Source organism: Oppia nitens, unplaced genomic scaffold, assembly GCF_028296485.1.
Source record: "Oppia nitens isolate AA-2021 unplaced genomic scaffold, nextdenovo-longstitch-racon4-pilon3 scaffold13_pilon_pilon_pilon, whole genome shotgun sequence".
In the NCBI taxonomy this organism is placed as follows: Eukaryota; Metazoa; Arthropoda; class Arachnida; order Sarcoptiformes; family Oppiidae; genus Oppia; species Oppia nitens.
The window spans coordinates 2,727,235-2,795,401 of record NW_026533192.1 but is presented as its reverse complement, the minus strand read 5'-3'; the positions used below and the strand labels follow the sequence as shown (position 1 = coordinate 2,795,401).

Sequence of the window (68,167 nt, the reverse complement as noted above, 5' to 3'; positions counted from 1 at the left end):
AAGTGAATTTGAGTTTAAGTGCCCACCAATAATGTTTGTCTAATCGTTATTAATCACAATTTTAAGCATATTTTATAAAAAATACCAAACATTTCGACAAAATATGAAACATAAATTAAAACATTAAAAAAAGAAAAGTTATTAGTATTTGTAATATAAAGATATATACAATAAATAGTATTACTATTTGTGGTGAAGATAACAGAGAAATAAGATGAGAGATGTCTAGAAGTGATAACCAAACTACTAATCATTGAAAAAGATTGAAAATACAACAAAATATTCATTTTTCTAATAAATTGGATATAATATCACAGTAATCATACAAAATGTATATTCATCCAAATATTTAAAAAGCTTTAAAAAACGTTAAATTTTAAAACTATTGAAGAGAGAGAGAGAGAGAGAGAGAGAGAGAGAGAGAGAGAGAGAGAGAGAGAGAGAGAGAGAGTTAAAGAGCATTAAAGGTATATTTCAGATATTCAATAGATTTTCAATCATTGAAGCGAAAAATTATTAAATTGAAAGGATATACGGACTAATGTTTTGCACATTTTGTAAATTTATGCTCTCTCTCTCTCTCACTCACTCTCTCTCTCAAAATGAATTCAAAGAGTTAATTACGCGAAAACTAAATGTTTTGAGACGACATGCCTTATCATTAAACCAATACTTATGTTAAATATTTTATATACAATTAAAATAATGTTTACTATATTTTAGTCAATTATCTCTATCTATAGTTCTTAAACGTCTCTGAGATGTTGATGAGATATACCAACTATGATATGATATACTATTATATACTATGATATACTGCCATTCAATCTATTTTTTTTTTTTTTTTTGATAAAAAGACATTTTAAAAGAATTATTTCAAATGAATTATTACTAAATTGTGATTTTATTGCATTCAATCATTAATTAAATTTTTGAATTTTTTGTCGAATAATTTTATTAGTTATTGACCTCAAACTTTAAAAAGTAAACTTAAAAATAATATAAAAAATGAGTTCATATAATAATAATCCATTTGAAAGAATTCATATATTTTGAAATGGGATACTAAATAGACTGTAAATGATATTTAACTTCAGGTTTTGAAAGCTTTTTAGATTTAAAAACATAGAGAGAGAGAGAGAGAGAGAGAGAGAGAGAGAGAGAGAGAGAGAGAGAGAGAGAGAGAGAGAGAGAGAGAGAGAGAGAGAGATTTGAGAGAGAAAGAGAGAGAGAGAGAGAGAGAAGAGAGAGATTCAGTGAGAGTGAGTTAATAACTGAAAACATGTAACTCATTTGAATTATGAGTTTCGGGACATCTTTTCTCTATAAAGTTTGATTTGAAACAATAAATCATAACTTATAGTCTTATTCTAGCCTCAGATGAAGTAATGTTTGATTAATGAATGGACCGGTGGTTGGAATTTTTGACTAACTTTCCAATGATTTAAACTGCGATAAACTTCAATGGTTTGGCTCAGCATTTTGATGACAGTATAAATATTATTAAATATTGTTAAATATTATTTGCTTTTAATCCATTAATAAATGGCTTTTTAAAAACAACAAAATATTATTTATGATATAATGTTTGCTATATTTATACAAATGAATTTAATTGTGAATCAAAGTTATAACAGTTTATTTAATTATCATTAAAATTTAAAATGACACTTTATTGCCATCAAATGAAAAACAACTAATTTAAGTATTTCCCATAACATTGGTGGTCATCAATGATTAGGTCAATTTACGGATCAATTATGATTTAACAGTTAATTATAAATTGTGTTAAGACAACAGTGCCATTATGTCTGACTGATCTCCAGTGATGCCAACGATAGGAGTGACCGGATTACACCAGAAGTGACTCTATTGTAGACAAACTCAATCAAATGAATGGTTAGTTTAGAGAAAGAGGAACCAGATGTTGGTGTCGGTTAGGGGTATAGACTATTGGGTATAAGTGTATACAAGTTAGTGATGGGATAAGAGAGCGGCACTAATTAGCTAGAAATAGACACACGTGTTATAGTGTTAGACTGTATCACTAAATCGCTACTAAAATAACTGACAAATGAAATCCGAGTCCAAACATTATTTTTTGACATTTCTTCTCATTTATATTTCTTTAATATCGTAGATAAATAGCATTACTTTTGGTGTTTTAAAAATTATGATTTTTTTCAATGTTTGTTTGCCTCAAAAAGTGCAACTGATCCGTGAACTGCAAGCGCCAATGTGTCCGACAAGTTATATACCACTGGACTCCTATACAGTTAGAGAGATAACTGACCCCTTGATATCATTGATGTGAATAAAGATTGCATTTTTGCCGAAACATTGTTATTATTGTCAAAATATGCTTTCAAACGCAAAACTATTTTTATTATATGTATCTTTAAAAATCTTAATGTAATTGCAATAATTTATAAATTGTTGGCGTTTTCACAGACTAAATGTTTTTGCTATAATTTATCGCAGTTTTCTTTAAATTCTTACTAATTGACAACTTTTTAAACATAAAAAGTTTTTCAATTGATATTAATTTAACAAAATTATAGTTATAACAATAACTCTAATACTAATAAAGTAAGCAAAATTAGTGTAATATTTTATAATGTTTATTTAGTAATCGTTTTAAACTATACAAATAGATAGCAATTTATCTATAAAAATAAGTGTTAATTTTGTTGAAAATATAATTTACAGATAAAAGCAAATTATATTGTATTTGAAGCAAAGCTTTCATTATGTCATTAGTGATAAAATTTTGAACTTTAAGTCTATTGATGTCTTTATAGAGCATTCGACCGAAAACTACATTTCGTGATATATTATACAATGCAATCACAACGGGCACCGGTAGTTCAAATCTACACATTATTTCATATTCACTGTATTTACTCTACCTGTTTGGATAACTTCATAATAAACTAATAAAAACATTATTTGAAACCAATTTATATGAAAGTAATTTGAAAATTGTCTATAAAAAGAATAACAAAGAAAACAATTGAATTGAATTATAATATTATATAATGTTATATAAAATAATGTATTGTTATGTAATGTAATGCAACTCTCGACTCATTTCTGACACATTTATAACGTTATATCTCATTGAAAGAGGCAACGGATGCGGACTCTGAAGCAAATGAAAAACTATGTATTGCTTTAATGGCATAATTTATCAAAATAAAAGTCATTACTACAACTACATTAGACTCTAACTCACTATTTAGACAACAAAAATAACTTAAAATAACTTTTATTCAATTCAAACGCCGACTATATTTCTTAAATATATATATATATATTATATTCATAAATATATTTTTAAACAAAACTTAAAATTTATCTCATTTTACAAACTCTTCTCTTAATTAAAGATGTGCTGAAAAAATAAGTTTATAAAATAAAGTTAGTTAATAGTTGAATAAACTTTTTATGTTATCAAACTTTTTTTATATAAAAAATTAGTGAATTAATAATTATTTTTGTAAAATGTTTTTAATGTAAACATATATATGAAAATGTAATTTTTTCTAAAATGTTGACAAATTTGACTGAAATAGATAATTGGTTTAACAGTTTTTTTGCAATTGATTATGAAAGCAGTTTCCGATAAGAAATTGTACGCCTATGTGGAGGACAGGTATTTGGCAAAAGTTATGTTTTAAGTAAATTTGAAAAAAATGTTTTTATCGTGTGGCAAATCACACAACAAGTTGACAAATACATTAATACATTAGTTTTAGTTAATTATTTAAATCAATGCTTTTAAAATAGTATCAATTATTATACTTAATAATATTTTATGAATATATTTAAGATACAATTAAGTAAAAATTGGTGTTTTTACTCAAATTTTTYCCGATATTTTAAATAGTGGTTATATCAGTGGGAGTATAGGGAGTACATCACCCAACCATATAAAAAGTTTGTTTTATTCAATTTTTAAAATAAAATTTTGTATATCAGACTTAATTGATTAATGTTTTGAGATCACGCCATAACCTATAATATAACAAATAAGTACTAATAAGTTAAATGTTTTTTGTTGTAAAATAACTAACTTTTGTACAATATATAATATAAATTTATACAGTATATTGTTTTTATAATAGTTTTACTACTAATAAAAACAAATCAAAATAATTAATTGTTTTCAGAGACAATCTAATTGTTTACAATTGCCCATTTATAAACAATAATTTTAATATTGCTTGTAATAATTAATTATAAAATACTATATTATTTTATTTATAATTTTAAATTAATACCAAAACAATTAAACAATAAATTCAAAAATTGTTTAAATTAAGAATAGAGTCTATAAGTTATAATTAATAACTGGTTTACAAAAAAAATATTTTAAGAATATTTTTTACAAGTTTTAACCTTATCAAATAAAATCATTAAAAAATATAATTAATTAAATATGAGTTAATCTAATCTAATAGTCACAATGTTTATCATTACATTTATAAGTTTGATATTTTAAAAGCTTAAAGTGTCTGAAACTTTATACAATTTATATTAACAAAAATGCGCTTAAAAATAATAATTAATTTTCTAAATAAAATTTAACATCTAATGAATGGCTTATTTGCAGTATGTTTATTAATAATGTGATTAGTTTAAAGAGTTATACAATTTGTATAGTATTTCAAATACAGTTTTTTATAATAATTTTAAAGTTATAATACATGAGTTAAGAGAAACATAATAAAAATAAAATTTCTAATTAATATGTTTTCTAATAGTTATCAAAAACGACTCACGAATTTTCTATTTTTTTCTTTTAAAAAACTTATATTTATAATAACAAAGCGATTAATTCAATTCAATTTATTTAGAAAATTAGAAAATAAAAATTAAATCATTATTCGTTTTAATTTATAAACATATTTTTAATTTTATTTAATTAAATCATCAATCATTTAGTGGATATTTTTTGCACATAATATAATTATTTATAAACTATAATCAATTGACACAATATATATTAATTTTTATTTTTAAGCAATTGTAAATAAAGTTTTATACGAACATATAAAATAAACATACAATTACATGAATTGAATTGTATTGAATTGAATTACATTGAATTTTATTTGTTGACTTACAATAATTTATAGCATTGTTAAACATCGAAAATAAGTTATTTTATTAAAAAAATGTCATAATTTTTTATAGCAATAATTCATAAAAGTTCAATAAATTGTTGAATTGATTCAAATTTATAGAATTTCTTAAAACAAAATAATTAATTGGTTTGAATTGAATTGAATGTTACATTTAAGTGTAGTTCAGGACTTGTTTTGTTGTTTAAAGCAAAGAATCGCCAATTGATTTGTGAACCAAATCATACATAATGTAACATATTTTGAAAACCTGTGGCGAAAAGTCAATGAAACCAATGGTTAATAATAATAAACTAAAACAGATTTCTTATGCTTTTAATAAAGTCGTCTGTAGTTATACTCCAAACCCATAGATATAGTCGTCTCACTATTTTATTTGCTTTATTTGATTTATTGTCATATTTTGCTTTTTTAACTTATAATTAAACATAACAGGTTTGTATTCAAATTTTTACATTTCAAGTATTCTACATTAGATTTATTAAAATTTTATTTTTTAAAATAAACTAAGAAAATCTAATTTATTTTTTACAAATAACACTAATATTTTATAATTCAGTTATAAACGTTTTGAAACGCTTTGTTAGTGAAAAATTGAAAATTGTTTACGGGTTAGAGTTATGTCTCTATAATATATTAATAATATATTGTATAATAAAGTCTATATCTCTCGATACAAGTGTTTTAATTTAAGCCTCTTTACTAATACTAAAATATTGTAGATATTTATAATATAAAAATTTATAATTTATAATCTAATATTGTTGAACTAATGTTTTTAAACTTAACGCAATATTTTGTGTATTAACTAAATATCGAGCTTTTCATAGAAAATAATTTTCTGTATTTTTATTTTACAAATGTCTTCTTAATTAATGTAATTAAATAAATTAAAATAAGATGTTTTTTAAATAGAAATTACTATTAATAAAAGTTTTTAAAATTTGGATCATCAAAAATATGATTACTTTTTTAATGTTAACATTATTAGCATTTATTGTCAATAAATAGCATATTATTGATTGATATGAAAGGCACTAATAAATATTAATAAACAGAAAATATGAAAAATAATGAATAAATATTTAGCAATATTTTTATGTGATTTATAAGCCAATTAAGTAGTAGTAAACTTGCGATTAATAAGCAAATGAATGGCAAATCGATAGTTTTTTATCGGGCGATAAAATAAATAAATAAATAGCTATGAAGTTATTGATTGAGGGAATCAGTGTTGTGACAGAAAATAATTTAATCAATTCATGACTTTTTTAACAAAATGCATGACATCTTAATTTAAAGACTTGTAATGTTGTGATGAATGCTCTCAACCAAAGAGTTTATATTTAGTTGAGTTTAGGTTTTTGCTGTTAGAGTCAGTCACTCAATAATAAGTGAATTAACTACTCATTTGTTTGCCTCTAAATTCCGATATTACTTAAGTCACGGCAATACTGTTCACAACTAAACAGTACTGTAGTTATGATCAAAGAGACGGTAAGCAATAGTTTATCATATATTATATTCTATATATATATATACTGTAAATATAGTGTATATACTCTATGAAACTGACACTCATATTCTCCAGCTATGAGTTATCTATACAACTGTGTGCTCAGACAACTATAGACAACATAGAGAGAGGACAGACCTCTTTCTTTTAAAAATATATTTTCTATTTTAAAGCAAATATGAACTCAAAGCTGAGGCCCAGAGGCTATAAATGGTGTTTCCAGTGATATACTGAACAAATATTTAAAGAAAATGACAAAAATTGTTTTCAAATGACAATATTTTAAAAAATAGATATATTTTTTAACAACAATAATATTAGTGAAACACATTGAAAGAGATGGTAAGTGAATATGACTTAAATCATATAAATCTCTTGATTTGAGACTCATTAGTGACGGAAGCCTTTCAGTTAATGGTTTACACGTTATGTTAAACATTAGAGCCGTAAAAGAAAACACTAGATATGCAAACGTTATTATAAACTAATTGGGTTTAAGGAAAGGCCTATTAGAAGGCCTGTGCGACTGACTGTCCAATTTAGTTGTAGTGTTAGTATGGATGCATCTGATGGACAATTTCCTTAGCAGTTCATTGCACTAATCTATGCATTAATTATTAGATATGTTGTTAACTATGATATAAACTGTATTTAGTTGTAAGTGTTGGGAAAAGACATAACGAGATTTCATTTCTGCATCTCATGTCTTAGTGACTACTGGTGTGTCACTGAAGCGAAAATACTGGCGCCATATAAGTGACCAAACGGTTTATTAAAGTGGACTCAACTTTTACAGACTATTAGCGTATGGACTCTATTAGTGACTACTGTTTCTCAAAAACTTAAAATGATTAGCAATTATATTGAGCTCACAATACCAGACAAATAGATATATGAGTCGAGAATAATGAGTTGCAATCACTTTAACAGTCAAATAATGAATGAATAAGTTTGTGCTGACAAATCATGACTGATCAGTATATGACTGTCCATTGTTTTCCACTACAAACCACAACATATAACTACTACTTCATACACACTACACATTTATCGCCCATTTATATGACCTCAGCTTCTCATAGTATTTTAATAAATTGCTTCAATCTTGATATCCCCTGATATCCCGGTGCGTCTGTTATTGACTGTTAAGAGACTCCTCTACCAGAGTACAGAATATTCAATTGAAAACATCAAAATGTGTTGACTATAGTTACCATTCATACCATTGCTTTGAGTTATTATAGATGCGGTCATTCATTGCAATAACAAAGTTGTTGGTATTTCACTTGCATTACTCGCTTTAAATTTTGTGGTTTTAAAACAATTTGCAAACTTTGCTTTCTTTTTATTGCTTTGTCAGTCACTTAACTGTAGTATATATTGTATATAATTACTGAATGTATTATTTTGAAAGCAAAATACTTAATTTAGTTGTGGAAGTGGGTGTCAATACAGAGCCACATACTATACAACTGCTCCTTTAAAAACTAATATCAGACTTAACACAAACATAACCTCGGATTAAATGCTATTATTATGTTGTCAATAGAAATAATATATATAACAACATAATTGTTTGCTTTGCAGGGAATCACTCAATATAAACAACTATTTAATTAATAAAATTAATATTTGTTGTTTTCATGCATACGTTTTGTAAAGTAAAAGCAAATTAAAGATTTTTCATCAAATGATTGATGTTAATACATAAAATATTATATATCTATTTATATTTTACATATTGTATGTTTTACAATTTAATTAAAATACAAAATGTTGATTATTATAATAATTACAAATTTTGTGCTATAAATTAATTTGATTTAAGCAGTGATTAAAAATAGTTATTGATTTGGAGCACGACTTAACACTAATTAGATATATAAGAGTTACAAACTATAAGTTAACTAATAAGTTATCTAATTATAGAAAAGTGAGTAATTCTATGCCAAACTTAAACCCTGTTTTAAATATTGGCTTTAATTATGATTTTTAAAAGCAATGCAATGAATGATAACAAATAGTTGTTTCAGATCACTATAAACATGTCATTCAATTGCTACGAGAGTTAAATATTTTTTGATACAAAATGTGAGGAGAAATTTAATTACAGTAATGTTTTGCCAAAACAAACTGAAATAGATATTCAATAGCTATATGTTGGGCTCAACACATGCATAACCAATAGTGCAGTCACTCTCTGCAACATTATCTTAACTATTGGTATTCAGTGTGTAATTTGGTTTCAAAATTTTTCTCATGTTTTTACATTTTTATCCAATTGTTCACTCAATAGTCGAGCAAATTTCCACTTTTTAGTAAATACTGTCAAACGTGATACACATTTGGTTTTATTTATAATTTTTAAAAAAATCATTCAATACTAAATAAACAATTTAAATTTATTTTACATATAATATTTATTATTTATAATTTTAATATTATAATAATAATTTTATTTTAAACTTAAATATAACATATCTAAATGCAAACGTTCTTAAAATCACTACCCCTCCCCTCAAGTGCGAACGTAATATGTGAACCACGCCTTATAAGTTCAATAAATGTACCTTAATAAGTTATATAAATAAAATACTAAATTTTAATGTGTAATGAATAGATTATTATTTGAGTTTTCTTAATAAAAAATATATAATAATTTAAGTAATATTTAAATGAAATATATCGGGAATGGGATAAAATGGGAACTTAACATCAGTTATAGCGTCCATATGAAGGCATAACTAATAATTGGTTTGTTTGGAGAATTCAATCCGTTTTGTTAGAGGTTTGCAAACGTTTGCAGACTTTAACTAAAATCGAAATTCTTGTTTAAAACGTCTGAAGAGATGTCACTTAAAGAGAGATAAGGAATGCAAGAAATGGGTGAAAATGATTGTCAAATGAAGTATATATTTCTATATGTTTTGTATCCTATCGTTGAACAAAAAACGGCACACATTTCCTGTCCTAACATATCATAACATTTATGGATGACATTCACTTAAATCACAAATTTGTATGATTTCGATGATTTGATTTAAAAATTTGATTATAAAAAACAACTAATTTATAATTGATTAATGATTTGTTATATGATTTTGATTTTATATCTTGATTTAAATAATTATTAATCAATCATTCGATTATAAAAATCATTTTAAATTATTTGAATCTAATAATGATTAAAATATTTTTGGAGATAAGATTATATATTTAATAACTATTTGAAAACATTACTATTTGTTATTAAAATTCAATTCAAAAAAATCTTAATAAAAAATAAATATTGAAACAAATTTAATTTTAAATATTTTTAAAAATCCGATTAACTCACAAATTATAGATTTACTTGATATATAAATATAATGACAATTGTAATGAATATGAACTCAATATACAGATATGTTTGATATTATAAAAGTGTTTCATTAAATTTATATCAACAGATGTTTAAAATTTCAAATTGAGTTTATTAGTAGTATTAATAGAAAATTTATTAATTAATAGAAATAATTAATTGCTAATGTTTATTAAATGTAAACATCTCTAAAATTCAAAAGATTTACTTATAAATATATCATAATCATAAAATATATATTATTATTTCCGTAAGTTTACTTAATAAATTAATAATAATAATAATAATAATAATAATAATAATAATAATAATAATAATAATAATAATAATAATAATAATAATAATATTTAATTTAAATTCATCAATTTCCAGTAAATGTATATTTATGTAAAATACATTTTATGACAAATATAACTAGAAAATTACATGATATTAGTTTAAATAAAATTTTATTCTAGTTCAAACTTTGTTATTTAAATCAATTTATTAAATTAAATAAAATTTATTTGAAGTGTATTTAAGTATCTATTGTTGTGTATTTTAAATCAACATCGAAATTGTGCTAGGTAACTTCACAGAATTATTGTTTAATATAATTTAATGCCAATTTTAATTTAATTTAAAATAATTTGTAAAATAACATAAATTTGTGATTTAAATTTATTAAAATTAATTAAAGTTTATATTTGAAATAAGTTAAACATATGGTTTTGACGTATAAGTTAGTGTATAAGCACTTACAGGTCAGATATGATAATTATTTGGTTAAGATTTAAGCCGTTAGTTGTAATGAAAGTCAAACACGTTTCAAATTAGCAAAACTATAATTTAAATACAATTGAATTGTGTTTAATAAGCCGCCCAATTGAAGGAGGAGTTGACTTAAATATAAAGATAATATAAGTGCAACCAATTGAAGACAACAGTTATCCTCCAATTATGGCAAATAAGTTTGCCTTAAGTTTATAAATATATGACTGAATTGAATACTGTTAGCAATACATAGACCGCACCCACAAAGGGCTGTCCAAAAGTTGAGCAAATCTACAAGTTTTTGGCCGCACTTTACAAATAAGTAGTAATTATTAGGACTTGAGATATAGTTAATTGAGATGCGATGGCATTTTGGTTAAAACGTATGAAAAGTTTTTTTTAAAAATCTTTTAAAACAACTATTTGTTTAAAGACTTGTTTCATGCATTTATTTCAGTAAATTTGTATCATTTTATAAAGTGATCTCATATTCTGTGTATTTTATTTACAGATTGAATTGATTTTTATTAACTCATTTCAACTAAATATTGAATATATATATATATATATATATAAATACTTTTGTGAAAAGTTATTTTAAAGTTTTTTAAATATTATTTATTATATTAAATGGTAAAAAGCAATTATTTGAGATCAATGTCTCGATCAGAATCTTCAAGTCCTGTAAATTCAGATGAAAGTATTGATATCAATGATGATGAAGAAGATGTGTCACAATCACCAAAACGACATTTCCTTTCTTCACCTATTATGCATCCAAACGGTTCCGTCAATTCAAGCAAACCATCGAAATTATCATTTAGTATCAGTCGCTTATTGGGAGCCAATAGTGACTCTAATAAACACAATGAGAGCGGATCGACATCTGAATCGGTCGATCATGAAATGTCTGAATGTGTGACCACTGAAAGTGCTGTTAAATCGCCGTCCATAACATACCCACCTTCTCCGTCATCGTTGTCACCAAATATGAACAATAAATACAGTCTTTCATCACATCGTATATCATCAATGAGTCCCTACGAAACAGCATTAAACCATTTAACAGGAAATCATTACCAATGGTTTGCTTCGACATCAAATACACTCATTAGAGATGGTCTTCAAAGTAAGTTTGATAATATGTTCGCAATATTAAAGTAAAAGATTATTAAATATGATGTAATGTCCGATAAAGAGCTTCTTGAGCCCCCAAAGTTGCCTCCAGTCAAATGTCAACTCAGACGACATAAGTCTAACCGAAAACCGCGGACACCGTTCACAACACAACAGCTTTTAGCACTCGAGAGGAAGTTTCGCTCAAAACAGTATCTCTCGATTGCAGAGAGGGCTGAGTTCTCCAGGTTTGACCTTTTGGTTGTCATAAATCTATTACCAATTAATTAGTTTTATAATAGAAATTATTATAAAATCATTTCTCTTATTTATATAATTTTTTCAACATTCAGAAAATATACTAATTTTTCAGTACAGTGTACTATATTATCAATTTTTTTATTTTAATATATAAAACCCAAATTATCAAATTTGAAACATTTAAGCCTAATTTTAAAATTATAATTATATCAATAATTTTAAAATAAATTTAATCAAATTACATTTATAAAATATGATTTAACTGTTTAGTCAAATATATTCATATTTTGCTTATTTAGTTTGAGTTATATACTGTTAAATCTGTAAATGTCTATACTCTGTAATACTCTGTAATACATTAGAATATATTAATCTATTATTTAAAAATAATAATAATAATAATAATAGAAAATTAAAATAAAACAAAAAATTATTTTTACAGTTCACTTAATTTAACTGAAACTCAGGTCAAGATTTGGTTTCAGGTATGTATTGAAATATTTCAGAAAATTGGTTATTGAATATTAAAAATTATGAAATTTAATCCGATATTTGACAGAACCGAAGAGCAAAGGAGAAGCGTTTAAAAGAAGCCGAAATAGAGAAGATGCGAATGGCTTCCCGACCTCTCTTACCTCAGGCCATAGGTATTGCCGGCTTTCCGGTCAGTCTTCATAATACGTCGAGTATGGGTCACAACCCATTTATGCCGGTCTCCACTTCAATGCCTCATTCACTGCATTCATCCTCATCTGTGGCATCATTGGCAGCGATGACCACATTCAGTGGTCACTCGCATCCAAATGACGTGAATCTCACGCAACCGACACCACTGTTCAGTACAAGTCCTTCATTACACGTCAATTCATCCGCTAATATGCGTCCATAAAGAGCCTTATAATTAATATAAATTCAATTGTAAGTTAAGTGCAATTATTCACATAAATATTAACTATTTATACCATATAAATGCTATACATTATATAAGATTTGCATTAAACTTTTGCGTTTAATTAATATTTATGTATAAACTACACTATTTTTCTAAAACATATATTTATATAAATTACAAATATATTTATATTATTTACAGATAAGCTATATATATAAGCATAATAACATATTAATTATAATATTATAATTATTTCAAGTTTTATTTAACGAACAAAACAAATTAAATGTATATAATGCTATTAAGTAGTGAGTAATGAAAAATAATTAAATTAATGTTTTTATGATAATTGTCTTTCTGTTTTAATTTAATTACTGCTTACTTTGAAATACAATTATTTTTTAAAGCAATTCATTAAAGTCAACGTAAAAAATATTTGTTATATGCATTGCAACTAAATATAGTTGAAAACCAGTTTCGCCGAAAAAAAACAACAAATGAAACCATAGATAGTGTATTATAGTGTTGTGTCTATAAGTTTGTATTAATGTGTTTCAAAAGCAATACATTGCAAGCGATTGTCACACAGTATCGTCTCATTTGATTTGTTACACTCTATTGAATTCACTTAAAATCAAAGTGACAACAAATGGTCATCACTTGTATCGCTGTTTGCTTTTAAGTTAATATTGCTTTCTAAATATAATTAAACGTATTAATAATTTTTATTTATTAAAGATTTATCATTAAAATCTATTAAAGTAGACATATAGTGTCACACACATACACATACACATACACATACACATACACATACACATATACATACACATACACATACACATACACATACACATACACATACACATACACATACACATACACATACACATACACATACACATACACATACACATACACATACACATACACATACACATACACATACACATACACATACACATACACATACACATACACATACACATACACATACACATACACATACACATACACATACACATACACATACACATACACATACACATACACATACACATACACATACACATACACATACACATACACATACACATACACATACACATACACATACACATACACATACACATACACATACACATACACATACACATACACATACACATACACATACACATACACATACACATACACATACACATACACATACACATACACATACACATACACATACACATACACATACACATACACATACACATACACATACACATACACATACACATACACATACACATACACACTTACCAAGTCTGTTGTCTAATGTTTTAAAGCTAACAAAAAAACAAAACACTCATTGAATAACTAATCAAAAAATACTAAAAACAAAAATGTGTTCAAAAGTAAAGTGAAATAATTTGCATTTTGATTACTTTATAATTTTGTTAATTTATTTTTGCACACATTTTTAAACACATGAGAAAAAAGTGTTTTAACAAATTGAAAGTGAATTAAATAATTTTAAAATTAATGACACAATTATTTTACTTCAAGATCTCAATAATTAAACTTAATATTATTTTTGATAATTTTTTTTATACAATCTTTATATCTTTGACTCCATATTTAATGTACAATATATTAACAAAATACAAATATATTGATTTTGATTAATGTTTTTTATTTCTTTTGACAAAACTATTTTATTAAATAAAAAAATTATCAAAAAGTTAATTTTAAAAATTTAATTGACCTAATATTTTTATATAATTAATCAATGCTATTAATAGTATATGAAAAAATCACTCAAATATATTACATACAAAAGGGTTTATCAGATTATAATTATAATTATAAAATTTATCTTTTATGTTTTATCTTTTAAATTTATATTAACATTTGGTTAAAATGTTTAACTATAAATTAGCTTATTTAATGAAATTTAGAAATGTTAAATTATTATATAATTGTACAATATTTTAAAATAGATGAGTCTTAAATTAGATTTAAATTATACTTTAAAATAAATTCTATAGATATGTTTTCATACAGTATATTAAAATTATTTCATTTTTAATTAAATCATTATTGAGTAACTAATTTGAAAACATTGCTATAAAATAGGAATTACAATAATTTAACAAAAGTATGCACTGGTTTTGAAAATATAGAGTAATTATCACTCATTATATCGCTTTTCAGTAGATTTGTAGCCAATTATTAAGTGAAGTGTAAAAAATGACATTAAAAATGAAACTATTTTCACACCAACTTTCACTTGAATTTATTATTTTTTAAATCTAAGTCTATCGACAATTTAAATACATTATATGTAAAGAAAAACTATTTTAAATAAACATAAGTTACTAATAAACAGAATGTTCTTAATATTTAATTATTGTTAGACTTAACTCTAAATACTTTATTTGAAAATAAATTTTTACACAACTTCTTGAAGTAAATATATTCTAAGATTTTTATATTTTAAGCAATAGATATGTTATGTTATATATTAAGAAATGAATAATAATTATACTATTAATATAAGTTTATGTGAAACCAGATTTGAAAATATCTAGAGAACAACAAATCATACTCTAATAAAAATTATTATTATTTATAAACTGACTTTTAATAATAAAAACAATATAAATAAAATCTTTTGAAAATGCTAAGCATAACATTGTCATACAAATTTATGAATGTTATTTTTAATTTTGTTAAAAATAATTATGTATAATCATTGTTGTGTGTGTACATACATTTTGTTACAATATTATGGCAATAAAAATATGTTGAAATATACCAAAAATTTATCTTAAATAACTTCTAAATGATCTTGAAAATCATATAAAATCATAGAATCTAAAATAGATCATAAAGATATAATGTAAAAAATGATCAAGGGATTTTAAATAATAATAAAACCAAAAATGTTAGGTCAAGAAATGAGGGTCAAAGGGCACAGGGAAAGTAACAAAATCAAATCTACTAAATACATAAATTCAATATGATTTTAGACCATAAATAACAACATTAATTTTGTCCGCTATTTTTTATATATGCTAAACAAATTTATACTGTTTTTTCATACTATGTTATCTCTAATTACAATATATTTCATTAAATCAAAATAGTTTGAAAATATGTTATAGTATATTATAATTTTTTTAAATTATTGAATGTCTTATACTTTTGAATACAATTTCTAAACTAACAAAATTTGTGTTTAAACTTTTAATTAAAAAAATATTTATATACAATTATACCGGTATATTATTAAGCATATAACAATAATCTTGATTAGTTTGAGATATATTTGAACTATGTTATTTTATCTAAAACATATGAGAAAATTAAATCACAACTATTAATAGTATATTAAGTGATTATTTTATTTAGTGTTAGATATTGATTAACTAAAAAGACATATACAGTATATATATATATACTGTATACTGTATATACTGTATAGTGTATACTATATAAAGGTAAATATATTTGATATATTAGTATATTTTTATATCAATTAAATTTGATGGCATTAGTGGCGAAATTATTTGATGCTATGATTGGCAAAGCAATAGAAAAACCGGTGGCATAAGTATGGGCTCATATATATCGTGCAAACAAATAGTTTGGTTGCAATTGAGTCGGTATTTACTAAAAAAGAAAAATAATTATATAAAATACATTTATATATAGCGCTATCGAAATCTATAGATTGGGTGGTCTATCAATAAACATTATTTATCATTGCTTTCAAATCAGATAACTTTAATTTTGACTTTCTATACTCATTATATTGTAGTATGTGTTTTAAACTACTCTCTCTCTCTCTCTCTCTCTCTCTCTCTCTCTCTCTCTCTCTCTCTCTCTCTATCTCCATATATTTTGTACAATGTATTAATGCCTTACAGTGTTATTAAAAATTTATCTTATTATATATATATATATATATATGCATTGATTGATTCTCAATAAAAAGTATAAATTATTTGTTTTATAATATGTAAAACAAAGAAATATTTATAATATATATTTTAGTTAGAAATAGTAAATTAACAAACTTAATTATAAGTAACACCAATACAATTAAAATCATAAACAAAAAATAAACAACTAGAGTTAAATAAGTGAAATTTTTCAAATATATGATTGAATTATTTAACACAAGTTTTCCAACAAATAGTTAATTAGTATTTATTAAAGAAAATGATAATTGATTTAATAATAATTAAATAAAAATATTCATTACCGACTTTTAAAGCAATTATTTATAATTTATACAATTTTGATGTTTGAGTCAAAAAGATTTTATGATTTGATAATTACGATTCTCTTTCTTTATATTATTTATTTGCTTGTTATGACTTCAATACTAAATTAGCCGAACTTTTAAAATTCATTTTTCAAGTCAAACATTTATAATTGATGTCATATAAGATCTTGTTTTAGTAACTATTATCCATAATTAACCAAAATATGTAGTATTATTATATAAAATAAATAATAATATAAAAATTTTGAACATTCAGAAAAGTGAAATTATAAATATCTTTTTTTTATTTGAAAATAAAATGCAATTTGTTATATATTTTCGAATCATTTAAATTATTTTGCAATTCAATAAGTTTTTGTATATTAGTAATCAATTAATGAAAGTATTTGGTTTTATAAAATAGTTTATAAAAAGCAACTTTAATTAAAGATTTAAAATTTTAATCTAATAAATAATTTAGTTGTTTTGTAAATTAATTTATAAAACTTAAATCATCATATAAATATATTAAATATAGATAAATAGGTAATATTATAGTCTAATTTCCATATATCACTTATATTAATTTTATAATTAATATTTATTGTTATTATAGTTTGGTGAGATTAACTTATTATATGTTTAACGTCAATGTAATGTAAATAAAAACATTTAATTGTAATTAAAATATATTTTTATAAAAGTTATTTATTAATATATAAAATAATTTTTAATTAAATTAAAAACTACTATCAGTGTATAACATAATAATTATATTTGTATTATAGAGTGTCTAAAATAATATAAATTATAATTATTATTATAGGTCTAAGATAAAGTTATGGGAAGTAAGCATGAATTGATTTATAAACTCTTAACAAATTAATAAAACGGTTATCGCTTAAAAAGTATAATACATAATAAAATATTTTGTTGATTTTTAAAAACCATTAAAAGTTTATTTAATAAAATAAACATTTGACAAAAGAGACAAAAAATCACGAAACTGTTTATAAGAGATATATAGCATCGGGTCATCAGCTAATGTCAACTAAATGTTTGATTAGAGACACGAAGTTATCATTCATTTCTGTATTGACTTTTTGTTTGTTAATTAACTTCATTTAACACTTTATGTTATAACTTATCTTAATTAAAGATTACAAAATGCCATAAACAACATTCTCAGCAAAAAAAACATTTATATATTTTTAAATTATTAATAATATAGTTTTTTTAAAAACATACTGTATATCTTGTTGCTGATGTCAAGTTTTAAAATTAAATAAATTTAACATACATTTCTATTTCTAAACATGTCTATTTTATTTATTATAACATATTGTATATACTATATACTGAAAAATACAAATGAGAGAGAGAGAGAGAGAGAGAGAGAGAGAGAGAGAGATTTATAAATAATTGAAATCTTATTTAAATAGAAAGACAACTCAAACGACAACTTGTGAACAAAAAAGTATATGTTTATTAAATTTTAGTAAAAACACATTGAATAATAGCAAAATATTTGAATAATAATTTATAAATATTAAATTCATATTTAAAAAAAATTTTTGATTAAATAATTATAATATTAATTTTTTAAAAATTATATGTGATTCTGTATTACTGTATTTCTGTGTTATTTATATTAATTCTATTTACCAATTGATGCAAAAAATTTAATCACAATGTTATTGCCATTAATTTCATTACTTGCTGTTTAAGTCAACATAACATATGATTGATTACCACATTTTTATTAAAAATATAAAATTATAACATAAGATATTAAAAGTTTAGTTTTGTTACTAAATATGGCCCAAATTTTGTACTCAATATATAATAATTTTATAATTTATAAATAGTAAAAATCTTTAACAATAGCGTTGATAATATAGAAAGAAAATATTTTCAAGGTTTTAATCAAACAAATAAAAAAACTTAAATTCGTAACACAAATGATAGCAAATGATTGTATGTATGAAAAGCCAGAATCCGACAAACAATGAATTATGTTTTGAGATAATTATCTCATCAATTATATAATGTTTGAATCGATTAATTTGAAACTTGAAATGTCATGAATTTTATATATAATGGTTTGATTTTAATGAATAGCGGGCACTGAGAGAGGGAGAGAAGTCACAAATTGCTACATAAATGAGACTCAATATATTAATAGTGTTTTTATATAACCAATTGGCCAATGGATCTAATTCTTGGGCTAATAATTCTTAAGCAATGATCACATTTCTATTTAATTCATATTTGGATTCAATCAAACTGACAGCTAATTAATTAGGACTTCTTTGCCAATGCCTGCATGAGTTCCCAACTATCTGTCATGATTTGTCAAAGAGAGAGAGAGAGAGAGAGAGAGAGAGAGAGAGAGAGAAAGAAAGAGAGAAAAAATTGCTTAAAATGCCCACTAAAACAAACTCTTAGCTAATGTCTAGCATTGAACTAAAGGTTGAGTCGTCTTAAGACTGTATGTGTAGATAATGTATATATATATTGCATACTATAATAACTCACTGTCTATTTGGAGGTAAATTGCAATCATTGTCTCATCAATTATTACATTGTTTTTTCTCTCTTACTTATCTCTGACCAGACATTTAGTAGTTTTTCAATATTTTTGTTAATATTTTCATGTTATTTAAAAATACTTGAAAATACGATATACCGGTTTTAAATTCAACATTCAATATTAACTTTACTCATTTGTATCATTTATTTCATTACTTTTGTTTTGCTTAATTTTAAAACAAATTATTATTTATAAAAATAAAAACATTTTAAATATAATATAATATTAAAGTATTATATTTTGATATATTATTGTGTTTTCTACAGAAATTAATAATAAATTATTAATTGATGATAAATTCAATCTTTACTTTTTTCTTTAACTTAACGTATAATTTTAAAATGTAAACTTTTGCAATTATAAGAGAGTTAAAGCAAAAAAAAAACTCTAAAAACTGTCATTTAATTATTTAATTTTTACTTTTGAGAGGAACTGGTGTTTTAATGTTTACTTCAAAACCTCTCTTCACAAACAACCGGTGATTAAAATAGATGACACCTTTTGGTTATTAATGAGTTCAAGAAAATAAATTATGATTTGTTATAATTAAAAGTAATTAAAATTATATATTTTTTAATTTGAAATTTGAAATATCATAACATTAGCTTAATTTGACTTAACTTAAGTATAAATTTAACAAATATAATTTTTTCAATTATTATATATACAGTAGTATATTATATGTAGATATGTTAAAATCTAGTTTTTAATTATTAATATTTTATATTAAATATCAATATTAATATTAATATCTAAACACAAATAATTTAGCATTATTACTTATTTCAGTTATACTAAAATATTATAAACAAATTTTTATATCAAACATAAACTTTTAATTATTTACATTTTTAATAACTTATGATTAAAAACTAATTAAAAAACATAATATATATATATATATATATATATTTGTTATTACTAATAACTGGTAAAATTTAAGAATTATATGTAAATATTGTATATTTTTGTGTTAATAGAAATTAATTAACGCAAAAATAAAAATCTGATTGTAACTGATATTATAATTTCAGGTTTAACACTAAATAAATAAAATAAACTGAGAGATAAAATTTAAGCATTAAAATCAAGATTTATATTATATATAACTTATATAATATAAGTTATATATATATATATATATATAAAATCTTTATTAATAGCCAATAAAACTATTTGTAATTGATTTAAATTATTATTTTATTTTTATTATAAGATTTATAATGATTGTAAATTAAATTACTTGTCATAATAACTAATAATATATTTGATAGTAAATGTTATGTTAGATTATACAGTATGTTAATATTATGGGATATCTTCATTAAAGCGCAAATAAATGTTGATTCACTTATTATATTAATCAATGAAACATAAATAAAAATCATATAATGTAATTGACTGCTGTTATTTAACTCAATTTAGTCTAATATTTTTATTAAAATGATAATCAATTAATAAGATGTTTGTAATAATAATATTTATTGATAAAATACAGTGGACCTTAACTGGTAATCTACTGTATACAGTGTATAACATAATTAAAGAGATCTAAACACACATCTAATAAAATAATTAGCATAATATTTGTTAATAAACTTAACTAAAAACTCAATAATTACAAATCGTTAGATTATAAGATTTTTAATTCAATTAATTTAAGTAACGTTAATATAAATAGACATTTACAGCAATTATAAAAGAGATATGCCATATATATATATATATATTTTATTCACATCATTAATGAAAAGACGTTAAAAATCAATTGGAAAGAAAGTCATAAAATTGTAGAGAGAGTTGACAATCAGTTCATTAAATTAAATGATTGTTTGATTGTTAATGTGATGTCATTGTGTGAACATAAACTCTTGATTGCACGAAAAGAAATCACTTTTTATTATTTTCTTACAATATATTACTATACTTTATAGAGTAAAGTTTTTTTGTACATTAATTACTTATTGATTGGAGGTATAAATTATATGATTGTATTTATGTATGTATGTATGTGTGCATACAATTTATTAAATACAATTACAATTATCTTCATCTCAAACACACAAACGTTAAAATCAATTTGCGAGTTAAGTGAACACTACTACGACTACTACTACTACTACTAAATACTAATCGTTTAACTAAAAGTCAATGCAATCAATGACTATATTTACGATTAAAATTAAAGATAAAAAGATTCATTTATTTAGTGTTTTCTTTAGTGTTTAAATTATTATTATTATTATAATTGTTTGATTGCTTCAGAAAAGGTAATTACATTGCGTGTAATGATTAAGTAAAAGTGCGATTGAGACTGATTTGCACGAACTCTGTCCGCCTTTTTTACACCAAATCCTATAGATATATGAAAAGGAGGGCCCGTTTCACACATATGTGTGTAAATTTTACAGATAAATAAAAGTCCAAATCACGACTCAAAACCAATATTTCCTTTTAATGTGTTTTTCAGTAGTCTTTCTGCTATTTTCACATATTTAGAGGCCATCACTACATCATACAAATACTTTTAACAGGCAATGAGCACCGGGATCTCAATAAATGTTTATGTGTGTGATAGAAGAGAGAGAGAGAGAGAGAGAGAGAGAGAGAGAGAGATGTTGGGCCAAATTATGTTACGCCCCGAGTCTAACACAAACTATTTATACAAACGTTTTTATGGCAATAATAGTTGAATTATTGCTCAAATTGTTGAACATTTTGCTAAGTTTCACATTATTTTACATTAATACCCACTAATAAGTTATACATTATATATATATATATATATTGCTATTTAGTCGGCCGACTGTATAACCATATCAAGGTTTTCAATAGGATTGTTGGCTTATATAGATATAGTTGACTGATTAACTAATTTAATAAATAAATTGTATTTGTGTTTTGTTTAGTAAAAGCAGGTGTATTGAACAAACTAGAGGTGCATTCAAACACATTAATTAAAAGAGAAAAATAATCATTTTGTAAGAAATAATTTTACATTTAACTTAAAATTTCGTGATTTAAATGTTATAACGTTATAGAAAAATTGTATTTTATAAACCAATAAATTATTTTTCTTACAAAAGAAAAATAATATATTATTGTAGAAAAATTAAAAATATATTTAAATTAATTACTTTTATCACATTCTTAAATTAGTAAAAATATTTACTAATAGTATTAACCGTAATAAATGTAAAGTTACTCCAATAAATTTTATGAAAAACTAATTTTTCTACATTTCTTATTTTTATAATAATATTGAAATTAAAAAAAAATAAAGCAAATTAAAAATAGTAACATTAATGTTTAGTTATATAATGGTATAAAGTTTATAATATAATATTTAATGCTAATTTTATTGAATAACATTTGTTTTTTAAATAAACATTAGATATAACAAATAAGTTATCTACAAAAAAAATTGGACAATAATAATAATGTGACAAATTTATTTATATGATAAAAATATTATATGAATAAATAAAATCAATGAAAATGTAATCTATAGTTAACATTGTTGTATGAGTTCCTCCACACATGTGTTTCCTTTAGAACCGGCATTTGATTGTTGTGTAACACTTACAAAGCCAACGATGTCGGCAATGTATTAGCAGATAATCATTTGAATGTACGACCAAACTATCAAAACTGTTTTGTTATAGATATGTATTTTGATTGAGTCCTACGCTTCACTATTTCCTAACAATCAATTTAAAAGCATTACATTTATATACATATTTAGTCTATTTATACATAAAAAGGCAATACTGATGTTTTTATAAACATATAAATATATTATTGTAGGAAATTATTAATTTATTATTTGTTAAGTGATTATAAAGCATGAAATCAAAGAAATAATATTTCAATCAAACAAAATGAACTCTTTTATGATAAATGATATATTAAACAGTGATAAACCAAATAATGACATTCAAAATAATTGTAATTATGAAGACATTAAAATCAATTATTATCAAAATCATTCATTTCACTCATATATTACCAATAATAATGATTATCAAGACTACAGCCATCCAATCAATTATTATAATTGGAATCATTTATTGGATAATTCCGGTAATTAATTGTTTTCATTTATATATATATATATGATATAAAATAAATTTAATTTAAAATTTCAATTAGTTATTATAATTTTTTATATTGTATAGTTATTTTAAAAAATTAATACTGGATCTATTAATATAATCTATATACATAATAATTCTAGTTATATTACATTAATAGCTTTTTAAATTATTTTAAATACATATTTATAATGAACTTAATTATAGATAATGATAATGTATGTGAAATGGGATCGGGAGGTATTGGTGGTGATGCCATAGTATGGCAACATTATCTGCTTCGACATCGAATGCTAATGCAAGCGAAGCCCCGAAAAGGCGGACAAATTCGGTTCACTTGTCAACAGTTGCAGACTTTGGAGAAGCGGTTCGGACAACAAAAATACTTATCACCGGATGAAAGGAAAACCATTGCCTCTCAGTTGGCACTCTCTGAGCGACAAATTAAGACTTGGTTTCAAAACCGAAGGGCAAAATGGAGACGTTGTAAGCAATTGAGTGTCACTACTGATCCCGAAGAAGATAAACATATTTTGTTTGATAATAATTGTAATAAATGTGAAAACACGCACTCATGGAGTCGTGACAATCATAATGACGATCCTTATGAGACATTTGAATCCAATAATACACACAACTATCGCACTAATGACAGTAAACATTACATCAAATAAACATCTTTTGCTATTAACTTAATTTTGTCTCAAATTTTAATTTATATGATTAGGATTTAGTGATTAGTTTAAAGTAAAGGTTGGTTTAGAAAAATCAATTAAATTCTCCCAAAAAGTTTATTATCGATTAAACATAAGATTAATATATCTGATATACTATATTAAAGTTTTAATTATACTATTTTATTTTAATAAATCGAAATAATTAATTTGTTTTGTAAAAATTAATTATAAATTAAAATATATTAACTATTTATTTGCATTTAATTACTGTCTTGATTAAATTGATGATTAATTTTCAATCATTTTGATTATTAATAAAAAACATTAAACTTAATATCTAAAATGTGATAAATTTTAAAAATTGGAGTAAAAATATTTAAAAAGTAACATTATATGTAAATAAATTATATGAAAATTATATCGAACTTTCAAAGATTAGTTTAAAATATTTGAGAATAACTTTAACAGCTTTTATTGACTTTTTTGTTGCACCCAATATAATATTTTTGAAAATAATAAACATTTAGATAGCAAACTATGTATCAATTAATTCAAAATAAATTACTTTTAAGTGCTATTATAATACTGTTAAACTTAATATATAATTAATATTTATATTTTTAAAAATATTGATAAAAATATTAATATCAATAAATAATTTATATTGAATTGACCTATATCATATAATCATCACGTCAATGCTCAGGGGTAATGTCTCCTATATTACGTTAAGCAAACAGTTTTCTAATAATAATATAGTAATAATAACAAATCATATGTGGTTAATAATTTTAACAATATTTATTGTTATCACGCTTATGATTATCTAATATTTTATTCAATTATTGGTATTTACTGCAGTTTTCACTACAGGAAACATTTATACATTAAAAAAGTTAAGTTTGAATGATTGTTATGAACCAACATTTTATAAATGCAAACTTAGAAAACGACTTATTATATATAAAAAGATGTTTGCAAAGTAACAATAAATTCAATTTAAATGATATATTTATTGAGCAATAATTACTATTTTGGCATTCAATAGATGTTATTATCAACTAAATATATCTATTTAATATATATATAAAATAATTAAGATAACTCAAAATAGAGATGATGTGCAATAACACAAGCGTATCCCTAATAAAACCGGAGTTCCACTGCTCCGGTATGTGATCAACACTTTTATATATATTATAATCAATTATTATACTGTAAAACCTTATAATTTTTTTCAATGGTAATTATCTCATAATATCCGTTTGGAAAATACAGTAAACATTTTTTAGAAAATATATTTATGTCAATATAATAAATTGACCAAAATTTTATAATATCAATAAGTATAAATTATTTTTATCAAATGAACATTACTTTATTTATTTATTTATAACTTAAACGAAAAATAATATGGAATAATATTGATAGTTAAATAAAAATAATATAATATTAATTGTATTTTAAGAATAATTTTTGGATAATTTATACAAATAAGTTTAACGATATAAAGCTTTTGTTAGCTTTTATTTATTTTATATTTATTATATAATTTATAATTTAGGATAAATTCTTGTTTGTATATCTAATCGATTGTTAGTTTTTTAAATGAAAAATACTTTACAACAATAGCATTGTTTAACTAAAAATATATTTAAAAATAAATTGAAATCAAATATGTGTTATCTATTTACCCGATCTCTCGATTTTATTTTTTATGTTTTATCCTAAACTCATTTAATGTCGTTTAGTTTTAGATACGAGATAAAACATTACTAAACATTTAAACAAAAATTGTATATTATTAGATCAGTTATTAGTAAGTTATATCAATATTAGTATAAGTGTTGACTAAATTAAGTTCAAAGTATTATATTTGTTGTTATGTACTATATATTTAGTATATATATTAAATATTTCATTAACCATTACAGTACATATTGTAATATACCGGTAGTGTAATTATATCTTTATTAGTATTCCTTATAGATTTATTTATAAAACAATAATAATCTTATAAGATAAATTTTAAATAAAAAATAAAGATATTGAAATAAAAATATTCATAATTGTGATTAATATATATTTATATAATATATAAAAACAATATATGCATATAAACTAATAAATATATATAATATGCACAATTTTAATAATTAAATTACAGATTTATATCAAACTTTGTATTTGTAATTGTATTTAGTATAAGATCACAACATTCCCACATAATTTCAATTAAAGTAATAATTATTAAACTGTAAACATTGACATAAAATTTATAATATAATTATAATTGACAGCAACAAAAAATTAAAGCTTAATTATGTCAGACAAATATCATTTAGCAAATGTTGTTATATCCTATTTTATAAACTAATGGTAATAATAATAATTTATTGTTTTGAACATATTATGTTTAAATAATAGAAACTACAGTATAGTAAAGTAATTTATATGATAAGTGTGTATATAATATACAGTACTGTAAAATGCTATTTCATACTAAGGTTAAACATATTCTATAATATAATTGTTAATTATATAAACATATTGTTTTAAATGATTATTTCATTATATTTTGAACAGACGCCAAATAATTAAATTTTATAATAATTATTGATTAATTGTATATACTGTATATGAGACATACAGCAGTATAGATTATTAATAATTAAAAATTTTAATCAATAGTATAATACACTAAAATTGTTTGCAACAAAATCCCATATTATTAAAATATCTATTTATAATGTAATTTAACAACTTATTTTACAAAAAAAAATAATAATAAAGATATAACTTATGAACTTTTTAAAGTTAAAATTGAAAATATTTTATAACAAAGTATAGTATAAATTTAATCTACTGTACTGTATATGAATTTAAATAATCTTTACAAATATATACTGTATGTACTTATAGTTGATTTGCATAAATAAGTATTTGTTATATTTTGGTTGTTATCTATTAATACTTATTTGAATATATTTGAATCATTTAAGTAAACTTATAGATCAATTGAATCTCAACTTTATTTATATAAATTATATTATAAATCATTTAAAATGTATTTCAGAATCTAATGTCAAATAGTTTTAACAACTGTTTGGACGTAATATTTGTTACAACATATGATTGACACGTGTATGCAATTTACAAATAGAGTGATCCATTAGGTTATGTCTAATCATGTATTGTTATGACTATAATAATTAAGTTAATAACACAATTACTTTAGTAATCAGATATATGTTTATATAATAATAAATAATGTAATACTGTGTGTGTATTAATGTTATTATTTTAAACAATTACTTGTATTTAATGGTATATAAGTTATAATAACAGTCAATACAGGTATTACTTTATTATTTGTCACTCTAATGACTCTAATGATGTGTACAAAAGTTTTTCACTTAAATTGAGATGAATTTGAAAATATGTTTAAAAGTAATTCAAACAATTGGTTGACATTAGTATTGTTTAATTGATCCGATGATGACATCTATGAAGACTAAATCACTTGTGGTGATCACGACATCACTTATATTGGATTTGTTGGCCTTTACTGTGATTTTGCCGTTAATGCCATCCATTGTTGACTATTACAGTATCAACGATCAGGTATAGTGTCCACCAATTAATGATTTTTTAAATTTAATTATTTGTTATCTCAAGAGTGGTCTCTTTGAGTGGTTTAATGGCAAAGTCAAGTTAAGTCAAGAATGGATAGGAAGTCCTCAAGAGTTCAACAAAGGTTTGCAACTAAAATAGCAATTAATTGATCATTTGATTGAAATGTTTGATATTTGAAGTACTTTTCGGTGGTCTCATCGGTTCGTGGTTTTCATTACTTCAATACATATCTCAACCATTGGTCGGGTCGTTGTCCGACATTTACGGTCGAAAACCACTATTACTTATATGTTTGTCGGGAATCTCTTTATCTTACTTCTGTTGGAGTCTTTCTTCACAAATGTTTACAATATTTCTAATTTCCCGAACCATCGGTGGTCTCAGCAAAGGAAACATAAGTCTGAGTACAGCCGTAGTAACGGATGTGTCGGATGAGTCAAATCGCGGTAAAGGAATGGCATTAATTGGGATTTCCTTCTCCATTGGATTTATTGTACTCTTAAATATAATTGTATTGAATTAACTTTTATTTAAATTATATTTTTAAAATACCAATAGATTGGACCCGTTTTAGGCGCAACTTTTGTTATTTGGTCTCGAAGTTCATCTCCAGACTACTTCTTTCAGTTATATCCGGCGGTCTTTGCATTAATCCTTTCTCTTCTTAATATTGTCTTTATTTGGTATTATTTTGAAGAATCCCTTTCCTTAAATAAAAGGGTAATAAATTGCATAAATTTAATCAACATTTTTATATATTTGTTTTATTATAAAATTAAAGGCACGTTCGCTAGAGTCGGGTTTAAAGCAAGCCATTGACTACATGAGCCCAATATCATTATTCTCCTTTCGTCCCGTCAATAATGTTACAGAAAAAGGTTATAATTTATATAAAATAAAATAAATTACAGTAATATAATATTTTATCAAATAATTAATTTAATAAAAATATTTTATAATAATATAGATTTAAATGTCTTGAAAAGTGGAGGTCGTCTTTACTTTTTATACCTATACTTATATTCTGGACTCGAGTTTACGCTGACATTCCTCACTCATTTGAGATTCAATTACTCGAGGTTTGCATTAATTTTTATTATTGTAATGTTTTATTGTTTTATAATTTGATAATTTTAGTGCAGAACAGGGAAGACTTTACTTATATACCGGTCTTTTGATGACTTTAATACAGGGATCATATGTTAGACGTATTAAAGTTGGAAATGAATTAAAAACTGTTTTAACGGTATGTTTTGGATTTTAAATAACTTTAATTGGAATCAAAGAATAATAAATTGTATACCAATTTAAAGGGCATTTTAATGATAATTCCATCGTTTCTATTGATTGGTTTGGCAAACAATGAAATACAATTATATATTGGATTAACATTATATGCATTTTCATCGGCTACAGTGGTTCCATGTTTGACAACAATTGTTTCATCATATGGTCCTCAGGACCAAAAAGGTGTTACACTCGGAATATTTCGATCAATCGGAGCACTGGCCAGAGCTTTGGGACCAATATCTGCTTCATTAGGTCTGTTTAAGTACCATTAAAGTAACAAATATTAATCATTTATTTTACCGTAAATTACTTACAAATAGTTTTCTGGAGATTTGGTGCAACTGTTTGCTACTGTTTTGGAGCCATTCTCTTAATTTATCCACTTTTGTCGGCACTTAGACTAAAGCAATACATTTTGGACATTAACTCAAAGTAATAATTACATCCAATGAAACGTTTAAACGAATTTTAATGTAAAGTTTTATGAAACAAATGTGATAAACGATACTTTTTGTTAAGAGATTTATTGAATCTAAAAGAGATTAATATTTTTAAATATAATTTTTTTAATTTTAATTGAATGTATTCTCATTTTGATATTTATTTAATAATATTACAGTAAATGATAAATGTTATATTAATTTAATTCAAGTGTTTGTTTTAATGTTTGATTCAAAGAGTAAGCCTTACAATAATAAATAATTAGTTTTATAGTTGTATATAAATGGCTATCAATTTGTGAAGTATTTAATAATATTTTCTTTAAACCAATTTCTTGAATTGATTGAAAAAGTTTAAGTAATCGTTGGATTTCATTGATTCTCTGTATTTTTGTTAGCTTTTGATTTACATTATTAAAACATTTACTGAAAAAGTTGTCTAAAATAGTATTAGATTCAAGAATCAGACAAAACATGGGATCAAACTTTTGTTTTATTGTCGACACTAAACATGCGGTTTCATTGATAACTATTAAAAATTGAGACTTGAGTTGTGACACAAATGGTTTAATGAGACAACTGTCCGATTCATATAATACTGATAATACAAGAATTGTAATGTCTTTGATTTGTTGGTGATGTCCACTCTTGAAGTCATTTGATATAATATAATAAAATCCAAAGTATTTTCTCACGAAATTATCAATTAATGAATACATTTTGTGTGGTATTTGTTGATTAATCACATCAATGTCTATATCATCGATAGACACCTTTAGATGATAAGTCTCTTCATAGGTGTTAACAAAGAGTCGATTCAATTCATTTTTGATGACCAAAAGACACAAATATTTACCATCTTTGAGATCAGTTAAAGACTGGATACCAACTTTGGGCGCAACCATTGCATTGATTATAGTTTTAATAGATTGGATTACCTCTTGATTTATTTCATAAGTATTAATAGACATTATCACAGCTAACAATCAAATCACTTATATTTTCAAATAAAAACCATTTGATTGAGTTTTGAAGTTCAATGAACTTACTATTAATTGATGAATGACTTGAATATAATGACAAAAGTTTTTAGCATTAAATTGAATCTCATTTTTATAGCATTGCAATCATCACTGCATTTAAAGTCATTGTTTTATACAGTTTGGCATTTAATACAATCTTAAGTTTTATTATTAACACAATATCTTTAAACTCTATTTCATTAAAAAGTCTATAAAATCCCTGATGTAATCTATAGTTTATGATTTTTATAATTTATTATTAATAATTATAAGTATTAATTAAGTATAATATTATTAATAATTTTCTCTAATATGTATTACATATCTCTTATAAAGTAATTACAATCGCTTTTTTTGATTAAAAATAAAAGAAAATAATAATTTTCTTAATATTTTAATTATTAATTAATATGTCTAAAATGTAAAAATATCAATATAATCATATTTTCAGCGATTAAAGATATTAATATATCAATTAATTATACTAAAGATAAAATTAAATTATTTAATCAAAAATTTAATCATATATTATTTATTTATTATAAATACTACAAATAGCATATTTAGATTAGTAATTATTAATAATTTTATAAAAATTTTATTAAAATCAACGAAAAGTTGAAACTATTAGCTAAACATTTAGACTAAATATATTAAAAACAATGAAATTATTTCAATATTGAAAGGACTTGTCGTCAAAAATGATTGTTTGTATAGCAAAGTGCTATCAAACATGTGTTGATTGTAATCAATGAATTCAATTGCAATACAATTGGTTTCTTACTAAATGCCGACAAAACACAACAATGCTTTGTCACGTATTTTTCAATTCAATTTAAAAACAAATATTTTATTGATAAAAAAATTCAAATTTAAGTCATATAAACCTAGTGATGATTTTATTAAAATTTTGTAAAATGAATTAAATTTAGCCAAATGTGAAACTCTAAAATGCTATTTTTAAAATATATAAATTATACACTAATATCATATAATATATATATATATTATTTCAATTTATATCAATATATTAACCAGAATTGAAATAATTTTGATCAATATTGCTAACTATAAGCAAACAAAATACATTTTTATAATGAAAATAAAAATAAATAAAATAATAATAAATAAATTAACTGACATTGAAATTATTAAAATTAGTTTAATCACTTATCTTTTATAAATTTTATTAGAATCTAACATTTATTAATTCTAGACGTAAAATTCAGTATTAAAATTAATTACTGCATATTTTACTAATAAAAAACATTTAACCTAGATCACTACAAAAATTTTGCCCAAATTTAATTTCAGTACTACATTTACCTAAAATTAATTATTAGAGTTAATCACTAATTTTAGAAAATATGCAGTTTTATTTTTTGTTCATTTAATATTATTTATTTATAATTAATTGTCAATATATATATATGTTGATAAATATTTATAAAAGTAAATTTATATAATTTTTATTTATAAAAAATTAATGAATTGTATTAATATTAATATAAAGTATTTAACATTTATAAATGCAGCCGCAATTAAAGTTAACACTTAAGTAATTATATTACATTTCAGTAATAGTTTTATTAATTTAATTGATTTTATGATAGCAAAAATATATTTTAAATATAACTATTATTATATATTTTATAGTAGTTATAGTAGCTATTTAGTAATATATAATTGTTTTATAAAATTACAATAATTTATTATTTAAAACATTACTGAATCTATATTTTACAACAAAGTTTGCTTACAAATACTACTATAATATACAGAGCTTATATACGGTACTGTAGAGTATATATTGAATATATAGAGAAATGAATGAATTGTTTAAATTTGTATATAATATGAGATGAGATATTGTGAGCAAATGTTTATCTTTGAGATGTAATGCATATACTGATAGTACTCGTATACATAGTATTACATACATTAGTTAAATGTTAAAATAAGTATATATATCAAGAGATAGGCAGTCAATAGTTGGTGAAAATGATAGGCGTTTAGAGGAAAGCATTGTATAATACAAATCATTATTAGTGTAATAGTATATATTATTTTACTTAAGTAACTCATTTTTCATACCTCACATATACTAAACATATGACCCAAAATCCCATCAAAGTTAACAAAACATACACTCTATGTATATGTGTGTGAAAGACAACCCACGATATAATAGTTGGACCCATCAATGGTTAGTCGCCTCGCATTTCATTTCAAACAACAATCATCGATGCATTTTGTTAGACAAACCATTATAAATGACAATTAATTATTAGTCAGTCATTATAATAACTTAATATCTGAAGCCAAACACTTGTCTTTAAATTTGCTTCAATATGTAAGTGTAATAGTTTCTAATATTCTGTAATATTTTAGTATATAATATATTTAATAATAAATTGCTTACATATCAGTCTATGTGTCAAATAAACTAAATTTGTTTTATAATCATTGAATAAATTGTATGAATTTTATGTGAACCACAACTCAATTGTCAAATAAGAGTGTTTTGTAGGAGGAGTGAGAGGAATGGGATGTTATATATCATGAAATCAATCACTGAATTTACACAAAACAATACCACTTCTTTAACCATCAATTCATATAAAACTTTCAATTTACTCAATTGTTTGATTAATAAAAGTTTTTTCCCTAAAAGTTTTTGCACTTAAAGTTTTTGAAAGCTATTTAAGCACTAAATGATTGTTTTTGTAAAAGAAGAAGAAGTCATACTAAAAGAAAATATAATATTTTAGATGATCTGAAATGTGAGAGAAATATGTTTTTGAAGTGAAGTGCAAGAAGTGACTAAAGAGGACATTAGTTATGATCTAAACTTGTGGTCCACTTAAGGATAATTGTGGTACAAATGAGTCAATACTACTCCAATCCATTTAATTACTATCAAAATGGCGGTCAATTGATGCCATACGAAGCAAGAGACGGGAACACCGATACAATAATTAATGCTTTTTATAGCACCGGCTTTAACCCGGAATCTAATGAGCTATCGGTTCCTAAAAGCACTTGTTATGAACAAAATGGTGAGGCATTCAATCTGCTTGCACTTCACAGCCATCCATACAATTATTGTGATGAATACAGCACTTTCTATACTCAACACATTAACGAAAGTCAAACCCAATTTAACGAAATGCAAATCAACACAAATAGCACTTCAAATGCAATTAATAGTAATACAAATGAGTCTGAAATGCAGTACTGGTCATCACCAGCCACTCCAGCTATTAGTCAGTTCAATATGTCGTCTATAATGTCTCCACGCATTCAAAATCTTTCTAATTTTTGTCTACCAGTTTGTCATCAAAACATAACAAATAGAAATGAAATGACTCCTAAAAATCAATTAAATGAATTATCCAAATATTCAAACAGTAATTCACTGGAAATGGGTTTTAATAATCACGACAACACTCATATCAAAACTGATTGCAATTTAAATACAATGACAGCTAAAAATGATTCACAAATACTAAAGTATACAATAAAAGCCAATTTAATTTCAGGTATGGTTTGGTTTATTTAACTTTTAAATAGATATAATATATTGAATTAATATTTAAGATGAAGCACCACAAGAAACTAAAGATTTTAAAAAACATGAAAATATTGACAAATTTATTGAAAATCAATCTTCAAGTCAATGTGCGAAACCTCGAAGTAGACGTAAACCTCGGATCTTATTCTCTCAGGTAATCATAATTACATGTATTAATATATTTACATATTTATTGACTTTGATATTTGTTGATTAAATATAACATTAATATACTATAATTAAACTTATAAAAGTAACAAATATGCAATTAATTATATTAGGTTCAGGTCCATGAATTGGAGCGAAGATTTAAACAACAAAGATATCTTTCAGGTGATCGTCTAAAATATAACAAATTATTGAGTGAATTACAAGTATAGATAATTTTCTTTAATTTGATAATTAATAGCTTCTGAAAGGGAGGAATTGGCTATGATTTTAAAGCTAACTTCAACTCAAATTAAAATTTGGTAATAATCTATATAATGTATATTTATTAAATGATTTTTAAAAATAAAAATATAATAGGTTTCAGAATCGTCGGTACAAATGTAAACGTCAGAGAATGGACAGGGAGTCCAACCAACACGTCATACCTATTGGTCACATAAGAAGTAAAGTCGAATCCTTACCATTAAACCAATTCCCCCGACGTATGTCTGTTCCGGTTCTTGTAAGAGATGGTCGCACAACCAATAAGTCTAACATTCAATGTTCACATTATCCTCATATCAATAATATCAATACTTATGGACAAAATAATGTAATGCATGATTATAATAATTGTGACATTTATATGTAATAATTTAACATAAATACTAATACTGTATTATTACAATTATGTTTATGATAAATATGTGAAATTCTATGCAATAATAAAGTTTTATAATATTTATTATTATTATAAGAATTACAATGAAAACAGTCGATAATCAAAAGTGATTTTATGTTTATTAAATAAATGTTTTGTTAAAATTTTGTGTAAAATAAAAATAAGCAAAATTAAATTTAAAGCAAATTTTAAATCAACAATAATAATGTGGTTCAAAATAATTGATATTTTGGGACCTAAAGAGTGAGAGATATATAACATGAATGGTTGGCTCCAAGCTTTCTATGAGATCTGTGTCTTATATAAACAGAGGAACTCCTACTGAGAGCCCTATTTCTTCAACAAAGGTAGTTGGGATCTGTGTTACGTTAGCTTTTAATTAATGACTAGTAATGACAGCTTATATGTTATGACTTTCCTCTTTTGGACAGACATCACAGTCTTAATACATGCCACACACCATACACTGTACACTATATCAGTAGATAATGAAAACATCATTTTGTTTACTCAAAAATCCATACTATTTTGGGACTCAACAGTTGCAACACCTGAACCAGTGATGCATTTTTAAAGTAAAGTCTTTAAGAGTTTGAAGTTTATGTAAACAATAAGTGGTGGCAAACAATACACTGTTTTCAATGTCTTTTATATGTTATATAACAGCTTTGCAGACATTTTACCAAATCTAACGTTATATTTGTTTATATAATATATTTAAGTTTTCAAACTATTTATTTTTCAAATTTTATATTTATTAATCACTTTAAATTATTTTTATATGAATTAATTATAACTTTTAGCAGCAATTAAATAATAATTATAATATATCATTAATAAGTAAATTTACTTATTCAACGATTGCATTATTACAAAAATTAATCGTATTATAAAAAGTTTATTTTAAAAATACAAAAAATGATTTATTCTTAGAAATAAATAATTAAATTTTATATAATATATGTCGATATTTGTATCATCGATCTTTATATTAATAACTTGTAAACAAATAATAGTAAAATTTAAATATAATGTAAATATTTACTTAATTTTATAATTAAAACTTTATATATTCTATTAGTTTTTAGAACTAGTTATTCTAATATTCTAGAAGTCTATTAGTTATTAAATAAATTTTTAAAATCAATAATTTGTATTTATATATATATAAATAATTTTATTCAAATGTATAAATATTTATTAAACTAAAAAAATATATTCAAATTATTCAAAACTTTTCGTAAAGAAATAACAATAAATAATTAAAATTTTTAATAAAAGAGTGACTTAATGTAATTTAAAACCAAATAAAGCCTAATAATAATAATGTGATATTTAGATTATTTTAGTTATAATATTAATACAATTAATTTTTTTATCATTTAGATTATTTATAAATATTTCTACATTAAAATAAATAATTTTATAATTATTTAATAAATTTTAAAAATAAATAAGTAAATAAAATATAAATATGTTTATGTTATTGCTGATTGATTATGTTAGTTAATTGGTTATATTTAAATAACATACAATAAATTTTTATAATTAAACAATTTTTAACCAATTTTAATATAATATTAAAATCTAAGTTCAGTCAAGTTTTTAAAATATTTATTTTTATTAGAATTCCAGTACAATTATTATTATTATGTAACTTTTATTAATTAGATTAAAATTTTATTATTTATAATTATGTACGCTAGTAAATTATGTTAAATAAATATTTTATATAAATATTTATTAATAATTAAAAATATTGTAAATTTAATTTGTATATTTGTTATACTGTACAAATGTTATACAATTGTATATATTTTTTAATTAATATAATAAATTCGAAAAAATTTAAAGAAATTAAATTTTTATATTTACACTTTTGTTACACTATTATTAAATAAGTTTAAAAAACTAAGTGTAATCTATACTTTAAAAATTAATAAATATTCCAATAGATGGCCAAAAATGCATTGAATGTGCACTAAAAATGACAAAAATATTTATAAATTCAAAAAACTGTATAGAATAGTGTACTACTGTATTAAAATCTATTATAATTTACAGTACAAACAGTATTATCTCAATTATTGATTATAAGTACTATAATATAAAAACTATATAATATTTCGACACTTGCTTTTTTATATTGTTTTATTTTTTTAGTAATATTTAACAAAATATTTACAAAATTAATAATAAAGAAATTATATTAACAGATTCAAATAAAAATTATATTATTTTCTAATATCAAATTGTAAAATATTAAAAATTGAAATTATTTTTTTTTATTTTAGTGATTTTAATTATATAGATACTGATATAATTAGTGTATTATAAGTTATGTAATGTATGCCTATGTCTAAAATATAGTATTTTTATCTATAATAAAGTTTTCTTAATTTATGATAAGGTTAACTATTTTTAAACCTTTTTATATTATTATATTATATTGATATAATTAAAATTTATTACTTTGTATAACAATTTTATATTAATTTTATTAATTCTATCTGTAATAATACAAGAATATAAAATAATTTTATTTATTTTAATACTTAAGATATTGCTTAATAAATATCTAAATAAAAATTTAAATAAAAATACTTTCTCATAAATTATTTAGGTTTTTGTTGTTATAGTGACTTATTTTAAATATTATATTTAATTACTTTTACAATTTACTGTTTGTCAAAATTATATACTTTTAAAAGTTATTATATATAGATATTATGAATTTTTTAAATAAAAAAATATATTACAGTATATTGTATTATATAGCACTCATGTAAATATAATATTATACTTTTAATATTTAATATTTTAATAATTCTTAAATTTTATAAATCAATATTTTAGATGTTTTTAACTTTATTTAAATCAAAACTAAAGTAATTTAAAAACTAAATTATCGATTTGATTTCAAAAATGTTATGCTTTCAGATTATTATGTAAAAATAGTGTTTATTAATAACATATTTATTATAAATAAAATAATTATTATAGGATATGTATATTATTGATTGTAAATCTAATTTAGACAATAATTGTGTTTAATTAAACAGATGATCACTTGAATTAAACAAATCTATTAATATAAATGCATACAAAAGACTAAATAAATAAAACTTAATACTATTTTGAGTAACAATAAGTCAATGAATGAATGGACATACAGTGTGTTTACAAACGGATGTAATTAATTGATTGATTGTAGCAATTGTTGTGTCAATTGATTTGTACGGCACTGGTATTATTGGACTAAACCACTGTTAACTCATTGACTGAATACCGGCGCCACTCAATGGTCGCAATTATTAACGATTGGTAAATATTACAAAAAGAGATAATATATAAATATATATATATATTGTATATATAGTAAGGCATTGGTATTATTGGTGATTAGAGAGCGAAACGCGACCCAAATGTGACTCTCAAAGAGATTCAATGCTTAATCATATTGTGTTAGTATTGTTAGTAAAGAAACATATAATCAATAGTAACGACAACTATTAAAGTTGTTGTTTGTGTTTACAATGTTTGCATTAATTGCATATTTGAAATGATTTCATACAAACATAGGTCTCAATGATTGCTATTTATGAGAGACTGTCTTCTGGAGTATCGCTACTTTTGGATGTGACGTAAGTCTGCAGTCATATACACATCAAAGGCGGTCTCTGTTTTACCATATATTTTGTGCCATTATTTGCAACAATTATTTGTCTATCATTGATATGATGTTAACTAATGAGAAGCAATAAAATGATGTCTTAAAACTAAAAGGCAATGAAAAGCAATGGTAAAACACTTTGCAATATAAAGAGCACTACTTTTTGCTTTACATTAAGTAAAAGCTTTATATTCACGACAAATGTGTGAATACATCCCACATCTCATGTAATCACATATACTGTATATACAGTACTATATAGTATACAATGCCAACCATAGCATTGAGACAATCATTGCCTACTATAGAGAGCGACTCAGAGATGTTCAGAGATGTACCGCATCTTTAATTGTTTACAATTTCGGTTGTTTTGATCTCACCATCACTTCTATACCTTTAAACAATCGGCACATTTTGATGCCATATATCCAGTACTTCAAGAGTACCCGATTTTGTCATTAATCTCACAAATTCTCAATTATTTATATATTATATATATATTTATATTTATAAAATAAAGTAATATTATAAAAAAGGTAAAAATATTTATTTAGTTAATAATATGCAATTATGAATTGTAATTAATTTTGTGTAATTATATACTAAAAGTTATTTTGGATAAATTAAAAATTGATGTAATATAATGATGAATAAAATTGTAAGAAAACGCTTTTATTGCTAACAAATCTGTCAGCAAAACAACACATTTCTTTTGCTCTTTAATTGCAATTCAAAACTTTTTTTTCTTAAACTTTATTTTCTCTAAATGAAAGCGCATTTATTTTAAACTCTCTCTCTCTCTCTCTCTCTCTCTCTCTCTCTCTCTCTCTCTCTCTCTCTCTCTCTCTCTCTCTCTCTCTCTATTTCTCTTGTCTCTCTTTTTTCTGTTATTTTTTGTAAGCCAATGATGGGTTTTGAGCCGATATTTAAGTACAAAATTAAAAGCTTCTTATTTCAAACAAAACGTTTGCCGAAACCTAGCGATGCTTTGATAAACAAAAAATGAGTGCACTTTTTAACAAATAATTCAATTAAAAATTGTAAACATTATAAGCCAATCATTTAATTGATAACAACTGCTTAAATAGTTTTCTAAATAATGTTATTTTCAACTTATATTTATAGTTTTGGGACCTAATCTAACTAATTTTATATTAAATACAATAGTAAATTTAATAATGTAGCATTATAGTAAATAATTTAATTTTAAATTAAATAAACAATGTGTAAACTTTAAATTATTATATCATAATTATTGTACAATGTTTAACATATCATTGAGACCTTATAACTATTTTATTAGTATTAACACTAAAGTAGTAGCATTTATTGATGACAAACATATAGATATACAAAAAATCTCTCACTTTTAAAGTTAAGACAAATTCTTAAAATATTTTTGTAAATATAAGCGATAACTGAGTGTTTGTGCTCTCAAATGGACTGCAAAAGCATTTGTAAATTAGTGTAATAAAAATGTTGACTTTTGTCAACTAATGTGAATATCCTTAAATGTTTACCACCATTTGCTCTCTCTCTCTCTCTCTCTCTCTCTCTCTCTCTCTCTCTCTCTGAAAATGTAATATTTTAGATGCATATACTGTATACCATACCACACCAGATCTTGACTACACAGATAGGTCACCCATTATAAGTACAGATGACTGTATGTTGAGTTCAATACATATATAAACACCAATTGATTGAATCTTGAAAACAACGACTAATTGCAATGCAATGAAAGTTAAAATAAGAGAAACATTTGCTTTATATAAATAAGACTATCGTTACAAACATTACACGATTAATAGCTTTCAAACAGCTCTCAGACCTCATGTCATACAATTAGCGGACACTTTGACCTAAAATTTCTGGTATTTATCACACAAAAAGTCTTATTAAACGTCAATTATTTATTTGCAAAGTATTTCAATTGCATTATAATTGAAATGAATAAATATTTTAATAATATTGCAATCATATAATAATGCATTAAATGCATTATTGGAGTATAATATTGAATTGCAATAGCATTTCAATGCATTTGATTATTTGTTGTGAGTTGTTGTTATAATAACTACAATAAAGTGGTCTCTCATATATCTTAGAGTTTGAACTAAGATTTAAATGTCATACGAGAGGACAGTCAAGTGATGAGTACTGGTGGTGATGTTTGAGGCAATTTGATGCCAACACTGAAAAACAGTGGCGACAGAGACCACACATAACGGAACCAATAGATGTGATGTCAGAGAATAAGCAGTTAAAAGAGGAACACAACTAAAGCTTGTAATGCATTCACTAATGGCTTTTAATAACACAAATAACAGACCTTTCAATCGCTTTATTCACTTCGTTAGCCACTCATTGCCGCTCTAAACATATATTAATACATACAGTCATACAGTCTTACTGTTTAGGCAACAAAACTACTGTCACCACTATTATCACTGATAAAACTAAATAAACCTTTTATTAACTTATAATTTAATTAAATTCCAAATTATTTTAATCTAAATAATTAATTAATATAAAAATAAATTTGTTAAAAAATATTTATTATCTGTTTTTATTTATATTTACATTATATATATATACAGTATCTTTTATTGATAATAAATTACACTAATTTTAAATATCAAATATTTTAATCTAAAAATTAATAACTAAAAATATTTGAAGGTGCTTTCAACAACAACAACAACAACAACAACAACAACAACAACAAACATAAATAAAAATCAGTTTAATTAAGTGAGTCGTGAAAAGGTCTCGTTTTTCACTTCATTTTAAGCATTTAATTCATTATCAGATAAGAACTGAATTTCTTAAGTTTTTTTCTATAGCTAAGTAGTAGTAGTAATAGTAGTAGTAGTAGTAGTAGTAGTAGTAGTAGTGGCTATGATAGTAATTATAACTATTTATGCTTAAAATTCACTTTAATACTATACAAGTTTAATAATATTATACAGTACATACTATATATATGACAAATAGTAGTGCTATATATTGTAATAATTCATGAATATTATGAGATAAAGTTATAAGAAAATACATATAATGTAGACATATATCATATCTGAGAAAAGTTTGAAAGTTAGGTGTATGTTGTGGTCAAAACCGTGAAACTGGTTTCCCATATATTACTGATATATAAATATTGCAGACATTCACTGATAATCATTAAATCATAACTTATAACTTAAAGTAATAAATTTTTGAAAACTTGAGAGAAAACAAAACAAAGTTTAAAATTGTAGAAAATTGTGAAGAAATAACAACTGTTTGCAAGACTACTGACAAACTATAAGTGCCATTAAATATATTGCTTTAAGCCTTGTTGTCTCAATTGTCGCCAATAAGCGTCAAAAACATAACATAATTCATATTAATGGCATTAATTGCAAAATTTACATAACTATCATCTCATGGCATCTTAATTGCACTTTGTTTTTGGCCTCAAACTCTGACATTTGACTATATTTTTGATATATTTAATATTTACTCAGACTATTAAAGATAATACTGGTTTTTATTAAAAATACTTTTCGTGTTAAATAAAATATTGATTTCACAAAACAAAATTTTTAAATAATATTAATAAAATATTTTTTATTTTTTATTATCTATAATATAAATCTTAATATTATTTAATAAAATTATTTATTATTTTTTTAAATATAAAATATTGTAATCTATGTAATATTTATACATTGCTAATAATATTTTTAAATAAACTTGTGATTTTAAATATGCATTTTAAATAATTCTTAAATTAATATATTAATAGATTATTTATAAGTTAGTAACGTTGTTATGATTTATAAAAATAGGACTATAAATATAATATATTAATATAAAATAAAATTGATAATATTAAATGACTATATTGAAATTCATGAATATAGTATATTATATAGTTTGCTATGTTATATTATAGCCAACTATTGAATATAAAATATTATTTAAATACTTTTTAAAAAAATAAAAGTTTAACTTAAGTTTATTTTTTATTTTTGAATTTAAAACTAATCCAAAATTTAGAGTAGTATAATATATTACAAGTAAAAGTTAATAAAAATATATTGAATATTATTACTAGTTATTTAGTATATTGTAGTTGTTATTTACAGTTATAAGTTTACAGACACTATTTTATGTTATTTATATAAATTATAACATTTCCACTATTATTTAAATTAATAGAAATAATAATATCTAACTAATATTATTAGATAATAATTATTAAAAGTATATTAGTAAAAAATATCGTAATTTGTAAAATTTAAATGTATTGAAAAAATATTACATTGTTATTTAAATTAAATTTTCTAAGTAATAATTATTTTGCAAATATTGTATTCAATGATATTTTATATTTTTATAGTTTTATATAAATGTTTAAACTTGAATAATATTTTAAAAAGTTATATAAGTAATTGACACTATAAAACAATTAAAACTAATTACTCACATTTGAATGTATCAATTAATTTAGTTCATCATTAAAGTTAAAGAGGAGGTGTAACACAATTATTGATATAAGTGTTCAGCCAATTGTCGCTGAAGTAGATATCAGTGATTGTGTAAACAAGTAATGCTCTTCAATGACTCCAAGGACTGTCAGTCTCAGTTAGGCCTCACCCAAAAGGTTGTCCATAAAGCGGTAAACTAAAGGTTTGGGGTTTGGGTCCACACTTTACAAACAAATTTTTACTTCGAGTCTTATTTATTCAAAGAAGTGGTTTGTCATATCAGTGCTAACTTTTAAAAAATTCAATAAATTAAAAAATTGCTTAAAATACATTAATATTTTTAATTTATGATATATATTATATAACAATTAGTTTTTAAGAACTAAATAAATTTTAATAAAAATATATTGCAATTTGCAATTTTCAATGTCTCATTTAATTACTACTAATATTGATTCAAATGAAGTTGAAGAAGAAGTGTCACAATCACCAAAACGACAGTTCCTTTCTTCATCTATTATGCATCCAAACGGTTCCGTCAATTCAAACAAATCATCGAAATTGTCATTCAGTATCAGTCGCTTATTGGCAGTTAATAATGACTCTAATAAACACAATGAAAGCGGATCGACATCTGAATCGGTCGATCACGAGATGTCTGAATGTGTGACAACTGAAAGTGCTGTCAAATCGCCGTCCATAACATACCCATCGTCTCCATCATCGTTGTCACCAAAGATGAACACTAAATACAATCTTTCATCACATCGTATATCATCAATGAGTCCCTACGAAACAGCATTAAACCATTTAACAGGAAATCATTACCAATGGTTTGCTTCGACACCAAACCATACACTCATTACAGATGGTCTTCAAAGTAAGCAATTACTTAAATTTTAGATAATAATAGAAACTGTTTTTTAAATATATTATTGTTATTATTAATAAATGTTAGAATGTATTAAACAAATTGTTATAACTTATATACAAAATAGATATTGAGAGCAAATCGTTATCATCGATAAGCAGTGCATGCAATGCAAACAACTCGTGTTCGGCCACTAATAGTAATCATAATATGAGTTCTTCAGCTATAACTAAGCCGAGGAAAAAGCGATCGCGCGCTGCCTTTTCACACTCACAGGTCTATGAACTTGAAAGACGATTCACTCATCAAAGATACCTCAGCGGACCAGAGAGAGCCGATTTAGCTCAAGGTATTCATTATTATTATTATCATATTTAATATATTTATGTAACAAAACTTTTATAATAACATTTTGTCTGATTTATTAAGCCCTCAAATTGACTGAAACACAAGTCAAGATTTGGTGAGTTATTGTTATATAATGTTATGTAATATTAAATCGTTAAACATATGAATTTCTACTGTTTGTTTACCAAATAATTAAATTAAAAATATATTATTAAAGGTTTCAAAATAGACGCTATAAAACCAAACGCAAGCAATTGCAACACGAGTTAATGATTCAGGCGGGCAGTGCTGGTCTACAAATGTTGTCAAACACATCATCTATGAGTCCAACACTTAATTCATCGTCGAGTGGCAGGAAAGTAGCCGTCAAAGTGTTGATGAAAGACAATCAGCTTATGTATGGCTCAGAAGACATCAATTTTCTAAAGCCATCTATTTATCCTTTAATATACTCTCCCTGGATATTTGGATGTTCACAATAAATTATATCAATTATATTGGTTTAATTTATAGTAAATTACAGTATGTAAACTTAATGTAAAATATAGTTTTAATAGTTATCAGTATATAAATTATATACTATATATTTATATATACTGTATAAATATATAAAGCAAAAGCAAAATTTGTGAAAATTTGAAATCAAATATTAAGAGTTCAGTCGATATCTTTCATATTGATTACTATTCAACATTTGCTTTACATTTGTTTGTCAAATGGCGTTGACATGAATGGCACATACAATCACTTGTGATGATTGAAGTTTAAACCAGACATTTACGATATGCACGAAAATCAACACTCGGACTAACTTCACATAAGAGACAGACAGACAGAGAGAGAGAGAGAGAGAGAGAGAGAGAGAGAGAGAGAGAGAGAGAGAGAGAGAGAGAGAGAGAGAGAGACTAACATCCACTTCACTGATATATCCCTATCCTATGATCTATTTAAAGGCAATCTGTAATCAACGAGACATACATATAATGAGCACTTCTGACAATTAATTGTAAAGAGACTCTAAAATGTCATTTTATTGAGTTTTTTGTACATATAATGCACTACTAATTGCAGTATTGAATGAAATGATTGACCGCTGTTTCTATTTGTATGCTTTCTTTTAACTGTATATTAGTTGTTTGAATAATATATGAATAGTATATAAATTAATCTTATAGTCAATATATATAGTAAATTGTGTATATTATATAAATATAAATTTTAAATCTAAATATAAATTAATGTATATTAATAAATCATTTTCTCTTTTAATAAAATATTAATACTGTACTTAACACATACTAAATAAGTAATTGACTTAATGATCAATAGTAAATGATATATTGTATTTAAATGCTATCTCATATTATATCAATATATTTAATGTATTAATGTATTATCACATATAAATTATGATATTTCTTATAATTATCACATCATTTACAATTTTATTTTTTATTTTAAATATTTTATTAAATATATTAATAAATGATAAGGAAATTCTTAATAGAGTCTCACGTTAGGTGAATATGAATGAGACATACAATCAAATAAACAAAAATATAGAAAAAATTTTAAAATGTAAAATCACATTACATTTATATAAAGCATAAAATTATGATAAAATAAATACCAATTTATGTATCCATAATGTGATTAATTATGGTGTGTTAATAGCAATCTGGCAGTTCAAATCATATTTATATTATTTAAGATACTATGTGTCACAACATTATGCATCACATCATATCATGAATAACTAATGTATATACAGTGCAAAATATATTATTTAGTTTATAATTTAAGTTATATGTTAAATTATATCTAATGTGTTTAGTATATTATATACCATAAAATAAGTTTAATGCTTATATAAAGATAAATATTTTTCTCAATGCATAATAAGGTATGACATACTATATAATATATAGTATATATGTTTGTTTGAAATCGACACGAAATGCATTCATTAATTTGATGTAATTTACTCTTAATATTTATAAAAATTAAAAGGCATTCAATTCATAAAATAAATCTATATTTTAGCAAATCTTTAATTCAAATACTTGTTATTCAATGTATTTGAAGCAAAATTAATTGCAATTGAGATCAGATCTGTTTTGACACATGCTTTGGTAATGCATTTGAAGTGTAACTTATGTTTTATTTATTATTGATATTATCATAAGTTATACTCAAATATTGTTAGTAATATATAACAACTATTATAGTGTATGACACGCGTCACCCACTCTATGACCGGTTGCGATCACATTTGTTAGCAGCAAAACACTACATAATATACTCTATATTATATTGTAGTATTCAATATATTGTACTTATAGTGTATAAATTTAGTACAGTATATACAGTATATTAATTCATATATAAGTTCATGAATTTCATGTATTGTATGATTAATTTTTTGCTTAAAATGAGCTAATTCTGGTTATAGCCTTTCACACAATAGACAGGTATATATATATATATATATATACTAAATATATAATGATAATGGATTACGATATGAGACCACAATAACAGTCATTATATTAGTATATTAAAGACTTTTCATAAAAAGTATAACATATTGTATGTCAATTGTAAATGCAATTGAATGCCATTGTATGTCATTGTAAACCATTAGCGGATTACAGCTTTTATAGTAAATTGGGTTTTCATCCGATTTGTCACTCAATTTGATTACATAAACTCTATATATCTTTAAGATTACATTAAATGCTTTATCTATTATTGTTGTTATCGCATATACTTTAATATATTATATCATCATTTGCAAAATTGCAATTTATCTATTTATATAATACTATATATTTACTACCTTTTATATAGACTAGAATATCTAAAATTGTACAATAAATTTATGCACTTTTGTACATTATATAATTTATTTAATATTTATCTACATAAAAATGTAATCATTAAAATTATAATCTTTATTTAACTAAATTATTTGTCATTATCTGAGCTCATAATTATAAAAAGTTTATTATATAGACAAAAGTATGTATTTTTAAAAATAAATAAATTTATATACATTACTACTATATAATGTTACATTTAAAAAATTATCAATTAATTAGATTATATTTTGACAGTTAAAGTAAATTGATTTCAAATTACACTAATCTTTTGGTTTCGTAACCTAATAATAGCAAAGTTTTTAGTTTTTTAATAATAACTCTTTGGGTGTTTTGGATCAATCAAATGATCATAAATGCAATTGTGTTGATATTTTATGACAAATAGTTTTCTTTAAATTACAGTTTGGTTTCTGTTTTAAATGAAAAAGTCTTAAAAGTGAACATAAAGTGGAAATATAAATAATATATACAATGTTTACAAGTGTAAGAAAATACTAATTTGAGTGAACAACACCATAAACTAAGCTCCTGTGGCTCCAGCACTGTGCCGGACCTCCCGTTACGTTTTGGTCACTAAATCATATATACAACATATGATAGGAAACTGTATTTTGTACCATAAAAACAGACACATATTGATGAAAATTAATCAGAAAGTGTCTCAACCAAGTGTTGACTTAATGATTAATAAAAGCATTTAAATTATAAGTGACACACAGACACACACTTGAGAAAAAATGATTAAATAAAAGTGAGTGAGTGAGTGAGTGAGTGAGTAAGTGAGTGAGTAAGTGAGTGAGTGGGTGAGTGAGTAAGTAAGTGAGTGAGTGGGTGAGTGAGTAAGTAAGTGAGTGAGTGAGTGAGTGAGTGAGTGAGAAAGAGATATTAAAAAAATTAAAATTTATCAATTATAAGTCGAAATGTTTGGTAAATAGTAAAACATTAATCAATTGTATCGTTTGTATACTGTATTGCGACAATCACTATATTATTACAAATAACTTACTATTGATTTCATTGATATACAGTACAATATAATCTGCAATATATCATATAATAACTAATTGAAACCTAAAGATACTTAAGGGCAAAAAATGTCATCAATTGACTGTTTTAGTGTAATCCTTAACTTCCTCTCTCTCTCTCTCTCTCTCTCTCTCTCTCTCTCTCTCTCTCTCTCTCTCTCTCTCTCTCTCTTCTCTCTCTCTCTCTCTCTCTTATAGTACACAAGTTGTTGTTGCAGTTGTCTTGTTTTGTGGCACTAACTGTGCTCTCAATCGACTGCATCACTAATTGAAAACTAGTTGTTAGCAAAACAAAGTCAGCCTATAATAAACTAAAATTATTAGTTAAACACTAACTATAAGAGCACAGGAAAGAAAAGTCACTCAACAAAACTTTGCTAACTTTCAATCAAACCATTGAAATCCCATTCAGTCTTACTATTTGTGTGCCATTTGTATAAAACAACCTATTATTTCATATTTAAAATAATCAATGTATACAATGTTTGTACACAATAATAGTATATTTTTAAAAGAAAATTTTTAAATAAAGTATACAAACAAATATATTGATGTAATTTTTCCAATAATCAAATTTAGTGATTTCTAATAATAAATATATTGAATAACATTTAAACTTTAAATGAATAACTTGATAGAAAAATATGTTTTCAAATGATTGCTTTTTACACTTTTTAAACAAAATAAACGTATATTTGATTAAAACAAATATTTTTTTGGAAGTATAGAGAAGTGGTACTCAATTCAATCAAAATAATATTCAACTTTAAATAGCTATTCGTAAAATGTGTTTAGATATAAATTATATTAAGATATAATTGCTTTTAATATATTAATCCTAAATTGTGTTGATTGAATTACATAAAAATTTATAAAAATTATTTGCTATAATTAAAGTTTATTTATTTAAAAAAATAAAATACTTTATTTCATCATATATTATAAAACAAATAATAAATACTATATCAAAATACCTAATTTCAATTAATATATTGCAAAAATTGAATTCATAAATCATTGATAAAACTAAATTAAATCAACAGATTAGTGCAAAAATATATGATTTAAATAATTCAATTTTCATTATACTTAAATTATTGTAAATTTAATAAAGTTTAAGCAATAGAACTAAATTGGATTTTTCTAATTAATTGTATTTTTGCTTATAATGTAATCTTAAAACTTTGGAAAATATATTTTTTGTATAAAAAAGTTATAAATAAAAATGACAAAAAATGTATTTTTAGAAAAATATTTATTTTACATTTGTATAATTATTGTATAATTATCTGATAGTATATAAAATATTTTATAAACTCATAATATTTAGTTATACAGTATCTATCAGTTATTTCATTTGTAAAAACATTTGTACATAAAAGACATTAAGACAAAAATGTCTTAAATAATAAAAATTTTATATAAATTATATTCAGTACATAAAACATATGAGGAGTCAGTCCCTTATCAATCACAAGACAGGCCATACACTCCACCCAAACGTTACATTTAATTTGGATCTCAAACTATATAGCATTCACTTGTAATTAACACAATCACTCACGCGATCACAAACTCGACTATTTTAATAGCAATACTACAGTATATGTCTATTGAATGTATTGCTTAACAGCTAAATTATATTGAGTTAATATAAATTATAATAGCAATATCAGTGTATATCAATACAGCAATTATTTGTAAATATAGATTCAATATTCAATATAATCACAATTACTTGCTTTTAAATCTAGTCTCAACTGGAATTCTGTTCTCTATCAATGACACACACATACTCTCTTTCTCTCTCTCTCTCTCTCTCTCTCTATCCATCTATCTATCTATCACACACACACACACACACACACACACACACACACACACACACACACACACACACACACACACACACACACACACATACATACATACATACATACACACACCTGTCTCTCCCATTACAAAATCATATTAAACAAATGATTATCATTAAAGTAATAATTTTAAAAAATCTATTGATGACACTATAAGTGCTATCCACTCATTGATTTTGATTTCCAACTAATTAGTTACAAAATTATAATAATAAATAATTTTTTATATTAATTACATTTAAAAATTTTGATTCAGGTATTCGTGAAATTTCTGTTCACAACATTATCAGTGCATCAGATAATGTAATGACAAATATTAATATCAAAATAAAACTTTAAAGGTGTGAATGTCAGTATAGCTCACGCAATATATAAATAAATTTATAATTTATATACAATATATATATATATATATATTACTTTTTAAATACATGTACTTAGTTATATTTAAATTTACTTATTATAGATTATTATTATATTTGATGGACAAATAGATGGATAAAACAAATTAATAATAATAATTTATAACGTAATTTTATTAATAAATTGTTTAAGTGAAATAAATATATAAATATATATAAATAAATTATGTATTATTCATTAAATACTTAATTGGTAATTTATGTAAATTATTAATGTAACTTATATACAAAAATTTATTTTGTTTTTATATCATTTTATTTAATTTCTTTAATGCATTAAATTTTTCACAAAACTAAAAACAGTTTATTTATGTCAATTCAATTATAATAATTTGAATTGAAAAAAAAGTTTTATAATTAATATTTAAAATAAACAAAAATTAAATAATTCAATGATTTGTTTAAATTATTTTATAAAAGTTATTAATAAATATTATTATTTTTTAAATAGTAAATTATTATTTAAAAAGTATTTTCTATATTAACAAAATACTGTCATAAAATTATAGTGTTTATCTCGACAAATAATAACTATAATATAATATACATTGCATATACAGTACTGTATTGATATATATATATATATATATATATATATATACCTGTATCATATAATACTAGAAAAAATTCAAATAAAATTAATTAAATAACACAACAATAAAGTGCTTTATATAGTATTTATAATAATAGTATTAATACCATTTGCATAAACTTATATTATAAAAATCTATACTTATATAGTGCTCACAGACTTTGACTGTTTTTTATACAGAGCTTTCAATAACACTAATATTGATTACATAAAGTAAGCATTAATTATATTAAAAGGACTGCCAATAAACCCATAAATTTTAGAAAAAAATTGTATTTAATATTGTAAATGCATTTTAATAACTTGTTTAACAATTAATTTATAAGATTTTTTTACAATTTAATACAATATAAATCATATAATGTTGCAGTAATGATATTTAGTGTTACATAAAAATATGTTTTCAGTTTGATATATCATATAATACGGTATAATATTATACAATAAGTGACATTTTATTTATTTAATTTTCCAAATAAATTACATTTAGTTTATATAAAATGTGTAAATTACTGTAATAACAATATATATATATTAATTAATAATACCTATAAAAGTAATAAGTGCTAAAATATCAAATGTACGAAACACTATAGAACAGGGATGTAAACTCAGGGATTATTCAAATAATTGTATATAAAAATGTATAGTAAAATATATCTTTTGACATTTAATTTACTGATAATTACATTAAGTATTACACTAAATATCAAATACTCTTTAGTAGATTTAATTATTAGTAATTAATTAATAGGATTTATAAATAAAGTTTTGATATTAAAATCTAAAATTTGATTTAATTTAAATCATAAATAATTAATGAGATATAGAATATAGAAAAAAGAGAGTAAATAAAACATTTTTAAAATAATAAATATATCATATTATCTATTTGTTACCGTTTCCTAAATGCAATAACAAATCAATTAAAACAATTTATCAATTTTTTTATTATAATTAAAAATTAGTATAAATTTGTTTACTATTATCTAAGTTAATAAACAATAAATTATTATAACTATTGATATATTAATATTAATAATATAGAGTATTATATTTTAATTACAATTTATAAAATTCATTGAACTCATAGCGCAATCTCTTGGATCACATTTGATATATGGATATAATTTAGTCTATATATAGTCAGTAAACGATTAATCATTAATTTAATGTTAATATTAACTCAACAAAAATGTTACATAATTTAAATATATAAAGTAATTAAAAATATTTTTATTTTAAAACTAATTATTTTAATTGATGACTAAAATATAAAGTATAGATACAATGCATAGCCATAAAAATAATCATTAATTGTTTACTGAGAATAGATAATGTAAATCAATGTAATCATTACTGATATAAAAGTTTATACTTTAAATGATCAGTTTTTATTATTATTATTATTTAAGTATAGAAATCAAAATTAATTATATAATCGTTGTTTTTGTAGTCTAATCGGCAAATTTGTATAACATTTAATACCATTGATAGGACTATTTTGTCCTCTATTATTGTGCGGGAGGACTCATCATAAGGTATCCATAGATTGCTATAATAAAGTGACAAATTTATCGATAATTCAATTATTGTTGGGATTAACACTTGAATTAAACAAATTAAACTAAAGAGACAATTACACGAATAGACTTTTATTGATTTTATTAAAATAGTTAACATGTTTTTTATCAAAATTGTATTTTAAAATAAATATTCAAATCGCTCTAAAGTTATTACTTTATTTTATTGTATAAATATTAGATTTATTATTTTAAATTTAATTTTTAATAATTTATTTAAAATAATATAAAACATGTAAAAAACATTTTTGACAAAATATTATATAATTATAATAAAATTTATTTAGTCTAATTTATTAGATAGAAGAACAATTAAAAATAAAATTTAATTTATACAGTTTAATAGTTTCTATATTTTATTTAAATTTTAATTATATTATATTTATTTATATTTACTATATATACTGCTATTTACAATAAACTGTATACATATATTAATAATAGTAATTTGAATGTATTTGAATTGTATGAATACATGACTATAGATGTAGACTCTATTAGTGTTAGTCACTGTAGTAGTGATCACTAATATGAGTCCAATAAATGTGTTTCTATTGGTTTAACTAGGCTTACAATTTGTCAAATTGTTTGCAATGATATATATAAGTGATATAAGATTAATGCTTTTAATGGCTAAAAGGAAAGCTTCAATATTTGGCAAATAGTTTAATGAGAAAACAATTTTCTTGATTTAATACATTGTCATCATATGATTGCACATCCCATACAAAGATAATTGAATTGAGTTTTAATGCACTAAAAATAAAGCATAAAATATAAGACAACAATTGTAGTGATGGTTAAGCAATGATAAGTGCATTGATATAGTGATCTACAGTTAAGGCTCAGGTGTGTATTCAAGACATCAATTATTCATTGAATCAGAGACTACACTGCAATTGAGTTGAGTGCTTCACTTGACTGTTCAATCAAATACCAGTGCTATCCATAAGACTTTCCATACAATTGGTGATTCACTCCAACAAAAATACCATTAAATTAAATATTTAAAGCACTTCTCGATTGCCTTTAAAATAATTGTATTATTATTCTTAAGATATTGAATCCGGTATTAATCATAAGTCGTTACCATTGATGCAATTTAACCATAGTTTATATCATAGTTTATACAGTATTATAGTTTATCTCAGTTTATATCATAGTTTATTCAATTTTTTAATATTAATATTTTTTTAGTTAAAGTTGTAATTGCATGCCATAATAAATTAAATGTTTATTTAACTTTAAAAATATTTATAAGAAATAGAGATTATTATATAGATAAATATAAAAAATTAATTGTTTTACAATTAAAAATGACAATTAAAATAACTAATTTTTATTTTGTTAAATAAATATTCAAAAAGATTATTATTTATATTATTGGTATTTTATTATTAATACTAACTAAAAGATGTTTCATTGAAAAATAACAAACAAATAACAATATATAAAATTAATTGTAATTTATATTAACATAATTATGTAAAATAATATAATTATATAGTAATATATTGAGTAAAATATGAATTTAGCACAAAATGAATGATAGTTTTTATCAAATGTTCACGTTTTGGACGTTAAAAAGCAATTCAAAGACTTTGATCCAAAATAAATGTTAAGACATCTCATTAAATGCCTTTTCCAGCAAAACAGTGATGAAGTCATACATACAAACAAATTGATATCACGTCTTAAACGTGAGTTTTAGACAAATATTATCATTTAATATTCACATCTTATAATATGCACGAATATAATCTATGTTTTGTTATATTTTTATTTGCATACTGTATATGGTTTATAGTTTATGTTGAATAACAAGTGAATACTTAATCAGCAATTCATGGTAACAATGAATATTTAAATTAATATGTTTATATATATATATACAGTCGATGACAAAATTGGTGAACAAGGTTTTTTGTGTATATCTTTAGAATGGAAAGGAACTAGGACAAACAAAATTATTTACTGCTATTGTTTTTGGAATTTAATTTATATATTTTAGTACTAACAATTCATCTATACATTAATTTTGTTTTTTTGTTTAGTTTTTTAAATATTTAAAAAATAATTTTATTTAATTATAATTAATTATAGATTTTGTTATTACTGTTATACAACACTATAATTACTACTTAATTATAATAAAAAGAATAATTTACAATTATTTAAAAAACTAAACAAGCTAACAAAATTTAATGTATAAATGAATATAGAATTTAAATTCCAAAAAACTATAGAAGTAAATAATTTTGTTTGTTTTAGTTCCTTTTCATTCAAAAGATATACACAAAAAACCTTATTCACCAATTTTGTCATCGACTGTATATATATGCATAAAATATTAAAATCTATTAGACAACAGTAAATCATTTTTATTAACTTATAATTATTTAAATTTGTTGTTTTAAATTTATTCTAAGATAAACATAAACAATATTTTCTAAATTTAGTGCAATTACATAAAATTATTTTTTAATTAATTTAAAATTTTATTTTGTTATATCTTAATTATATTATTTTATTCCATATCGTATCATTAAAAATAAAAATAAATTAACTATGTTTTTATTAAATTAATCATATATTAGAACTCTTAATATATAGACATTAAAAATATTTAAGAGTAAAGATATTTCAAATAATGTATATTTATTTTACTACAATTAACTCTTAAAAATTATTTAATCTAATGTTCACTAGTTTTAGTAAGACATACATTAAGGTTCATAATTAAATTAAATTTATATAAATTTATTGATTATAATGGGTGATAGAATTCAGAAATTTAGAAAGTTGATAAAATTTTAAAATTTTAATAAAAATATTGTTTATAACTCATACAACTTTAGCCTTATATAATACAGTATTTATTATGTATAAGTATAAAAACATGATCTATTTAACATTATTTTTTAATGTAAAATCAATAAAATTTGCATTCATTTAAATTTAACAACATTGCTTATATAATTATTTTAGTGAATTTATCTAAATGTTTTTTATATAATATTGATAACATTAATTTATTTTTATGATATTGTATAAAATAAAATAAATATGTATACAATAACGAGTTTGTTATAACAATGACTTTTGTAAATATAAATTATACATGTTTTATCATTTTATGCAATCTTTATCACATAATTGTTTATTATAAGCAAATATCACTAAATAACTCTTAATTGAATTGGTTTTATTTATTTTTCAAATCCATTATCTCATATTATTATTATTGTTATAAACATTGTACAACTATAAGTTATATAATATTACAATACAATAATAATGTACATTCATATAATGGTTGAAATGTTTTCTGTATTTTAATAAATCTGAGTCTCATAAATGGTTTGTAATAATATAGAAAAAATATAATATAAATTATGTACTTTATTATTAGATAATATGAAATACAATAGTTATGATTCTTGAAAAACTTGAAACTCAATGATATTATAACTCCTCCTCAAAAAATTCAAACAAATCAATGACTGTAAAATTACTAAAAAATAATTGTTATATCGCTTATAACAATAATAAAACACAGAATGGTTTGTATGGTTTGGTAAAGATATGATTGTTGTGCCAAATAAGAGGCTGAGAAACAAAACGCCTTCAAATGGTTTGGTCTGCGAGTGATTGCATGTATATCTCCGCCTAATATGGGATAACAATATTAATTAAAGACATTTCACAAATCCTGTCTCTGGTTATCATAAAAAAGGTTTTGTGTTTCAGGTATACAATGAAAAACTGCATTAAAGGCATTGATTTAAAGTAAAAGATTATTTGCTAAGAAATGATAACCATTTATAAGTCGTGTTCTTCACATTCAACTCAATGCTGACTATTATCTAAAAGTCATTTAATGAGTGCTGTCTTAGCTCTTAGTGTTCACGAAACGGTCATTTGGTGCCAACCTATGGGTACTATTGAAAAGCGTGAGCACTGTATGGCCGACCGTTCAAATTATAATAATTATAGACCCATCCAGACATCAGACCCGACCCTTCATAACCATTCGTACGGCATTTCACATACTTGTGCTCTGTTTACATGGCTTTTCAATACTCACTTTTATAAACACTCGTTATACCAAAACTATTATTCAGATTAAGAGAAAAAAGGAAAGAGAGAGAGAGAGAGAGAGAGAGAGAGAGAGAGAGAGAGAGAGAGAGAGAGAGAGAGATGAGTTAAACAGTTTTATAATATTATAGTTATAGCGATTGTTAATACTGATAGAGAAAATGTTTTTTACAAACTCTTAAGTCATATGCAAAATACATGCAAAAACACTGAACACTGATCACTAGCACTCATATCCTTAGGCTTTACTAAAATAAATGTATTTATAAGATGTGCTGTTAAGCCAATAATGCAATTCAAACGCCTTAATAACAGTCGTCTAAATAATAGTGGGGTAATAGTTGGCGACGACTATTATAATAGAGACCATCAATAAAATTTGAATACAATTTTACTTCACTTTAAAAAAGCTAAATATATATCAAAGTAATATCTTTTTAGAAAAAATAAGTTTTGTGTAAATAATGTTTTCAATGTTAATGTTATATCATTGGTATTATTATTATTTAAAACTAGTATTATATATATATATATCATTTTTCTCTCTTTTTCTTTGTATATTAGTTTGTAATAAAACATTATTTAAAAAATTATTTTATTATTAATAAAATATATTATAGTTGAAATTATTATAATTTTGTATTAAATAAATAAAACAATTTTATATTTAAAATAAAATAAAAATAATACAAAATTAAGAAAAATCACGAAATCTATTTTAAAAAATAAACAATTAATTATTATATTTTCAGATTTGCTTTTCACAATTGTTTCAAAAATTTATGTAAATACTTATCGAAATATAGACTATAAACTTATAAATATAGTATTTTATTCAAAACATAATCTATAGTAATAATAAGTACACATAAATATATAATTTATAACTTTATTTTCCTTAATTGTAATAAATTATAATTAAATTATTTTAATTGTATTTTATTATTGTTCAGCATTTGTTTTATTATATCTAAAATATACATTAAACTTAATATTAAAATTATTTTACATTATTTTAATAATTTGTAATTTAATTCAATTTAATAACTTAATTTATTATAATTTAATTGCTTAAACGTTTCCACTTATTCAACAAAAGAAATTAATAATAATATAATATTAAATGTATTATTATCTAAATTATGTAAATGCATGATTAGATTATGTTATGTTTTATTTTAAATGTTAACAACATTATCTCTATTAGATAATTAAATTATATATTTGTATGTCTTGTGTGTATGCAAACATTTTTAAATTTTTAAAAAAATAATTATTGTCACATAAAAGTAATTGTATGTAAAAATGTTTTTATATATAATATTTATAATTGCATTTATTATTAACTTTGTTGCATACAATGAATTAGATATAATGTTTATTTTTTTGTTGTTTAATGCATCAAAAGGTCATCAAATAAATATATATATATTATATTAAAAAGCATAGAAATATTTTTATCGCAAGAAATATTTTATTGCTTTGAATAAGTGTTTCAAAAATCAATCAAATGGTTCAGTGAATTATAAAAAAATTGTTGAAAATTGTTGAGGTTTTTATTTAGTAAAACAAACACATTATTTGAGGCATCATTTTTTGGTTATTGTCTGGGAATATGAATCGATGCGTGTTATAACTTAACACAGTATACCATATATTTTACTATACATATAATATTTGTATGAATCAAAAAATCTACATTACATGTGCCTCTATATAATAATACAGTATTTGATAGCTAAACATATGAAATGCCATCAAATGAAATCACTTTATAACATAAACAGTCCATTGATGGCATTAAACAATATGTTGACTGTTGACTATGATTACACATTTTTACTGATATATAGACTAAATCTATATTTAAAATAATGGACGTATTTTTACTTTCCGGTTCAATAAATATTTGAACCTCTTTTTGCACAGAAATATACCGACAACTTATATTAGCAACAATTTTCAAATGTTTTTCAATCACTTTTCAATTTTTATTTGTTATAATTTATTTCCCACTTGACTACTGAAATGTCTTTATTGAAAAAACTATTTTCTCAAATCTACTTTCTTTTACTATTTTTTTGAACCGACATTTGACTGGCAATTACTTTCCCACTACATAACCATTACTACTATATCACAATAACTTACAATTTTAGTAAACAAGTTCAATACGACATTTGGCATCAAATTTATCATTATTTTAAAACTTAATTAACAATTATTTAAAACTTAATTGATAACCCAGCTTACAAAGTAATTAATAAATAAAAATAAACATTTCAATAAAAATAATTTGCATGTATATCTAACAATCAAAATGTAATAATTTGTTTAAATAAATATTAATGCAATTTATTGTGTATAAGTGGGAAAAATTAATGAGACAATAACGACAATAATAATCATTAAAGTGTAAACTTATTTGAAAGGCAAAGACATTATCGAAATATAGTAAAGCATCGGAGCATAAATGTCTAAATAAATACTACCTGTGCTATACTCTATTGTTAATAATTTTCTATCTTTCTATCATTAAAAACTAAATTTTTTAAGTATCATAATTTTGAAAAACGTATTAACTTAACCTAATGTTATTTAATGTGAAGTTTTTGAACATTTTGATATACTACAGGTAGCACTTTATAATAACAATAGTGTTGTGTTAAGTATTTGATATACAATATAAAATACTGTGAATTTGTGTTGACTTTAATATAATGGGAAAATTATTTTTTGTTATCTATTTGATAGGTATATATTTTAGTGCCGCAAATAAAGTCGTTTAAATTCAATGTCATCGACTCTATTAGTTTGTAAGCATATCAATCAAACAAAAATGTTTTTTTTAAAGAAAATTTATTGCTTTGATATAATGTTACATAAAATCAATGACTCAAAGGAAGACAAAATTATTGTTATTTCAATTGTCAATCATTGAAAAAAAGTTTTATTTAGTTTTGATTAATGTCATAAAAAGGTAAACACAAAACAAACAAATATCACATTCCGGATGAAGTCATCAAACGAAACGAAATGTAATAAAATGTCAAAACAAACGCCTGACCGGAGACGGGGAACGGCTATCTGTTTGGACTCAACTATAATAAACAGCTTTTATTTATTTATATATCAATAATCATTAACTGCTTTTTTATTAAAATTTTAATTAAATTTATCTTAATAAATAATAATAACTTTATTTAACAATAATCTTAAAAATAATTATTAATTTAATAAACTATTTTTAGGTTTAATAAATATATATATATATATAATAAAATACATTTCTACTGTATATAGTATCTTAAATATTATTGTGTGATGAATCACTAATTAATACCATTAATTAATAATTATTTATATTATAACTTATATTTATTCTATTTAATATTATATTCAATGTATTTGTATATAATCAATATTCAATGTAAAGGACTGACTCTCTATATAGCATTGCTATATAGTATTATATAGCAAAGCACTAGTCTTCCCGTTACCCATAGCAACTCATCCAGAGCATCACTTAGTAAATAGAAAACACTATTTATTCAACTATTGATTAACATTATCTCATTGGCGTAGTGGTTAGCGTTTCACATAGTGAAGCGTAATACCCGAGTTCGCGTCTCCCTTGAGTTTAGAATTTTAAACTAATTTATTTAAATTAAATAAATTAGTAAATATGAAACAAATTATTATTTTTAGTCTTTTAAAATGTCCTCTTTAATACTTTTGAATCTTAGCTCAATAGCTCAACTAATTAAGAAGTTATTAATGTTTTCTTAACTTTTTGCTAAGTTTTAGTTTTACTTTTCTCTGATTGGTCTAAAGTTTATAGAGTAATAAATCACTTTCCAATTCACATACTATTACTTTCTGATTGGCTCATAACATAGAAAATAGGGGAAAAGTTAATTACCTTTCGAAAATTACCGTATAAAACAGTATATATTTTACTGACACTGCAATTGATTCCGACCCCCTCTGAAGCAGCCCCTCAGAACAATTATACCCGAACACCTATCTAATTAGTGGACTCCGCCGCTTGTATATAAGTAGCATACCATCAGTGGTATCTTCAGATGAGTTCTGGACTTCAGTTAGGAATTAAGAACCTAATTAGGTAGTGAGTCTGCTACCGGCTGAAGTCACTCCACCCCTCTAGCTCCCCTATGGCTCAGTATGCCGATACAGTATGTAGTACTGCCCCTCACGAGTAACACATAGTACATTAGTACTATGTAATGTACTCACAGAGGTATCAATAGTACACAATATACTGTAACACTAGACAGTCTATCCTATGTGCTGTTGACCGTGTCGGACCAACAGTAATCGGTACTCTGTATTTCCCATATAATAATAATAAAGTATTTATTCATATACATTGTGTGTGTTATTCTTTCATCGGACACTCATCGTATCGTTAGACGGCCTAACATCACTCATCACTCGGAGTCAACTCTACATATTGGCTTCTAAACGGATCGATCATCTCAAAACCCGTCACATTTGGCGCAGTCGGTAGGATCTGCAACGGCAACATTAATCGCCCGCTACCGTCTAACATCTCAACACACCGTACTGTATGTAAAATATACTTTAACTTTTTCATCGACGATATTTCTCATACGGCTTTCAATTGGTGCCGTCATCGCCTGGAAATATTATTACCGTTAAAATACTTATAAAATTAAATAACTTAGAAAATTTTCATACCAAAAACATGCATACGGTTTTCGCATAGTGCCGCTACCGCTTATATATATTTCGCGTCTAAATACTTTAAAAATATAAAAACTTGTATTTTTTCTTAACCGACATTTTCTATACGGTTATCGCTGCATACACTAACCGATTAAAAACTAAGTCATTTTCACGGCAAAAGACTTAGAAAATTTTCAAACATTTTTATAAAATTTATATATTGTATAAAATTGTAACGGATCGTGTCTGACTGTATTGTCACAGTACATAACTATCAGTGCATATACGTAAAGGGCTTGCCCCCGTTCTCCAGAATAAGTGTACGGTAGAAACGCAAAGTCTACGGGACGTGTGCCATAGAGCTATCCACTCCTTATATACATTGCAAAGTAAGCCGTACTCTTAGATCTGATCACTCAGTGGCTGGAATCGGTGTATAACATGCATTGTTAAGTACTAAATATAGTCTGAATACTAACCGGAAAAACAATATATTTATACGTAACACACTACGACTACTAACCGACAATGGCTACTCCGTCAACTACCGCTGACACAACCGTTACTACCACTAGCGCACAAGTAGTGACTACAACTGCTACTTCACACCGACTAATACCTGTTGTAGTACCCACATCTACTGGTACACAAACTACTCAATACATTCAAGTACCACTAATGTCTACAAATGCTGATCCATTAACTACATTTCCCAATCAAATGCTTTCATCGCTACCGCAACCGAACCGACCAAATCTGTTCAAACTTGAAAGATTTGATGGTATAGATAAGTCAGTAAGAGTTCAGACTTGGCTTAAATTATACGAAGAACATACCGATGGCATGTCTGATATTGATCGCATACGCTCCCTTAAATATTATCTCAAAGGACCAGCACTTGAATGGTATGGAGATGAAATCGTCGGCACAAACGTTACTGATCGTCGGGTAGTCAACGTAATGATGACTCAACGCTTTGGGTCTGACACGTCAACACCGCTCATTGACGCTCAGAGACGGTATCTCAGACGTGAAGAAAAAGTAATCGACTACTATCGCGATAAGATGCGATATCTACGGCAATGCAGACTTACAGTACCCGATACTGTACAACAACTAACCGATGGGTTGCCTACTCACTGGAAACCATATTTTGCAACGGTTATCTGCAACACTACTAACCGTTGGCTTGAAGTAGCTCAACAACTCGAGTCAAATATGAAATCACAATACAGACCGTTTACTAAGCCGAAACACAAAACATTTCCTCGCACTATGACCGCTACTGACAATAACGCTCCGAAATGTCAATATTGCTATAGACTTGGAAACGAAGCCTATCACTGGCACCGAGAATGTCCAAACAATCCCAACCGTGGTAACACCCATACTATGCCCAATAAAACAAATAAATCGTACGGATCCAATCGTCATAATCGTAACGCAAATAATCGCAACGCTCAGGCCCAAGTGGCTGTGCCAACCGCTCAGGCTTCACAAGCCGTGCACTTCCAATCAAACGAAACTTTAAACTAAACATGCGGCCGATACCGGACTTCATTGACATTACGGTTCAACTGAACACACATACCGCACGTGCATTTATTGATACTGGCAGTACCGTAAACATCATATCACAAAAGCTAGCAAATCAACTAAAACTGCCTATTGATAATAACAACCGTATAAACATACTTCAGGTAGACGGTAATGTCAACAGTATTGGTCGCTGCTCTCCTTTACTTTCAATCGGATCGCAATCACATATAACTACATTTCACGTACTCGCAAACTTTCGATATCCGCTATTACTTGGACTTGAAGTCGGTAAACGTTTTGGTCTAATAATAAACCTAAATACTCGTAAAGTCACCGCAAGCTTCACACAAGTAAAGCCACTCGTATCACTACACTTGGAACCTAAACAAAACTCATCGCTTGAGAAACTACTCAAAACGCATACAAATGCATTCGCACAAAACGATACAGACATTGGACGCATACAAATTGTTAAACACAAAATTATTACTGTACCTCATCCGCCAATTCAGCTCCGCCCTTACCGTAGGCCTCAACATGAAAACGACGAGATCGTAAAAATCATACGTGAAGCCGAAGCTAAGGGACTCGTACGGAAAAGCACCGACAGTCAATGGGCTTTTCCCGTAACAATGGTACCCAAGAAAGACGGAGGCAAACGTCTTTGCATAGACTACCGTAGACTTAACGCTATCACTATAGACGACAAAATGCCGATGCCTCGTATAACTGATGTATTAGACCGCTTACAAGGCGCTCGTTATTTCACTACATTAGACGTTGCATGGGGTTACTGGCATATAGAGATGGATCTCAACAGTGTTGACAAAACTGCATTTGTCACTCACGAAAACCATTACGAATGGCTTGTAATGCCATTTGGCTTAAAGAACGCACCCGCAACTTTTCAACGCATTATACAACAAATACTTGGCCAACTGTTGTATAATGGAACCATTAATTATTTAGATGACATAATCATATATACTAAAACTTTTGATGAACACATCATTTTATTAAACAAAGTACTCACATTACTCACTCAACATAATATTAAACTCAAACAAAGCAAATGTCATTTTGCTAGAACTGAAGTCGCATACTTAGGTCATGTAGTTTCATACCAATGTGTGAAACCATCAGTAGACAAAATCAAAGCCGTCAAAGACTTTCCTAAACCGCTAACATTACGACAAGTCAGAAGATTTCTTGGACTCACAGGTTATTACCGAAGATTTGTTTCTAATTTTGCTAAACTTTCAAAACCGTTAACCGAACTCACGAAGAAAAACATACCATTTCATTGGGGACCAGATCAAGAGAATGCATTCACAACTCTAATCAATGCAATAACACAACCACCTATACTAGCATTGTACGACCCAAACAAAAGTTGTCGCCTCTATACCGATGCATCAAACATTGGTATCGGTGCTACACTTACACAATTAGGAGATGACAATAACGAACATGTCATTGAATACTATTCCCGTAAACTAAACAATGCTCAGCAGAACTACTCCGCTACTGAACTTGAATGCCTCGCTGTTAAGGATTCTATTGAACACTTTGAAGTATACCTTAGCCGAGAGTTTGAAGTCATAACTGATCATAAAGCACTTCAGTGGCTTTTCACACTTAAGAAACCTAAAAAGCGTTTACACATGTGGGCTGTAGAACTGTCCACTTATCCAATGAAAATCATTCATAAGGAAGGACGTAATCAACAACATGTCGACGCCCTGTCACGAGCACCAATAACATTACATCTAACAGCTACTGAACTGATAGATGCGCAGAAAACGGCAGACCTTACATATGTAAAGTCTCCAATTCTAAAACATGGTGTCACTACTGTCAACCATAATGGTGTACACAAAGCAATAGTACCGGACACACTCAGACCTAAACTTTGTGAAATTTTTCATGACAACCATGGACATCCAGGAAAAGCAAAAACAGTTAAACTTATCACTAATTACTATTGGTGGCCAAATATTATTCACTTTATTAAACGATACGTCTCATCATGCCGTACATGTCAACTTACAAAACTTGATCACAGGCCAACTCCAGGAAAATACATATGTCCTGAACCACAGTTGGAGCCACTCGAGCTTGTAGGTCTGGATACCATAGTTATGGGACCAGCCGCTAACACATGTAAACATAAATACATACAAGTATTTATTGATCATCATTCCCGATATATATGGGCATTTCCTACAATTAAAAATACTACAGAAACTATAATCACATTATTCATTAATCTTATTAATTCCGGAATTCAATTTAAACGCATACTAACTGATTGTCATAAATCATTTACTGGAAAGTCATTTAAAGCCTTTCTGTCACTTAATCACATAAAGCATTCACAATCAACCCCTTATCATCCACAAACCAATGGTATCGTCGAACGAGCCAATGGTACTATTATTGAAAAATTAAGAGCTGAACTGATCGACAAACCAAAGCGTAAATGGAATACATTACTTAAAGATGTAATCCGTAATTACAACAGAACACCACATGAAATCACTGGTTTTTCACCACAATTTCTAATGCTTGGTATTGAAGACAAACCTACATTTAGTTCACCATCTGTAACTATAGATGACGCTAGACAACTAGCAAATGATAGAACAAAAAAAGCACAAGAAAGAAGGAAAACTCGTTTTGATGAAAAACATCATCACATCACTTATGAACCAGGAGATCGTGTTATCAGAATCATACCAGACAACCATCCGACAGTTGTCAAGACATCACCTCGATGGACTGGACCTTATTTTATCATTAAGCGTATTGGTGACGTTACTTATGACATCGCAACTACGCTCTCTGGTCAGACATTCAGAGCTCACGTGTCACAGCTTAAGGGATTTGTCTCACGAGATCAAATCTTTTCAACGGGGGAAGAGTGTGATGAATCACTAATTAATACCATTAATTAATAATTATTTATATTATAACTTATATTTATTCTATTTAATATTATATTCAATGTATTTGTATATAATCAATATTCAATGTAAAGGACTGACTCTCTATATAGCATTGCTATATAGTATTATATAGCAAAGCACTAGTCTTCCCGTTACCCATAGCAACTCATCCAGAGCATCACTTAGTAAATAGAAAACACTATTTATTCAACTATTGATTAACATTATCTCATTGGCGTAGTGGTTAGCGTTTCACATAGTGAAGCGTAATACCCGAGTTCGCGTCTCCCTTGAGTTTAGAATTTTAAACTAATTTATTTAAATTAAATAAATTAGTAAATATGAAACAAATTATTATTTTTAGTCTTTTAAAATGTCCTCTTTAATACTTTTGAATCTTAGCTCAATAGCTCAACTAATTAAGAAGTTATTAATGTTTTCTTAACTTTTTGCTAAGTTTTAGTTTTACTTTTCTCTGATTGGTCTAAAGTTTATAGAGTAATAAATCACTTTCCAATTCACATACTATTACTTTCTGATTGGCTCATAACATAGAAAATAGGGGAAAAGTTAATTACCTTTCGAAAATTACCGTATAAAACAGTATATATTTTACTGACACTGCAATTGATTCCGACCCCCCTCTGAAGCAGCCCCTCAGAACAATTATACCCGAACACCTATCTAATTAGTGGACTCCGCCGCTTGTATATAAGTAGCATACCATCAGTGGTATCTTCAGATGAGTTCTGGACTTCAGTTAGGAATTAAGAACCTAATTAGGTAGTGAGTCTGCTACCGGCTGAAGTCACTCCACCCCTCTAGCTCCCCTATGGCTCAGTATGCCGATACAGTATGTAGTACTGCCCCTCACGAGTAACACATAGTACATTAGTACTATGTAATGTACTCACAGAGGTATCAATAGTACACAATATACTGTAACACTAGACAGTCTATCCTATGTGCTGTTGACCGTGTCGGACCAACAGTAATCGGTACTCTGTATTTCCCATATAATAATAATAAAGTATTTATTCATATACATTGTGTGTGTTATTCTTTCATCGGACACTCATCGTATCGTTAGACGGCCTAACATCACTCATCACTCGGAGTCAACTCTACATATTGGCTTCTAAACGGATCGATCATCTCAAGACCCGTCACAATTGATTTAAACTAATTTAAAGTAAATATTTAAATTGTAAATTATTTGATTTAATGATTTTATAAACAAATATCATTTGAAACATTTGATTATATGTCAAAAACCATTAGACATGAGAAGATTTAAAAGATATTTTCAGAGCTTATGTTTTAAACATAAAATTAATGGTAATTATAATTAATAATAGTTTATTTTGTTCGTCCAATTGATATCCAAAACAGGCAAATGTTTTTATTTACAAGCATTTAAAATAAGTACTGAATTAGAGTTTAATAGTAAACTAAATGTAAGACTTTTAGCATTTATTATAAGCTTTTTTAGATAATGATAATTATGTTAGTCATTGTTGTTATTATATCTCTATTAAATTATTGTCAAACATAACAACTTAATTGCTTTTTAAAATATTTTTTGAATTTGTAGAATGTTTTCTAAATTTGAAGTAAATGTTTATATAATTGATATAACAAATACAGTGACTAAACTGT

At 24.2% G+C, this 68,167-nt stretch overlaps 5 protein-coding genes across 5 annotated transcripts; all 5 read left to right on the top strand.

Moving 5' to 3' along the window:
* Positions 1–11,434: 11,434 nt before the first annotated feature.
* On the top strand, positions 11,435–13,043 carry LOC128957647 (homeobox protein vab-15-like). Its single transcript, XM_054303452.1, has 4 exons — positions 11,435–11,906; positions 11,976–12,141; positions 12,597–12,639; positions 12,714–13,043. The coding sequence occupies exons 1-4, from the start codon at positions 11,435–11,437 to the stop codon at positions 13,041–13,043; spliced, it is 1,011 nt and encodes a 336-aa protein (XP_054159427.1).
* Positions 13,044–23,896: 10,853 nt separating this feature from the next.
* Positions 23,897–24,738, top strand: LOC128957636 (hematopoietically-expressed homeobox protein hhex-like). The gene is made up of 3 exons (XM_054303440.1): positions 23,897–23,986; positions 24,205–24,651; positions 24,725–24,738. Exons 2-3 carry the CDS (start codon positions 24,225–24,227, stop codon positions 24,736–24,738), a joined length of 441 nt encoding a protein of 146 aa, XP_054159415.1. The 5' UTR covers positions 23,897–23,986; positions 24,205–24,224.
* A 3,309-nt stretch (positions 24,739–28,047) lies between these two features.
* Positions 28,048–30,136, top strand: LOC128957799 (major facilitator superfamily domain-containing protein 10-like). The gene is made up of 9 exons (XM_054303617.1): positions 28,048–28,298; positions 28,353–28,431; positions 28,490–28,803; positions 28,869–29,030; positions 29,092–29,188; positions 29,278–29,389; positions 29,448–29,556; positions 29,624–29,852; positions 29,921–30,136. The coding sequence occupies exons 1-9, from the start codon at positions 28,170–28,172 to the stop codon at positions 30,034–30,036; spliced, it is 1,347 nt and encodes a 448-aa protein (XP_054159592.1). The 5' UTR covers positions 28,048–28,169; the 3' UTR covers positions 30,037–30,136.
* Positions 30,137–33,946: 3,810 nt separating this feature from the next.
* On the top strand, positions 33,947–43,739 carry LOC128957625 (muscle-specific homeobox protein tinman-like). Its single transcript, XM_054303429.1, has 7 exons — positions 33,947–34,604; positions 34,708–34,790; positions 34,918–34,969; positions 35,046–35,106; positions 35,165–35,309; positions 39,051–39,112; positions 43,640–43,739. Exons 1-7 carry the CDS (start codon positions 33,947–33,949, stop codon positions 43,737–43,739), a joined length of 1,161 nt encoding a protein of 386 aa, XP_054159404.1.
* Positions 43,740–44,042: 303 nt separating this feature from the next.
* Positions 44,043–45,317, top strand: LOC128957615 (homeobox protein bagpipe-like). Its single transcript, XM_054303417.1, has 4 exons — positions 44,043–44,496; positions 44,615–44,836; positions 44,917–44,950; positions 45,053–45,317. Exons 1-4 carry the CDS (start codon positions 44,043–44,045, stop codon positions 45,315–45,317), a joined length of 975 nt encoding a protein of 324 aa, XP_054159392.1.
* The last annotated feature ends 22,850 nt before the right edge of the window (positions 45,318–68,167 follow it).

Excerpts from the sequence above, each read along its gene's own strand:
- LOC128957625 (XM_054303429.1), top strand. The coding sequence starts at position 33,947 with ATGAGTCAATACTACTCCAATCCATTTAATTACTATCAAAATGGCGGT. Across the intron at positions 34,791-34,917 it reads CTCGGATCTTATTCTCTCAG|GTTCAGGTCCATGAATTGGA; the intron begins GTAATCATAATT and ends TAATTATATTAG. Across the intron at positions 34,970-35,045 it reads ACAACAAAGATATCTTTCAG|CTTCTGAAAGGGAGGAATTG; the intron begins GTGATCGTCTAA and ends GATAATTAATAG.
- LOC128957636 (XM_054303440.1), top strand. The coding sequence starts at position 24,225 with ATGGGATCGGGAGGTATTGGTGGTGATGCCATAGTATGGCAACATTAT.
- LOC128957615 (XM_054303417.1), top strand. The coding sequence starts at position 44,043 with ATGTCTCATTTAATTACTACTAATATTGATTCAAATGAAGTTGAAGAA. Across the intron at positions 44,497-44,614 it reads CATTACAGATGGTCTTCAAA|ATATTGAGAGCAAATCGTTA; the intron begins GTAAGCAATTAC and ends TATACAAAATAG. Across the intron at positions 44,837-44,916 it reads GAGAGCCGATTTAGCTCAAG|CCCTCAAATTGACTGAAACA; the intron begins GTATTCATTATT and ends TGATTTATTAAG.
- LOC128957647 (XM_054303452.1), top strand. The coding sequence starts at position 11,435 with ATGTCTCGATCAGAATCTTCAAGTCCTGTAAATTCAGATGAAAGTATT. Across the intron at positions 11,907-11,975 it reads CATTAGAGATGGTCTTCAAA|AGCTTCTTGAGCCCCCAAAG; the intron begins GTAAGTTTGATA and ends TGTCCGATAAAG. Across the intron at positions 12,640-12,713 it reads AGGTCAAGATTTGGTTTCAG|AACCGAAGAGCAAAGGAGAA; the intron begins GTATGTATTGAA and ends GATATTTGACAG.
- LOC128957799 (XM_054303617.1), top strand. The coding sequence starts at position 28,170 with ATGATGACATCTATGAAGACTAAATCACTTGTGGTGATCACGACATCA. Across the intron at positions 29,390-29,447 it reads TTGAGATTCAATTACTCGAG|TGCAGAACAGGGAAGACTTT; the intron begins GTTTGCATTAAT and ends TGATAATTTTAG. Across the intron at positions 29,853-29,920 it reads ACCAATATCTGCTTCATTAG|TTTTCTGGAGATTTGGTGCA; the intron begins GTCTGTTTAAGT and ends ACTTACAAATAG.